We start from the raw sequence: 72089 nt of genomic DNA, 5'->3' as shown, positions 1-72089 counted from the left end.
TTCAAAATAGTTCTGAAACAGTCTCTGAAAATCTTTTTTATTAATTTCCATCTTATTGGAAGAAAATTTTTTCTTAGAAGCTTCTAGTTTCCAAATCAAGATACGCTTCCCATATACTCATTCACTTTAATTTCAGAGCCGGCATTTTTTTTTTTTTTTTCTGCATGCAAAATATTAACATAGGTACCCCAAACAAACTGCATTTTTTTTCTTTCTTTTTTCTGGCCATTCCTCAGTTAATATTTTCTAGTTAAATTTTCTCATTTCTGTTAAGTACTTGCAAGTAAAGGCTTCTTATCAGGAGTGTTAAATGAGGGCTGGGGTCTTGGGAGCTTCTAGCCTTGGAGGCACAATTTCCCATGTTAAATTTTTTATTTTTGGATATCTGTAGTCTGAGCAAACTTTAGATATGTTATGTAGTAGGTCAAATGTGGCCTCAGTTTCTCTCCCGGCTGTCTAAAACCACAAAAAAGTTTTGGGGCCCGGGCAGACCAAATCTTATGGTGGCCTCCTAGAAAAGCCATTTAGCAGTTGTGTCGGAACTTCCAGATGGGGCTCCTGCATTTCTGACACTTCCACAAAATTCTTAGTCATCTAAGAACACCTCAGAATCGGACTATTCTTTAAAAATAAAGAAAATGTTGCCCCTTTATCTTCGGAGCTGAATGAGTTCAGCTCATTTATACGGCGAAAGTTACTTTTGCTCAGACTCTCAGCAATTCCAATTGAAAAGCCAAAATCAAAACCAGCCACCCATTTTTTTTCTCCAGTCCCGCCTTAGCCTGGGTTCTGCCAACCCTTAACCTGGGGTTCTGTCAACCCTGGTTCCACCTCGAGGATTTTAAAACAGCTCAAATAAAGTCAGACCCTCTACCAAAGCGAGGGAAGGTCCTGGATCCAAGAGACGACTCACCCACGTTCACCCAATGGGCGGAGAACCGGTGGGCTCAAGGGGCCCTTTGCTGGATCCTAGCTCCAAGTCCAAGTCCATAGGATGATCCTGGGTGAGTTTTCTTTGGAATCCTGCCATGACTACGCCAAGTAATGTTAACGAAAAAACCATAGAAACCTGTAAAGAATTTTAGTGAGTTTATTTGAGCCAAACTGTCGACATATGCCGGGAAGCAGAACCTCAACGAATTGAGATTATGCTCCGAAGAATGGTGGGTTACATCTGTATTTATACATTGCCATCAAAGGAGGGACATAGGTGGGCTACATGAAATTCATTGGATAAAGTCAAACGGTGGGAAACCCCTGGGATTGGACAAAAAGTAAAATGATGGACACATACTTAGGTGGGTACAGGAACAATTAACAGGATAATGAAGGAATTTGAGGCATCTGTCCTGGCGCCTACCACATTTGGTTGTGCCCCAGGGGCTCCAGCAAAAGAAGGAAGTTACAAGTTACCCAGACATCTCACAGATATGTTATCTTAGAGGCGAAAAGGCAAATGGGCTCAGGAAAGAAGATCTAAGTTGATCTTTGTCAGGGAAGGTATCAGCTTAGGAATGACTGCCCACTATAACCTGTTTGTAGTTAAATATTTAATTTTCAAACCATCCTTTGTGGTTATTCCAGGTCTCTGAGTTTGCAAGACTGCCACGCAGGCCTCCCCTGAGCTTGTCAGGTTAGCATGTGGCTCCTTTCGTCCACACCCCCCCCCCCCCCAAGCTCCAGGAGGGTTCTGGGAGTAGGGACCATGCCCCTTAGGTCCCTCCGACTGAGGCCAAATTACTAGTCCTCTTTCCTTGGCAATCTTGAGAAAATCCTTTGGGCCCCATTTCTTGCAGTTGTAAATCAGGCAATTGAAGCAAATGATTTTCTGGAGTCCTTTCTGGGGTCCTGGTATCTCACCCACCCCTCTCTGAGGCCTGAACCTGGCCCCCACATAGTGCCACAGCTCAGCCGACCTACCAAAACACTCAAGCTGCTGTTTGTTTTGCTAAATCTTTATTTTGCTTGTATATGTTTCACACTTTAAGTATATTATTGTCATTTATGCTTGCTGCTGATTTTGCTTCGAAGGTCCTTTTTAGTTTCAAGTCTAGGATTCTGGAACCAAGGGCTATTTGGTTATCTGCTTCTCCGAGGTTATAGTACCTGCCCACAGCCTCAAGGAAATGAGATCCTGTGCCCTTAGCCAAGGAAGACAGCCCATAAAGTATTGAATTGAGATTCTATAACCATACCCCCACTCCCTACCCCCACCCTCCCACCTCCATCCCCACCCCTCACAGCACGGCTATATGAATGTCAGGACACTGCTCTGTTGCCTAACTGGTTTTTTCACTGGAAGAGGCAAACTAGCTTTGAGTTTCACAATGAATAGAGACAAGGTAATAGTCCCTTTAGTTCATGTTTGCTTAATTTATTAAAGAACAAAGCTTGCAGGATCACTGGAGCTTGCTCCTGGGGTGTAGACTGTGCAAAAAGAGCTAAGGCTTTGAGATGTATTGTGTTAAAACAATGGTTCCAGATTTCCTAGGCAGCTGCACAGAGACTTCTTGTCTTGTCCATTGAGTTTCATCATATTCTACATCTTAGCCTCTCAAGTTACTCATTTACTCTATTTAATGTATATTTATTGGCAGATATTGCCAATGAGTGACTGAGCAACATGAAGGTAGAATCTGTCACTTTACTTTTTCTCTTTTATAGAACCTAGGACAAAACTGGCACAGAGTAAGCATAAAAAACACTCATTTTAATGACAGCAAATTTCTCACCTGAAACCATGGAGAAGCACAGGTGACACCCTTGACTCATGATTGGCACCTGATCCCTTAACCTGAGGTTCTTTCTCTCTCTCTCTCTCTCTCTCTCTCTCTCTCTCTCTCTCTCTCTCTCTCTCTCTCTTAATATGTACCCCTCAGGCATGCTGGGTAAAGTCCAGGACTTGAGAATCTCATTTCTCAAAGTTCCCTGATACTTTTTCCTGAAGTACACCATTCAGTCTTAATAAGAACTACAAGGGCCAGGCCAGTCACAACCTTTGGCCCCTGTACAAAAACACACATGGGTAAGAAAAAAAATAGATTCCTTTAGGATCTGGAATCCTGTACTATTTTTGGTCATGATTGAAGATAATTTAATTTGGTAATGCATAATTACTAATAAATTACTCTTAATTCCTTATTTTTTTAGTACATTGACTGACTGATTTTCGTATGTTGATCTAACCTTACATTCCAGAAATAAATCTTAATTGGTCAGGATATACAGTCCCCTTAGCATGCTGCTAAAGTCAGTTTGCTAGTATTTTATGAGGACTTTTGTATTAATATTTATAAGAGGCATTGGTTTGTAGTTTTCTTTTTATAGTATCTATCTGGCTTTCTAACAGGGTAATACTGCCTTCATAGAATGAATTAGGAAATGCTCCCTCCTCTTCAATTTTTTGGAAAAGTTTCATAAGGATTGATGTTAAACTTTTAATCCAGTAGAATTCACCAGTGAAGCCATTTGGGCCAGGGTTCTTGTTTGTTGATAGAAATACCACATTCCAGTTCATAATCCGATGAAATGTCATCCAGCCACGTCCTGTCTCTAATGATGTCATTCTCTCTGCCTGGATCCTCCCTCCCTTAATAACTTTCAGAACCCAGGGTGTTTACCCAGTTGGTGTGTGACAAGAAATGGTCAGCCCTTGTTTTAAAGAGAAAAAGTCAGAAATGGATTTTGTCCCTATGAAGCGTGTACTAACGAGTTGCTGTTGCAGCCATTGCCACATGATGTCACTAGAGGTTTGGCCTGGAATGTGCTGAACTTGTTAGCACACAGCTCCACCATGGCCTGGGTCTGGGCCCTGCAAACCTTTTGCTCAAAAACAACTCATAACTTCTTGTTAAATCCTGACATATTTTTTGATGACATCTAAATAATATAAATAGTTGGAAAGGGTACAATTTATGTCCTGTTACGAACATTGCTCTTTTAAAATAAAACTGTTACATCACTCTTTTAAAAGCATCCAATGGAGTCTGCCCATATGATACCCACTATCATCCTTTTCAAAATGTTTTTCCAGTTTTACTGAGAAATAATTGACCTACATCACTGTATACATTTAAGGCATACAGCATGATGGTTCACTTTACATATATTGTGAATGATATCATCCATTTTTAAAATACATGAACAATCCCTTTTACTTTTGAATATTTTACATCATTCCTTTTTACATGAAAATTATATTTCCATTCCACTGCCTTCAAAGAATTTTATTCTAGTTAAATATTTTTAGATTTTAGAATCTCTTACTGATAACTTTGTGATCCTTCTCAACAATGAAAAGATTTATATAAATTTAAAATATGAAATGTTTGTATTTTTCATGAACATATTGCTCTAAATGTTTAAAAGGTCTCTTTTAGATTGAGTTATTGCTACATTTATTTTTAGTATAAAATTGAAAAATTTAATAAATACATTAAAATTTTGACAGTTATTAAGCACAAAAGCTAATGTTTTTTATTGGAGCAGCATCTCTTAATGAGATTAATCATTAAAAATTTTTTCTCTGTTTTTTAATATAAGGTAAAAATGTATACTGCTAAAAATTCACGGGTTCTTTATCTAACACAGAATCTTGGACTTTGTTTATAGAAGATTGAACCATTCTTCATTTTGAGAGATGAAATAAAATGAAAAGTAACTTTCATAGGAGAAAATATTCATGATGAGATTTGATGAAATCAACTTTATGTTTTAATTGATGAATGCATGGAAAATCTGAAATAAATTTCATAGGTTTTATCCTTAAGTTTTATCAAATGTATCTTGAAAATATATAACCCAGTAAAACATGCCAGTTAGTATTGCATTTTCTTGTGCCTGCAATAAGTATCAGGAATGGCAGAAAAAATTTCCTCACGTGTAAATTCATGGGTATAAAAATCATATTTAGTGTTTAGTAGCTCTTGTAGATGTTTTTCTGCTCTGTCTTCAGAAGAATATAATCTCGACAGTCATCTAAGCTTCAAAGATGCTGTGTTGTTATTGAAAATTTATCTTTACTCCAACCACTGCTGCCTTAATTTTTATATATTCTTATTCAGAACAAGTCAGTCAATCTGCGCTAAAATACTTTCCTCTGATATTCCGTTCTTCAGTTTCCAGGATTGCCTATAAAATAGGAAAGCAGGAAGCCCTAAGGCATAGAGCATCTTGATTGACCCAATGAGATTTTGCCTGTTACTCCTGGGCATCTCACTGGTGTGAGATTTGAGGCAGGTGACAAGTTTGCCTTTCTTTTGTGAAACGTGGGAGAATTGGGAAACCTACTACTGTGAACACAGTTCATTTTCAGGCAGATAAATTTTGGAGAAGAGAACACATGCCTTTGATATTTAGAAATTTTCATACAACAGAAGAGCTTCTGTGAACACCTTTAAGATTACTCTAATTTGAAGACCACTTTTTAGAAGGCATTTGGGTTAGAGCAAGACTCTCTGCTCCCAGATACAGTCAGCTGTAGTGATTCCATGACATGCCATCCACTTCAGTGGCATCATTCTCTCTTTCTCTGTCTCCCTGTCTCTGTCTTCCTTCTATGCTGTCTCACAGTATCTCTTTCTCTCTCTGTTTCACTCTCTCCTTCTCTCCTTATTTCCCTCTCTGTGTTTCTTTTCCTCCCTGACTCCCCACTCTTATTGTTTTTCTCCCCCACCTCCCTCTCTTTCTGCCTAATCATACACACACACACACACACACACACACACACACACACACACCCCACACCATCTAACTGAGGGGGCTGGGTCAGAAGTTGTCCATCATTAAGCACATCTTGCCTTTGGAACTAGTCCTCCTTTAAGGCCTTGGGAAGGGCTATATGCCAATTTCATATATTGTCCTTTTAATCTTTGCCCTTGAAACTAGGACTTTACTTCTATGGTCTCTCAACTGCTGCCACCAGAAGTGACCAACCTCCACCCCACCCTCCCAAAAAAACAATGGAGAAACTAGGGTGCAGCTTACTCTGAGCTCATTTCATGAGGTCTAGAGTGGATAAACAACACAGGAGACATTACCTCAGTCACTCTATACCATGCCACGGAATGTTCCACCTACTGCAAGCGTCATGGTCTGCCCATGTGCTGCCCCAAGATAATTGGCAGTGCTAGTACTGACCATCTTGTCCCCATCACCCTCAATAGATAAACATGAAGAAGTACATTCTGGTGTTCATGGATCTCCCAGTGTCTGGGCTATTCAGGCTTATTCATGATTATATGGATACAAATATATATCTTATTTAATAATAAATAGCTGGATGTTTCTCCTGAAACTGTTTAAAGTGATTAGTTTGGCCAATGGGAATGCTGATTATAGTGGGTTGAATAGTATCTCTCAGAAATGCAGAATCTCAAAGTGTGACCTTATTTGGAAAAAGGTCATAGACATAATTAGTTAAGATATGATCGCACTGGATCAGGGTGGCTCCTAATCCAATGACTATTACCCTTGTAAGAAGAGAAGAGACACGCAGAAATGTCATGTGAAGACAGCAACAGAGGCTAAATGCACATGCCAAGGAACACTAAGAACCTCCAGAAGTTGGAAGACACAAGGAAGTGTTCTCCCAGAGCCTTCAGAGGTAATGTGGGCCTAAGCACACCTTGATTTTAGACGTCTAACTTCCAGAAGTGTGAGAGAATAAATTTCAGTCATAGTAAGCCCATCTGTGTACCTTATGACAGCAGTCCTATTTGAGAGTGGAGGCAGAGTCCCTTCTCACACTTTCCTATCTACATTTCTGAATTATCTTAATTACTATGGCAGAAATCTAGTATTTCAGAAATTTTTTTAAATACTTTTTAAAAGATAAGCATCATAAGAATGATATTGTAAATCAGAATAAGTATTGACCAAGTATTCAATTTAATGCTCTAAATTTCAAGAACAATTTTTTTTACATAGAGTACAATTAGTTACCATGTTGTCTCAAGTAACCCTCATAGCGTAAAGAAGACATCACTGGGACAATTTCAAAAATAGGAGTTTCTCTTGCAATAACGGATCATTACTAGTAAGTGTGGGAGTAGATATTATTAGACTTGGGTCACCAGAAGACTCAAGGAAATGATAACTTCTGCAAGTCTGGGAGATGCAAATTAAGGGCAGGATTATTTCCAGGAATACAGAGGCTGGTTTCAGAGGTTATAAGATGGGAAGTATATGATGATTGAATGGACTCGGAAACTTGGCTTCCCAAAAGTTATGGAACCTTGCAAACCTCCCTTGCCAATAAGCCCCTGCTCTGGAACTGTGCTAACCAGGCATTCTATTATTCTAAGCTTGAAGAATCTTCTCCACTAACCAGTTGTCCTGTAAACAGGTACAACAACATTCTTGGTTTAAAAAAAAGAAAGAGAGAATGTCCCCTATAATTTACAACTTAACAATGCTGTCAAATCATCATGCCCTTCACAGGGAAGTGAGGTTCAGGATAAGCTAGGAAATATTTCTTAACCAACCTGTAAAGACACTAGTAATAGAAGGATAGTTCCTGAAACTTAATTTCCTCTTGAGTTTCATTGGGTTCCCGGATTCCTGGAACCAATGATGTCAGTGTATATTCAGAAAATACCCAAAGACATAAGTTGACAAGTATTCATATGCAAAACTTCTGAGAATTGCTGAGTCTTCAGTGACACTATGATCAAGATGTCATAATCCTGTCAATTGGGGGAGTGGGGGGGGGGGGAAGAGAATGAAATGTCTGCTTATTTGAGCTAACCCAAACTCTATATTTAAGCAAACTGCTGGTTCTTATCAATTACTACTTTTTCCTCAAACCCAACTTCTGTGTGAGGGATCTTGGTAGCTTAGTCTCAGAATTCAGCCTCAGAAGTTTCCTGGAAGGCCAATTCATCCTACCTCATCACACTAGTTCTTCTTCCATGTCCAGGCTGAGCTACTTGCTTCTGTCCCATGGGAGTCAGGTCGATTTCTTTTTGAGCCCAAATAAACCCATCCTTCTCCTGCTCCAAGAATTTATGCCCTATCTGATGACAATGGTCTATGATACAACCTTGACTGAGAACTCTTATTCCTCATGTTTGTAATTTTTTTTTTCCATCCTGGGTCTTATTTCTAGTTGTTTTCTTCTATCACTAGAAGCCCGGTGCACAAATTCATGCACAGGTGGGGTCTGCTGGCCCACCCCAATCAGGGCAGATCAGGCCAGGCCAGCTTGGGGGAGGGGCTGCGGGTGGTTGGCCAGCTGGCCAAACTCCCGGTTGGACTCCCGTTGGAACTCCCGGTGGAGGGGACAATTTGCATGTTAGCCTTTTACTATATAGAATTGGACTTATGCCTTAGTTAATCAAAACTTCGCTATCTACAACCCCCTCTCGCCCCACTCAGATTTGGGAAGAAGGAAGAACTGTGTTTGGGGTTTCTTTGAAAAGTGAAAAATAATTCTGGAATTACATTATGGTGTTGGTTCTACAACCTTGTGAATATACTAAAAAACAGTGACTTGTACATATTTTAAAGGTGAACCTTATGGTATATGAATTAAATCTCAATTAAAAAGTCGGTCCACAGGACAAATATCCCTACCCCTAGGAGCTAGAAGCTTGGAATGCCAGCTCTCTCCCTGGCCACTGCCATGCCTCAGGTACAGTGTACTCTGGGGAAAAACACCTTGTTTTCAGTTTCCTTCCCTCTCAAGGTCATTTATTTCTACTAAACCCCAGCTGGACAGAGTTGTTTGAGGGATGGGAAGGTTAGGCATGATTTGATTCTCTCTCTGAGCTCAGAGGAGGTCACCCCATTCCAGTCCCCACACATTGTTCATGGTTACCTCTGGATGGAGCCCTAAAAGGGTGACTGAAAGCCCTGCCTCCTCTCCTGGTGACTATCAAGCCCAGATGAAAGGTTGGGGGCTTAGTATTTGACCCATGTCTGCCCCTTTGGATTCTGTGTGAAGTTACTTTCTTTATTGTGAGTGCTGAAGAAAAGAGTTCTCTTCATTGAAAGACAAGGAAATGCCTTGTTTTAGCCCAGAGTCTGCCTACTATAGTGTGGATAGTGGATACAAGTACAGTTCCTGAGCCAGGTTATCTGTCTGGATATCTCACCTGTGCAGGTCATCACCTATAAAAACCTGGGCTTCTGTTCAACTGCTCCATGCCTCAGTTCTATCTTCTGTGAAATGGGTATAACAAAGAGATCTGCCTCAATAGGTTATTAAAGTCATAAGTGAGCAAATATATATCCCAGCTCATAAACATCAACACGTTTTAATACTATTCTGCCTCAAGGAACACCATGCACACTAAGAGACTAAGGCTCCGATGGTACTAAAATTGACCATGGCTTTCAATGAACACCTTTTTCTCAGTTTTTCTTACAGGCCATTAACTCTATTCTCCAGCCCATGATCTGAAGCTGGCATACTAAAGGGCAGAGTGACAGAGAAGTGTCATGATCCTGGCTGCTCAAACGATTTATTTTTATTTCATAGTTAGAATGCTGCCACGCAAAATGCTGCCATGCAAATGGTCATTTGTATCAACTGTTGATGATTCCTGTCCTCCCCATATTGTTCAACACCTGGTCAGAAGTCAAGCTGTTTTCCTGGTTATGCGGTATAACCACTAAGGGAAGTGGTAAGATGCACAAGCCCTTTCACAACTTCAATTTGCAAATGTAAGTTTTTGGTTGCTTGGTGTTTGAAGTGGACCTGAAAGACAATTCACTGTCAAAGAGGAGAAATATTTTTTTAAGTGTTAGTTGTGGGTGGTTGTAGCTGGAGGAATATGAGGAATCTTGGATTTTAACTTTATTCTCATTGATATTAGTAAGGCAACTGCATGCATGCCTTATGGCCCAATGATGGCCACAATTGCAGTAAAGGGGGAAAAGGTAGAGTAATATGGCAGCTTTCATGTCTTTACCAATAAATATTTCATGCCCCTGCGGGTAAGGGTTGAGAAATCAAATGTTGAATTACTTGAAGTTGCAACTATAGGAAGGCGGGGCAGGAGAGGTATATATTTAGGATCTCACCATTCACCACACATAGACTCACAGGCTCCCTGACCACCTGCTTCCTCCAGGAACACAGGTAAGTGATTCAGCTGCTTCCACTTAACAACATGAATCCTTTGGGTAATAATAGCAATTATGTGTTTTCTATCATGCATGCATTGTTTTCTGTATGAGGGGATTTTACTTATTCTGTCAGGGCAAAATTCAAATACTTCTTCAGCTTGATTTTTCCTTTATCAAATGTATTTCCTAGTAAAGAACAACTCTCTTAGGAGCACTTGTGGAGAGAGGCAACTACATAGCCTTGAAGGAAAAGGCAGAGATGCCTCAGGAAAGCTGGCTGGATGTTATCCACATGGACCATGGTCTTGGCATCTGTTATAAAGTCTTTTCTACACAGACCTAGTCTAGCCAGTTACAAAGGAAAGATAAAGATGTTCTCTTACTTTCTCATAAAACTCTTAAAATAATAATTGTACTTGTCTTCTAATTATGTAATTAATACATGTACTCTATAGAAGGCTTGAAAAGTAAAAAACAAGAAACACTTGAGTTGCCAGAATCCTAAAACCCAAATACAAGTTGTTTCTTTAAGAAAAATTGATTATACAGTAACCTTCTGTTTGTTAAAGTCATTATATAATAAATCTGCTGCTTTTCAAGGAGTTCCAGATCATACCGACGACACCATGAATTCACTCAGTGAAGCAAATACCCGCTTTGCATATGATCTGTTCCAACTGTTCAGAAAATCAACGAAGGAAAATATCTTCTATTCCCCATTAAGTATCACATCAGCCTTAGCCATGCTTTACTTAGGGTCCCAAAAACACACTGCATCAGAAATTCAGAAGGTAGGTGTCAGCTTTCTTTACTTTGACTAGTTTGGGCTGATCCCTTTGTTGGTGTGTATGCAAATGATCACAGCTGGCTGTCCCCATGGATAGCACAGGAGAAGCAAGTATTCACATGACTGGCCCAACTGCTTCCATATGCCTAGACTTCCTCTAGGAGCTTGAATGAACCCTTACCATTGCCCACCAACCAGAGGCTTAAATGGAGAATTATTGGTAGAAGTGATGCATTGACTTAAATCCATGGGAAACATTATCACATGTGTCCTCAGCAATGAATGAATATGAATTGGATTCTTTGAAGTGGTTGGTTACAACCCAGCTTGGCTGTGTTTTCTCAAGGAGCAAACTCTTACTAAAGTGTTCTTTATTCTTTGTTTTGCTTTGGTTTGGGTTTTTTTGTTTTGTTTTATTTTGTTTTGTTTGGGGGGGGGGGATGTTAGGTTTACTTTTGTCCTTCCATTCTTTTTTTGTGTTTTTTTCTCTTAATGTCCTCTGCTATAGACAGGTCTTTGAGTAAAGTTTTCTTGTTCCACTTCCTGTCTCTTCTAGGCTCTTCACTTTAATGAGGTCATAGAGAACACAAAAGGAGGAGCCACAACAGCTCAGGTGAGTCACACAGCACTTGGGTCTAGAGGGAGCATCAAAAATCCAAGAGGGTCCTTGTGAACTGAGAATTTCACATAAACTGTGAAAAGTCCATTTTTTAGGGAAATCTTAGGCAAAATAGATTAGACAGACAGAGTTGTTTTGTATTTCATATTACATACTTATTTATTTCATATTTTTGTTTTCCTAAGAGGAGATCAGCATTGTGACTAAGAGCATGGCTACTAGAACCAAAAAGCTAGCTTCAAATTTCTGCTCTCCTATTCACACGTTGTGACCGTGGGCAAAATACAACTGCTCTGAGCCACAGTAACCTAATCCCTATAAACTAGGGGAAATAAAATATCTGCCTCTATTCATGATTATATATTCAAAACATTGCAACAGTGGTGGAACCTTGATAAAAATAATGTGTTATTACTATTATAGAATAATAATAATAATAATTCTAGTAATCTTAATAACATTGCTAAATCATATAATTTTAATTAACTCACAAATGGATTAAGAAAAATAAGCATACATCTAAATATATTTTGGGAAATGATTGTATGAGATATAGGGTTTATAGCCTTAATAGTCCAAAACTCTGAGCTAGCAAGTGGGAGGCTCTGATTCAGGCAGGCCTAGTTTCAAAAATTGGCTCTGTGACATTGTCTACTTGGGGCAGTTGTTTAACTCTCTGAGCCTCCTGTTTTCATTTGAATTAAACTAAAGACTTAGAGATACAGATGTAAAGCCCTTAGTAATGTACCAGGCACACACTGTTCCCACTCTTCAAGTATGACCATTAGGAGTAAAAGGCATAGATCATAGCCCATGGGTCTTAGGAATAATACTGCCAAGGAGTATAACAAGGCTTTGTGTCACAGAATATTAAAACATACAAGTTCAACATTCTCATACCATTGGTGGCTGTTAGAAATGACATACAGTCTAGTCCTTAAGGAGCTTAAGTTTAGCTGAAGAGTTAAGCTTAACCACTGAACCAATCAAAAGACAGCCCAATAGTGAAATGGTGCTGCCCCTGTAGTTCACAGGAGAAAAGACTGGAGTATGTTAGAGCAGAAAGAAAAACAATTCTGGAAGATTCAATGGAAGGATTATGAAGAATATTTGAGGTAAAATACACCAAATACTAGAGAATAACAACAAAAGTCATCTATAGAGTTGCCAAATGTTACATATAGATCTAACAGACTTAAGTACATGATTTAGTATTTACATGACAGAGAATTCAGCGAGCTCACTTTTGATGTTTGAAGGTTGAAAAGTCGGGAAACGTGCACCAGCAATTTCAAAAGCTTCTGACTGAGCTAAATAAACCCACTGATGCCTATAAGCTAAGCCTTGCCAACCGGCTCTATGGGGAAAAGAAGTTTCAATTTCTTCAGGTGAGTTTCACGGGTCTGCCACACCTGTTGCCTGCCTCCTGGGTCCTCTATCCTCAGTGACCAAATTGGGGAAATTGAGTCACAAGAGCTTGGCTGACCCACCTGGGGATCATTTATTCATGGTATGTCAATCAGGATCCCTCACCACAGTTCTGTCCACTGGAGTGTCTCTGAGCCTGACAACCCACCAGTGAAGTGTGGGTTTAGGGATGAGCTGATGTACTATATTTGGTCATGATAAAACATAATTTAACTTGGAAATACATAGTTACTGATAAATTACTCTTAATTCCTCCTTTCTGCCTTCCCACATCAAAGGAATACCTGGATAATGTTAAGAAATTCTACTTAGCCCGTGTGGAATCTGCTGATTTTGTAAATGCTGCAGAAGAAAACCGAAAGATGATTAATTCCTGGGTGGAAAGCCAAACGAATGGTACAGTATGAGAGGGTCACCCATGAAAAATCACCCTGAGTCCCCGCTGTGCATGAACTTGTGCTAACACTGCGTGAGGTACCAGGACAAGGGAGTGAGAGGAGTCCAAAGAGAGTCTGGGGGAGGGCACTGCAGATGGTGGCATGGTCCAAGTAAATGTGGACAGAAACAAGGGGAGCCCAAGAGGGATCATGAAAATGCAGCTGGAGACTGATGTCATCTTTGTGGACCCCAACTCTCTGCTCAGACCCCATCTTGGGTTCACATCTTTTACTTTAAATCAGAGACTTAACTTCTGGATTATGATCCCTAAGCGCAAAGATGAGAAAGGGATCCCTTACCCTTTGTTAACTGGGAAACAAACAACTTTCCTGTAAATCCCCTCTTCTTGCCACCTGCCTGCCCCACTTGGCCATCCCCACAGCTTCTTCCCCCACCACAGCACAGAGTTCAACAAAGTCTCCATCCTATGAGCCATATTCTCCCTCCCCGCTGCAGTCCAAACTAAACCAACAGCAATTCAAAGTGTGGAATGAAGAGGACACCCCAGGGAATGGCAGCTGACCACATAGAGCTTGTGCTTCAGATTATAGAGCTCGTGACATTGGCTCTAAAGAACATTCAGGCCCTATTTCCCCTGAGTCATGAGCCTAAATTTGAAAGAAAAGAGAAAGAAAGAAAGGAAGAAGGAAAGAAAGAAAGAAAGAAAGAAAGAAAGAAAGAAAGAAAGAAAGAAAGAAAGAAAGAAAGAAAGAAAGAAGGAAGGAAGGAAGGAAGGAAGGAAGGAAGGAAGGAAGAAAGAAAGAAAGAAAGAAAGAAAGAAAGAAAGAAAGAAAGAAAGAAAGAAAGAAAGAAAGAAAGAAAGGAAGGAAGGAAGGAAGGAAGGAAGGAAGGAAGGAAGAAAGAAAGAAAGAAAGAAAGAAAGAAAGAAAGAAAGAAAGAAAGAAAGAAAGAAAGAAAAGAAGAGAATGGAAAGGTGGAGAAAAGAACAGAGGGAGGAAGGAGAAGGGAAGGCCAGGAGGGAGGGAGGCACAGAGGGAGGAAATGCATTTGTTGAAAGAGTAGATGAAATTAGTTCATCAGTATTCAGTGTGAGATGACCGAAGTCACCCTCAGAGAACCTGAGCACCTTCCTAATCATAAGAAGGGGTGACTTTTCCATGGGGGTAACTCCATCAGGCTGGTGCTATGAGAAAGGTTGCACCTTGTCAACTATTTGGTCATGGAATCACTAAAGTGGTGACTTGTACGAATAACTAATGATCACTTTAATTTTCAAAGTATCTTCCAGACAAACCACTTGTACCTTTCATGACAGACCTTTGTTTTTCTTTCTTTTGCAGAAAAAATCAAGAATCTCTTTCCCGAAGGCTCGCTTGACAGCACCACCATTCTGGTTCTGGTGAATGCCATCTATTTCAAGGGGCAGTGGGATGAAAGATTTGATCCAAAAAGAACTAAGCAGGGGGAATTTTGGCTGAACAAGGTATTGTCTATTATTTACTTATATAATGCAATGTAGCTAGACATAGAATGTTCCATTTCAACACATATTTGATTAATGTACAACTGCAGGTAGAGAATAGAATTTCTCACAGCTGCACTTTCTTATTTTATTTTTTAGTTTATTTAGTTAGGAACCCTTAAAGAAACTCTTCTCTCTAATTCATAAATGTCCCAGATTATCTCTTAGAAAGAGGATGTGCTTGCTATCTCAATAATATTATTTTTTACTAGAGGCCCGGTGCATGAAATTCGTGCACTGGGGTGGGTTTCCCTCAGCCCAGCTTGCACCCTCTCTAATATGGGACCCCTCGGGGGATGTCCAACTGCAGGTTTAGGCACGATCCCTGTGGAATCGGGCCTAAGCCTGCAGTTGGACATCCCTCTCACAATCCGGGACCACTGGCTCCTAACCGCTCACCTACCTGCCTGATTGCCCCCTAACTGCTCCCTTGCTGGCCTGATTGCCCCCTAACTGCTCCTCTGCAGGCCTGATTGCCCCCAAATACCCTCCCCTGCTGGCCTGATCACCCCCATGACTTTTATTAGTATAGATATGACCCTGCACAGAAAATTTTACTAACCCTGCTTTACAATAAGGGCTTGACGATTGAATCATTAGGACCAGACACCAAGATTTCCTTATTTTGAATAGTGGAGGGAATACTTATCTTGTCTTTAAGTTGCCCGGAAATTAAAATGAGATAATGACTTAGAAAAGTATAAAAGCACCATATAAAGACAACTGTCTTTTTAATGAAGTGGCAAAATGAAAAACACTTTTTATTCTCCCCTTCCTTCCTTTACAGCTTTTATTTAAACTTTGAAATTTATAAAAATTTCACTCCAATTTTCATTTCTTTACATTCAACATTATTTTGTATTGGTTTCAGGTTTTATATTAGTTACAGAATAGTGGTTAGACAATCATATACTTTACAAAGTGTTCCCCGATATTTCTAGTACCCACCTGGCATCATACCATCATTACAACACTATTGACTATATTCCCTATTTAAGTGACAATGGGTTTACAGGTTCCTTTCCGTCTTTCTTTCGTGTTGCTTGTCCTTCCTTTTCTTTCTCACTTCTTCCCTCATTTTCTTTATATAGTATCTCAATTGGCCATCAAAGCTCAGTGAAGGCACTGGGACACACTTCATCCATTTTACAGACCAGGAAACTGAGGCCAATTCCAGTTGGCTGTGGAACTTGACTTAGCACACAGGAAGCCCTCAGAGCCATGCTCTTTGCGCTTCCTAAGGGGCAGCGGCCCAGCAAACAGAACAAACCTTCCAGTCAGGCTTCCGAGCCTCTTTCTCAAGCACCTCTTCATTGTGGATGCTCCACATTCTTTCCTCTCCCCCCATTCTTTACTGCCCCCCCCTTCTCCAAAGCAGGTGGAAGGCTTCCCACTCACTGCCTAGGCATGCTCTGCTATGGGGCAGGGTGTAGCGAGCTTGCTTTTGGGTCAAGGCAGGAGCAGGAGTCACTGCCTCTGAAGTGTGAAGGCCGCCTGAGCAAGGCCCATTAGCATTGGGAGCTTCTCTGAATCACATCAGTCAGTCCAGTACCCTGCAATGCAGCACCCCTCCACTGAGGTGGCACCACCCCTCAACCCCCGCCTCAGAACCCCGGGAGCGGCTGGATGCGCCCGGCCACACCCCCCCGGGGTGCCGATGGCCCCAGGAACCCCCCCCCCCCCGGAGCAGCTGCATGGGCCCAGCCACGCCCCCCGGGGTGCCGATCGCCCCAGGCACCCCCGGGAGCGGCTGCATGGGCCCGGCCACGCCCCCCCGGGGTGCCGATCGCCCCAGGGACCCCCAGGAGCTGCTGGATGGGTCCGGCCACGCCCCCCCCAGGGTGCCAATTGCCCCAGGGACCCCCGGAACTAAGAGGACTGGGTGCCGCCATCTTGATCTTCTCAACGGCTGGATAGGCCACCCGGAGTCCCGCCCCCCAGCCTCCCGCCGGCCCAATCGTGGGCATAGCGGAGGTGCGGTCAATTTGCATGTTTCTCTATTATAAGGTAGGATTATTTTTTTTAATTTATGCCTCCCTTGGCATTTGTTTGCCACACTAATTTACTGCAGGATACAAGCAAATTTGTGCAGATGATGAAACAAAGCAATATGTTCAAGTTCACCTCCCTGGAGGACATGCAAGCCAAGATCCTTGAAATACCATACAAAGGCAAAGATCTGAGCATGGTGCTGTTGCTGCCAAATGAAATTGATGGTCTTCAGCAGGTAAAACCTTGTATCTCCAATTTTTCTTTCTATTGTCCAATTTCCTTGTAGTACAATGCTTGTGTGGGCTATTTATGGAAGCGGTGCTCACAGCCCATGGGTGATGTCTGAAGGGGTTCAAGAATAGATACTTTGTCTCTTCTCTGCATACAGCCTGAAGGAGAGGTGTTAAGGAGAACCTAGCATTCTGTCATGTTCCAAAAAATAAATAATATCTTAAGTATCATGTGTGAGTGATATGGAAAAATATATAGAAGTTTTTAGGATCACAGGTCCCATTAACATTTTGATAAAACCATGAATGTCAGTTCAGGAAAAATACATATACCTTGGCACACACATGGACTATTTTGCAACCATAGGAACCTCAGATATATTCCAGTTTATTCACTTGAAGATCAAAACCCTAAGACTTTGATGTAGGTGATACATGGAAAAATATACGCAGGTTCACCCATAAACACAAGCAAGCAAATTAAAGCACCATTAGGTACCATTTTGCATACTGACTCACAGTGGGTTTGTGGACAGTAGACAAATAGATTTATCTTGATTTTCACTTTTCAGTTTAGAAGTAATCTATCCCTAAGAGCTCAAAGTCATTTGGACTCTCATTCCTGTGAGAGAGAAAAAAAGAGAAAATTTCCTCTTAGCATTGTTATAATGATTAAAGATAATGTGTAAAAAATACCAATAACAATACCTGACATATTGAGGACATTCCAAAAATGGCATCTGCAATTCCTATAATAGTCAAGGATGCTGCTGGAGTTGCAGTGGGCTTACTACAATAAAAATATATACTGTGGATATGTACACATATAATACCTTAATAAAAAAAAATATTGGCAGGGGAAGTCTCCAGGAAAGTAGTCTGGTGGGATATGTGGATAGCCTTTACTATCTCTTTCCTCCCACTCAGCAGTCCTCCTTATCAATGACATTAGGAGCCCCAGTCCTGGAATTTATCCCCTGCTAATTAGTCTAAGCAAGACAAAAGCTTTTGGACCAAAGTGCCTAAAAGTAATGAACATTTCAAAACAAGGAACAATAGTTTTGTATTGGCAATAGTTTAGCTTAGGGGCTTTGTATTGGCAATAGTTGCTTTTTATTGGCAATAGTTTAGCTTAGGGGCTGACACACAGTAAATACTTTAAAAATATTAATTATGAAAAGATATATACATTGACTATCAATTTAATGGCAGTACATAACAATTAAAACTTGATTAAAGAAATATGTAGCTATATGGAAATGTTTACAAATAGGTCAAGCAACAAAACAAAAAAGTATAAAAATAAGTTGGATGCTATAAATTGTAAAAAATTTATGTACAAAAAAACATTTACTAGAAGAGAACTATTTAAAATGTAAACATGCAGTGGACAGGCAGTTAAAAATGGAGATATATAATTCATCTTTTACAAAATAATTTTATTTAATGGTTCTATTGTTTTATATATAATACAGAAGATTTGGTTTATCATATGTAATATGTACTTATGTATTACTATATATTATAAAATATATATAACTGAATCTCCTGTATTTATATTGGCTGGAACATTTTTAAATCAATGTACAATTGTGTTCAATGTCCACTGAGAATCATGTCATTGGTTATTTTTCCCATTGTTATAGCTTGAAGACAAACTCACTGTGGAGAAATTAATAGAGTGTACGAGCTCACAGAATATGAGCATGAGACATGTGCATGTGCAGTTACCTCGGTTCAAAGTGGAAGAGAGCTATGACCTCCAGGACACGATGACAGCCCTGGGGATGGTGGACGCCTTCAGTCCACAGGATGCCGACTTCTCAGGCATGACAGGGAGCCGGGGACTCGTGCTATCTAAAGTCCTACACAAGTCCTTTGTGGAGGTGACAGAGGAGGGTACAGAGGCTGCAGCTGCTACCGGCGCAGTAATTTCTGTCACATCAGCACCAATTTATGAAATGTTCCATTGTGATCACCCTTTCCTGTTCCTCATCAAGCACAACAAGACCAACAGCATTCTCTTCTTTGGCAGAGTCTTGTCCCCTTAGATGCAATTAGCATGCTGCTGCGTTAAGGGGAGGGTGACAGAGTTGATTGCAAGAACTGGGTTCTCTTTAGCTTTCCTTTCCAATCTCATAGTCATCACTAAGAATGTAATGGGCGAAAGAGCATGTTTGTCTCTCTCTTTCTACAAACACATGTAGATTCTTTCCCCATGATAATCCTACCTTTGGGATAAAATATTCAAGGAAAGGTAAGAGGATATTTCAACACTCTACCATCTAAATGTGAAATGCTATATTTGCTGCTTCAAAAATATATCTACTATTCAAATGTATTAGCCTTATACCTACATTTATTGAAATTTATTTACATCTGCTGTAACATTTCAATCCAATGTTAAATTGTGTTCATTGTCTACTAAAAATTATATCGTGTGCTATTTTTTCCTTACATGTCTACATTTTTGATTTTATGAAATACATTATCAATAAAATGGGGATTTGTTCATATTTCTTGTTGCTTTTCCTTAGTCAAAGATGAAAGCCAAGTCTCACAAACTGCCGATGTTGAAATGAAAGGATAAATACCTTCTTCCCTTATGAAACGAGATTATCCTCTGTTGGGAAAAACCCTCAATGTTTAATCTTGTCGGCTCCATCAGAATGGGGCTCTGTCAGAATTACCTATGTTGTACTCCTGGAGCACACACAGGGGTCAGCAACTATGTGACAAATGAATGAATGATTGACTCAATCCCTTTAAGTCACTGAGGAGCCTAATAGTTCTTCTATAAGAACTCATTTGTATTTATATTATAAAGGACATTATAAAAATCCAAGATTGCCTCACTGTGAGTAGTGTAGGATAAAGTCATTTAACAATTATTCTGCACCTGCTATGTTCCATGCTGGCTAAGGCAACAGGTTCTCAGATATCAGATGACAAAAATAAATAAACAAATCTAGCATCCTGATGGCCAGAATAGAGGAACCAAATTCAACACACAAGCAGGCCAACACTTGGAACAAAATGCCCTAAGATTGATGGTCAAGGGTGCATTCAAGGTCTGGAAATACAGTAACAGTATGAATGTAATATACACATGTAAGCACCTAAAATCAGTCAGAAAATAGCTAGTGGGCAGTCAGAAAACTAGAAATCCACAAAACCTAAGGATCTCATAAATGAGGCAAACTCAGAAATTCAGGAAGACATTTTGTAGTAGACCCAGAAACCAGAACTCACTAAAGGTTCTGCCCTCCTAAGTGGCTGTGTGTGTCATTCCCCAGAGGGTAGGGCCATCCCAGAGCATAGAAACCCAGGGCCAGGCCCTAGTCTTTTAGAATATTAGCATCTAAGGCTGTATAATCTCTGTTCCTGATAATTATGTACCCTAATGGTTGGAAACCAAAAACACTCAAAATATTGCCTAAGAAGATTCATGCTTCATTGGAGACTAAGAATACATTTGTTTCCTTTCTAACAAGGACTTTTTAACTTATATTTTATGTCTAACTATAATTTTTTAAAAGCTTCTATTTTTTTAATATACTCTAAGTTAGTGATCAGACTCAAGTGAAGTTCATTCAAGATAAATTACACATGACAAGTAGAGAGATGTCTGCATTTCAACTCCCTGCAGTCATGTTTATTCCAGGGGTTGCACATCAATGACCTTGAAAGCAATACCAAGGCAGCTACTGCAGAGCAACCTGGAGCTCTGCATCCCAGGGCTGATGAAGCCCATCACAGCATTGAACTCTTATTCAATGGAGACTAAGAAAGCATGTCCCGGATTGCACAAACGGTGTTGCCAAGAAGGTCACCCTTTCTATCTCATTACCTCCCCCTCCAAATACACATCTACATAAATACGGCAGTTAGACCAATGCTCAGAGAGGTACTGGAACTTTATGCTGACCCCCAGAGAAAGGCATGAAAAGGATGTTAATTTTAGAACCAGTTATTCTGCCCACACCTCTTGTAGTGAAAAGTTTGGGGTGTGGCAATGAGAGAAAATTTGCTTGGAGATGCAGAATGCATAACAAATATAGGATCAGAACTAAATATTGTCAAATCCCAGGGATTAGCTGGAGTAAGCTTAGTGAGTCGGAACTTTTGAGCATGTTTGATGGGCTTAATAGACACATTGGTGTACAGCTTCCTGGAACACTGGCTTCCAAATACGGACATCGAAGTATAAATCAAACATTGAGAAAAATGCCTCTCTAACCTGGAATCCACTAATATTTTAGAACTGATGAAATAAGACCTCAGATTTTAATATGGTGGCTAAGGACAGGATGGCCATGATTTGGTTTCCAAGCGAAGTTAAAGGATGCTATTATTGGTGATGTTGATAATGATAATGATGAGGGTAGTGATAGTGGTGATGTGATGGTAATGACAAGGAAAATGGCAGGCAACATCAACTGGGTGCATACCCTGTTACAGTTTCTTTAATAAGCACATAGTCTGTTTATCCTCACAACAGCTCAATAAAGTAGAAACTCTTATAAAACCAATTTTTAAAATGAAGAAATGGAAGCTCAGAAAGGTGAACTTAACTACCGTACCCCATAAAACTATTTCCAAAGCCCAGATTTATATTCTGTTTGTCTGACCCTGAAGCTGGCACATAGGAGGAGGATTTAGAAATGAACATGAACAAAATTTGCTTTTGTTATTAAAGTGGTTGACCTTAATTCCCTCTGTATGTCTGGATTATTTTCCATTAAAATTAGATATAGTGGACTATTTCATAAAGAGTAGTCACCAATGTAATGTTAGAAGTATTAGTAGAGATCCTTTTTACAATTCTCTATATTTAAGCAATAAAATAAAAATAATTGCAACAAAATTAATTGCCATCCTTGAGATCACAGTTAGGTCAGGGCAGAGCTGGGGTAGATACTCTAGCTTCCTGACTCCAGACTTGTCACTCTTTTTTTAAAAAAATACATTTTTATTGATTTTACAGAGAGGAAGGGAGAGAGAGATAGAAACATCAATGATGAGAGAGAATCATGGAACAGCTACCTCCTGCATGCCCCCACTGGGGATCAAGCCCACAACCGAGTTATGTGCCCTTGAACGGAATCTAACCCAGGACCCTTCAGTCCAAGGGCCAATGCTCTATCCACTGAGCCAAACTGGTTAGGGCCAAACCTGTCATTCTTCACTTTGCTTCCTTCCCAGCATGGGTTGATAAACTTAATGTTACATATCACATTGCCTCTCAGACACTCATCTGTTATCCTCCCAGAGCACTGACAGCACAGGCCTGGGGGGTATCCATTCCCAGACACACTCACCCTTGACTGCCATCAACAAGCCCAGTACTGACTACACTGAAGTTCATGCCTAACAGATATGTGGGCATTAAATATTTCCACTTTCATATTCTTCATTGATAACTTGTTGTTAGATGCTGACTCCTTGCTCCTCCAATAAGTTGGTGGATAGAACATTGCCTATAATGTGCAGGAACATTAAACTAGTCAGATTTTTGAACACTTGCTTTTTCAGACATTGATCTAGATGCTGAGTGTCCAAAGATGACTGCAGTGAGTGGTGAGACAGAAAACATAGATACAAATCTCACTCTGGGAAGATTGCATTTGGTGGGATAGTTTGGGAGGGGCAGAAAATGTCACAAACCCAGAAGTGTCTAATTTACATATTTCAAATTCAGGATTTCAATGTATTGATTCATAAAAGGAATCATACCATAAATTATGTCTACTAATACCTGGGAACTCCTTCCTGTTGCTTAAGTTCACAAATCAAGTTGTACATCAAAAACCTGCTTGTTCAATGAAGGAAAAGAAAAAATTAAAATGAGATTTCCAGCATGAGAATGGCTCTGTATATCAGTATCTTTCCTCTTTTCTTCCTCTATAAGCAAGAAGATGAAATGGAGGAGGAGGAGGAGGAGGAGGAGGAGGAGGAGGAGGAGGAGGAGGAGGAGGAGAAGGAGGAGGAGAAGGAGGAGGAGGAGGAGGAGGAAGAGAAGGAGGAGGAAGAGAAGGAGGAGGAGAGGAGGAGGAGAAGGAGAAGGAGAAGGAGGAGAAGGAGAAAAAGGAGGAGAAGAAGAAGCAGGAGGAGAAGGAGGAGGAAGTGGAGGAGGAGGAGAGGAGAAGGGGGAGGAGAAGGAGGAGAAGAAGAAGGAGAAAAGGGAGGAGAAGAAGGAGGAGGAGGAGGAGGAGGAGGAGGAGAAGAAGGTCTCTGTAAATTTCTTTCTCAGTTAAGTTAGGAAGTAGGTATAATTCTTGGTCTCATAATTCATATAAAGGCTGTGTGGGGGTTCAGAGATAGTCACTCCAAAATGTTCTTCTGTGATATGTGGATTGTTATGAGCTAAGGGCAACATTAACTGCAGGCTTAGGAGAAACTTCTGCCCTCCCTTGACTACCTGGAAGAATTTAGATTAGGAGCCTTGCCCATAATGGGAGATTATCAGAGTTAGCATCTTTGACCTGTCTGTAGAACAGGACAATTTTTTACTTACTAAGCATCTGTTCTTATTCTGCAATGACTCTTTAAATCCCCCAAGTCACTCCACCTCAACCCTTGCTCAGGATGTCTTATACACTCATGTTCCCTTTATGTTGCTGAACCTCTCCTGCACGCGGGGTCTCTGACTGGCATATAAAGGGATCCTATAGGTATGTATGTATCAAATTTGGTTATTTACTCATCTGCCTCATGTCTATTTGATTATTAGACCAGCTATGAGAACCTTGAGGGTAGAGGAAGATTTGTTCCTCCCTGACAACTGCCGAAGGTGAAAACAGCTGAGGTTGAGCAGGAGGCCCTGGAGGAAGTAAAGAGAAAAGCAAAGACATTGGTAAGAGGGCTCAGGAGCAGCAGATTTCAGAGAGTCTCAGCGAAAATACATTTCTCACAGGAAAGAGCCTCTCCCTCAATACAGAAAATAGCACGATTTATCTGGAAATAATTGGCATGGGGCCGGGCACTCTGTGTTAGCAGCAGGAAGCTTCCTGGGCCTGACCTGACTCAGAAGCCCAGAGGACATGAATCACCCATAATCACAGTCTTCCAGTTTCTGCTGTGGTGGAAAAAGCTGGAAAGAGTGCTGCTCCACCATGACCGGAGTGGGGGGCGGGGAGATAAAAGATAAAAATCTGGATAATACACAAATTCTTAAGCCCATCAGAAAGTTGTAAGGCCACCATCCAGTCTGAAATCTAAGGAAAGACAAGTGCCTTCAAGAAGAGACAGGACACCAGCACTGACTTGCCTAGGACAGAAAATGGGAGAAAGACAGGGCTCTAGACAAGTGCTGAAGGCTAAGTCTGTGTAGCACCAGAGTATAGAACCCCTGGGAGCTTCAGATACAGAGGGAATTTATACCCAGTCTTCACCACACAGGTTCTAGGGTGTTCAAGAGAGCCTCTTTAGGACAGCTGGCAAGAAAGCCCTTGAGCTCCCTCCCTTGGCACCTGCAGGAGATGCAAACCAAGCAATCACATCTTAACCAGGCACAGGAATCCTCACCCAAACCCAAATCCTAATCACAATAAAAGCCCTCCTGGGTCTCCTAAGCCAGGGACCCCGCAATGCTCTCCCCAGAAAGCCTCATTACATAAGTAATCAATCTCTTCATACTTTCTTGGTGCATGAGTGATATTATCAGTCTCAATGTTCAACCAATTTTTTTTGTGTGGGAATAGGGGGACTCCATTCTATCTCCATGGGATGATTATAACATGCTACTATAGGATGTCTGTTTTTAATGCAATATTCAGATGATCTATCATAAAATTGTACACTTGAAATCTATATAATCTTATTAGCCAATGTCACCCCAACCAATTTAATTTAAAAATTAAAACTCACTTTATGTATAAGGACACATCTAAATTAAAATGGAAGGATAGGAAAAAAGCATACCATACCAATACTAGTCATATGGAAGCCTGAGTAGTTATATTATTAGACAAATCAAATCTCAGGAAGGAATGTATTCAGGGATGGGGAGATATTGACATATGATAAACATTTAGATCAGTAGAAGAACAGAGGATCAGAAACAAATCCACACATGCATGTGACATAAAGTTTCCAGGGTGATTAAGTCATTGAGGTAAGGACAATCTTTTCAACAAATGGTGCTGGAACAACTGAAAGACCACATGAGAAACAATGAGCCCCAAGCCTTACTTCACAATAATTGAAAGTAAATCAGAGGTCTAAATGTAAAGGCTAATGCCATAAAAATTCTAGAAGGAAGTATTAGCAAACTTGAGATATGCAAAAATATCTTAAATAAGACAGAAAAACAGAAACCATAAGTGAAAAAAATTAATGAATTGGACTCCATGAAAATTTTAAATTGCTCAATGACACCATCAATGACAGCAAAATTAAATTCATATAGCTGACAGGTTTTTTCCCCAGAATATATCAAAAGCAATTACAAGTCAACAATAAGAAAACAATTTAATAAAAATGGGCAAAAAATTGAATAGACATTTTACAAAAGAAGATATGCATATGGCCAACATGTACATGAAAAGATTCTCAACATCATCAGTCATAAGGGAAATGCATAAATTAAAACGACAATGAGATGCCACCTTCACACCCACTAGAATGGGTATAATGAAGAACGCTGACCACTCCAACCACTGGTGAGGATGCAGAGCAACTGGAATGCTCAAATATTGCTCATAAGAGTGGAAAATGGTACAACCACTCTGAAGAACATTTTGGCAGTTTCTTATAAATTTAAACATATATTGTATATACCATATGTCTCAGCATTTTCACTCACAGGTGTCTACCCAAGAAAAACGAAAGTATATGTCCACACAAAGATTTATGCACACAAATGTGCATCCTAGCATTATGAATAGTAGCTAAACACTGAAAGCAACATAAGTGCCCAGTGGGTAAATAGGTAAACAAAATGTGGATTTACCCATACAATGGAATATTGTTTGTCAATAAGAAGTAATGAACTACTGATATTCCAACAACATGGATTATCTCAGTGCTCAGCAAAAGGAACCAGACACAAAAGAGAACGTATGATATGAATCCACTTGAATGAAGCCCTAGAAATGACAAATATACCCTGTAATGATTTAAGACAGGCAGGCCAGCAGTTGTATGAGCTGGGGCTGTATGGGGTGGTTGACAGGGAAACAGGACAAGTAAACCTTGGGGACTGATGGAAATGTCCTGTATGTTGGGTGTGGTGGTGTTTGCACAGGTGTACACATTTATCAAACGTCAAGTTCTAGGATTAAAATGAGTCTATCTTATTTTATGACCACATTGACTTTATTTACAATATCAAGATGTTTATGCAATTGACAATGAATAATATGCTCTGTTAGAATAGAGGATGAAAATATGGGCATCCTCTCTGCCTGGTATATTGTTTCATTTTATCCTGGCTTTTGAGTTTTAATTTATGTTTGGCTGATGTGTTTCTAAATTCTCTTTCCTATATGCAGTTTGCCGCACTAACTGCTGAGAAAGAGAAAAGTAGCACATGAATTGAGTAAACTACTGTTTTATTTCACTTTTTATTATAATCTTTCAAAATATTAGAACTGGAGAGACTCTCAAAATCTTTAATTCATAGTCTTTACTGACAAGACAGTTTCTTTCATTAGTGAATAAAACTATAAGTCATTAATTTACTTTTAGAAGAAATCAACAGCATATTTATAAGCCTTGATTTAACTCACTTTATACATGACACAAAAGAACATTTCACTTTTAAAGAAAATTATAAACACACACACCCAGTGCAGTCACTAAATCATCCATTTTGAGGGTTGGATTGAAATGCAAGCAAGAAAATCAAATTTCTTCAAAGAATGTGCTACTACCATAGTCATATTAATACTCCAACACTGGTTTTCTGCCAAGCCAATGACTGGCCTAAGGAGAGGAAAATTTGCCAAAGAAGAGGACACTATTGGACTCATTGTGCCGGATGAAGAACAGGAAGGGATGATTGCAGTGGAAAGTTTCATAATTGGGCACTGATGTGACTGCAAAGCCCATCCCGGTGCCCGCTGCGGCCTCGGTACCTTCCTCGGTCACCACCACAAAGGACCCGTGCAGAAACTTCTGGGCATGCAGCCCTGAACGTGGAGACATGCCTGAATAGTCAGCCTCCAGCTCACTGAAGGCATCCCCCAGCCCCATGGCGCCCAGTGCCGCCTCCAGATCGTAACTATCTTCCACTTCAAACCGGGGCAAGTGCAAATCCACAGTCCTTTCCTTCATCTGCCCTGGGTTAGTCCACTCTACTAATTTCTCAGGACTTACTTCATTTATAATCTATTAAGAAAAAAAGGGGAGAGGGAAGAATGGTATGATCATCTATAAACGTTTGAAACAGTTTAAAACTCATTTGTATCAGTCAGAAATCATTAATTTTAGTAACAAAAGTAGACATTTCATTTTGCTAGACTGTTGTCTTTATATAGCAGGCACTTGTCTTATATTTCTCTATTTAAATTTTTTGTGCATATATGAAAAGTCAATAGCATTTAGTGAATTTTTAAAAGATGAGAAATGCAATTTCTTACTATTTCCCTAGTGTCTTTGTATGCATATATATTATATATAATTTTAAAGATAAAATATGTTTATATCCTATCTAATAAAAGAGAAACATGCAAATTGACCATACCTCTGCTATGCCCACAAGCCACACACACCAGCCAATAAGGAGCAAGTATGCAAATTAACCCTCTAGCCTATCTAATAAAAGAGTAATATGCAAATTGACCATCACGCCAACAAATATGGTGGCAGCCACAGAGCTGGAGAGAGCAGGAGGCTTGGATTGCCCCTGGCGATGGAGGAAGCCAAGCTTTCCACCCGCTCTGGCATGCCCTGGCCTCTGCTCAAGGCTACAAAGTTTCAATTATAGAAGATAAATAAATCCCAACAAAAATGGCGGCAGCTGGAGCCAGCCGGAGGCTTGGGTTGCCCCTGGTGATGGAGCCTGGCCAGCCCTGGCCTCCGCTCAAGGCTACAAAGTTTCAATTATAGAAGATAAATAAATCCCAGATACCAGGGCCTTTGCTTGGGTCGCTAGGGGGCGTAGCTGGCCTGCAAACCACCACAGGTCCCTCACCCAGGCCACCCCATGCCCCAAGAGAACCCCCACCCTGATCCGGGACACCTTTCAGGGCAAACCAGCCGGCCACCACCCATGCACCAGGCCTCTATCCTATCTAATAAAAGAGTAATATGCAAATTGACCGTCACTCCAACACACAAGATGGCTGCCCCCATATTGTCAAATATGGCTTCCCCCATGTGGACACAAGATGGCTGCCCCCATATTGTCAAATATGGCTTCCCCCATGTGGACACAAGATGGCTGCCACAAGATGGCCAGCGGGGGAGGGCAGTTAGGAGGGACCTGGCCTGCAAGGGAGGGCAGTTGTGGGTGATCAGGCAAGGAGGGGAGAGCAGTTGAGGGGGGGGCCGGCCTGCAAGGGAGGGCAGTTGGGGGCAATGAAGCCTGCAGGTGAGGGCAGTTAGGGGTGACCATGCTTGCAGGGGAGGGCAGTTAGGGGTGACCAAGCCAGCAGGGGAGGGAAGTTGGGGGCAATCAGGCTGGCAGGGGAGCAGTTAGGCATTAATCAGGCTGGCAGGGGAGTGGTTAGGGGGTGATCAGGCTGGCAGGCAGAAGCAGTTAGGGGCAATCAGGAAGGCAGGCAGGCAAGCAGTTGGGAGCCTGCAGTCCTGGATTGTGAGAGGGATGTCCGACTGCCTGTTTAGGCCTCGAGGGGTCCCAGATTGGAGAGGGTGCAGGCTGAGAGGAGGGACAACCCCCCGCCTCATGCATGAATTTCTTGCATCGGGCCTGTAGTAAATTATATAATAAGCAAATTATAATTAATACTAGAGGCCTGATGCTCAAAATTTGTGCACTAGGATCATCCTTGGTTAAAAAAAAAGAACAATTTTTTTCTGAAAAGTGGTGTTGATTATGTGAGAGGTACGCATGTGTGGGACAGGAGGTGTGTGGGAAACCTCTGTAACTTTTTCTCAATTTGTTGTAAACCTAAAAGTCTTTAAAAATTGAAGGTCTAAAACAAATTCAGAAGGTCTGAATGCGTGCAAAATTTGCTGGATATGTGCACATATGATTTTTTTTCTGGAAAAGAGGTGCCTAGATCAGTGGTCGGCAAACCGCGGCTCGCGGGCCACATGCAACTCTTTGGCCCCTTGAGTGTTCTAACACCACTTCTTCAAAATAGACTCGCCCAGGCCACAAAGTTTCAATCGCACTGTACATGCACGCCCGCACGTGGTATTTTGTGGAAGAGCCACACTCAAGGGGCCAAAGAGCCACATGTGGCTCACGAGCCATGGTTTGCCAACCACTGGCCTAGATAATCAACCATTTCTCAGAATACTGGGTGACCTTTACAATCCCTTAAATGTTTATTTTAGCTCATTCCCAAATATTTTCGTGTTGGCCGTTCTCAATAAACCTGATGTCATCTATCGCTCCACATTAGACATCCTGCACAGAAGTTGAAATAGTTTCCACTGGGCACCGCCAGACACCAGCTGCCATTCAAAAGCCCGCTTCCAGGCTCACCCAGAATGAGCTCTGAGATGCAGAGCCTCCAGAAATGAGAGCAAGAATGGGGAGATGCAAAGTTTTACCTTCTCCAGACCATCGATGTCATTGGGCAGCAACACAAACATGCTTAGGTCCCTGTTTTTATATGGAATCCCCAGAATTTGGGCCTGCAGGTCCTTCAGGAGAGTGAAGCTGAAGGAGTCACGCTGGGTCATCATCTGCACAGGTTTACTTGTGTTCTGCAACAAATTCATAGAGCGCCCAGTGTCCAAAGAGGCATGAGATGACCAGGGGAGCTCACTGAAATGACACTCTCAACCTAAAACAGTGCTAATGCTCAGACCCTCCAAATCAGCATTGTCTGTCCACCCTGTACATTCATGGAAATATGACTTCAGAAATATGTACATCCCATGTGTAATCACATAAATAGTTAAAGAACCATACCTTATCCAGCCAAAATTCCTCCTCCTTGGTATGTTCTTTCTTAAACTCCCTGTCCCATTGCCCTTTAAAATGCACGATGTTCACCAGCACCAGCTTCGTGGTGCTGCTTAGAGTGGCATCTGGAAACAGGTCCTTGACTTTTTCTGCAAACAAACAACAAACTTGGCCCATCTTCAAAATTATAAGTGATATGCCTGGCAGATACGATGCAGGTGGACTTGACTGGTCACTAAAAACCTCAGCCTGGCCCTAGCTGGTTTGACTCAGTGGTTAGAGCATCAGCTCACATGGGTGCACTGAAGGGTCTCAGGTTCAATTCCCGGTCAAGGGCACATACCTCAGTTGCAGGCTCAATCCCCATCCCTCTCCGCCTCAGGGCACATGCCAGAGGCAACCAATCAATGTGTCTCTCTCACTTTGATGTTTCTCTCACTCTGTCTTTCCCCTCATTTCTAATCTCTCTAGAAAAATCAATGGAAAAAATATCCTCTGGTGAGGATTAACAAAAACAAACAATAAAAACCTCAGCCTGGTCAGCACCTGCAGGCTCTGCCGACGACAACAGGTTCACTGGAAGTCCTAACTGTCCCCCGCCTTTTATCCCATTGGATGGATTGAGGTGTGAGGGTTGAAGAGTTTAAGCTCTGGGATCAGATTACCTCTGTGAGCATCCAGTTTTGCCTCTTACCAGTTAAGGAATTACGGGCAAGTTAATTAAGCTCTCTGTGCCTCAGTTTCCAAATGAGTAAAACAGGAATGAAACTGCTTCATAGGGTTGTTGAAAGGAGTAAATGATCTAGTGTGTGTACATCACTTAGATCACTGTCTGGCTCACAATAAGAACTCAGTAAATGTTAGCTATTATTATTTTTACCCACTTGATCTAGTTACCACCAGAGGATATGTTTACGGATTTTAGACAGAGAAGAAGGGAGAGAGAGAGAGAGACATCAATCTGTTGCCTCCCGTATGTGCTCCAACCGGGAATCGAACCCACAACAGGCTATTTGGAGAGAAGACATACCTGGAGAGAACCCAAGATATGTGCCCTGAATAGTAATCAAACCTTAAACCACTTTGGTGTATGGGATGATGCTCCAACCAACTGAGCCACATGGCTGGACACAAAAGCAGGTCTTAATGGAAGAGCTGAATGTTTCTCACTTGATAATGAGAAAGGAAACCCCCTATATTTCCACTCAAAGACCCAGACTCAAAAAGGCTCTGATATAAAGGAAAGAATGTGAACCCAATGCAGACATGACCCAGTTTCAGGACCCTCAGAGATATTATGAACCACAACCAGGTGTAAATAATTCTCCACTAAGTGTTTCCATGAAGTTGGCTCTATGATCCCCTCTGATTCTCCTTGGCTTTCTCTACAATTTGCAGTGCCTCCTCCCACCCCTCATGCTCAGGCCTGCCTTTCCAACCCTGTAAAACCCATACCAAGTCCCCTCCCAAAACTTGTCCACCCTGGTCCCCCACGCAGTGCTAACCACAGGGCTTCACTCACAGTGGGCACTCAAGGAGCGTTTTTATGATGAACGACCCATCCATACTCTACCATGTGTTTGGCTTTCAACCCAGGAATTAATCTTCTTTCGACTTTCATCTGCTGCATTTACAAAATCAACAGGTTCCAGAGAAGCATGATAATATTTTTCAACATAATCTAAGTATTTCTTTAGGGGAAACGGGGGAGGAATAGAAAAAGGTTGAAATTCAATTTATCTATTGCCAACATCTCTAAATAAGTTCAAGATCACTAATATTCTAAGCAGGGTTTGGGGGCAAATCACTTTGACTATTTCCATGCACCTTTTATGCATGTGCAATAGGGTTAAAGCAAAAAATCAGATTTAAACTGCCAAGATTATAAAGGAGCTCTCAAGGGGCCAGGATGTCTGAAAAACAAGCAGAGGGATGCCAAGTGATCTGGACCAAGCCAGGCAGTCAATGTAGGCAGCATGCCACCAAGACCCACAGTCCTAACAGAGCCATTGGCCATTCATAAATACCACTCACAGAAGTGGTGGACACGGCAAAACTTACTTGAAGGAAAAGGTATGTCTTCTCTCCAAATAGCCTGTTGGCTACTTTCAGCTCATAATTATTATTGGGTTGGCTTATTTCACTCAAAAATGTTTGGAATTGATGGTGTATCTCTTCGGTCTTCTCAATCTTCAAAACAAAACAAAAACTCAATGAGCTATCTTAGCAAAAGCAAGCCTAGCTTCCGCCCCAGGATGACATAGCTGCTGGGTCTCTCCCTCAGCTTGGCAGCCTTGAGGATGGCCCGTGAATTTGGTGTGGCCCCTGGATGTCAGCTGGCTTTCACACAAATCACTAATGTAAGTCACAACCAATCTCATCTCCGCAAAGAAGCTTGCTCTTTGGCCCAATACCACAGATCTAGCTTTTCTGGCTCAGGTTGCATTTTTCATCTCAAATGTAATTGCCCACTAAGTGGTTCATATGCTTGCTTTTAGCTTCCTACAATATTAAGCAACTGGGGGAAGTAAATGATTCCTCAGATGACTCTTATCCACTTAAACTTGGCCATATCTGTTCCAGACAATGGATAAGAAAAGTAAATCCTGATGGTGTAAGCAGCCCTTTGTTAGCTATATACTGGACTGAACTGATATTTTTTTCTTATCTCTGGGGGAGGGTGGTAAAAAACTTTTCTAGACATTTTTTGTAGAATCCATCAGTTTTCCTGATTGAAGGCTGAGGAGTGAGTGCTTCATGGCAGGGCGAGATGACAGTGTCCATAAAACAGAGAGGAACACTGCCCCCTGCCTGTTAAGTGATGGCTGGCTACCTCTATCCACCATACCCGCTGGATTTCAGGGAGAGTCATTTTAATTTTTAACTGAAAAGCTTATCCCTGATTGCACTGAGAACGGAAGGCCTTCTTCCTCTAGAATATAAAGCCCATGGGTCTTTTGTTTGTTTTCTTGCTTCATCTTTTCATTTCATGACTGACTACTCAATGCCCAGAGTAGTATCTGCCACTTAAAAGACACTCAGTGAATTTTTATGCTAATGAACTAATGGACATTTGAAGACATTCAGATGGAAATACATGCTGCTCTAACAAAGTATCTGAGGCTGAATTTGACCTTTGGCTCCCTCCTTGTTACTGTGAACCTTTAAATGTCCAGTGATCATTCATGGCTGCTCAGGTTGACTGATGTGATGTGAGCAGATCAAGGTATTGAACCTATGGGGAATAATGGGTTGATATAAAGAGAAGGATGTAGTGGGAGTATTTCTCCAGTGGGACAGTTGTGACTAAGTTGACCTGAAAAATGGAGAAAGGGAGTAAGGGCCTACTGTCAAACAGATTTGAGGTTTGAAATTATACAATCTATGTGGATGGGGAAACCCCAAACTAAGAAATTAACTTAAAGTGGCCCTGGGTTGATAACATCCCAGATCTTATTCCAGAAAAAAAAATTACCTGTATTAGAAAGGTAACTACATCTCAGGTTTTGCTGGACAACCATAGATTACCAACCAAATATTCGCTCATATTCCAAAACTATAAATCATGAGAAAATAAGTCCCACATCAAGAATTGATGAAAAAAAAAAAAAGTAAACAGCCATATTGGCTTCTCAAGGACTTTAGGTGTTGATATTATCAGATATCACACTTAAAAAGCAGTATTTTGAAAAAAAATATTGAAAACATGGTGGAGAAACAAGAATCAAGTTCCAGGTTCATTTTATAATCAACTAGAATTCCTACATGCTCAATAAGCATTGAAATTTAAAAGCTCAATAGATGGGTTTAACTGCCAATTAGGCACTGCTAAATTGATAGACTAGATAGATCTGGATAATTTTCTCAGAATGAAACATAAAGACAAAAAGTGGTGAAAATATGTATGACAGATAAAGAAATCTAGAAGATAGAATATGAATTCTAGCATCCTTCCAACAGGCAATAAAGACTGGAGTACATGCATTATTCAAAATATTAATTGACTGAGACTTTTTCAGAATTGATAAAAAGTATGAATTTTCATATTGAGAAAGCACAGTAAATCTGTCTTGGTAAATTAATAATTCCACGTCTAGACACATTGCAGTAAAATTCAGAAACAACAAAAACAGACAGAAACAATAAAAACAAACAACAAATACAGACAACAAATGCAGCCAGAGAGAGATCACCTACTAAAGATTGACAAATAAACCAACTTCTTAACAGCAACATTAGACACGGAGAGAAGAATGCTATCTTCAAAGAGTTGAGAGAAAATCTCAACCTAGAATACAACACATAGTTTAACATTCATTCAAGAGCAAACAAAGGTCAATGCAATCTGATAGCATCTACTATGCGCAAATCTTTACTAAAGAAACTTCCCAGGAGGGATGGCATCAAGATTGAGAATAAAAAGCCCCAAACTAGAGATACTGACTTAACAACAATACAAGAAACAAATACCTTTGTAAGGAATCAGGAAATCAGTTAAGAGGTTTCTGTATCCCACTGAGCATGAAACCAACTGCATTGAAGCCTAGTTTCTTTTAAAAAAAAATCATAGCTCCCTGGGGAGAGAAACAGAAGAGTGCGGTGTATAACTAACATTCTGACCTTTCCAGAAGCTGTCTGAGGGCTTAGTTTCTGTCTTGCCTGAACATAAGTGCTGACAGGAATCCTGCACCAGGATAGCCATTAAGAACAAAGGCAATTGTCAGCAAATTCTGCAGTACCCCAGATAGACACCAGGGAGAGCTCCTGAGTAGAAACCGGCAAACTTCAATTGGGACATCACAGCACCTGCCCAGAGATTGCAGCCCCAGAAAAGGTTTAAGACGTCTCCAGAATCTCTAGTCAGCCTGGTTTTTAAAAGTTTTTCCTGCCCTGCTGGTGTGGCTCAATGCTTGAGTGTCGACCTATGAACTAGGAGGTCACAGTTCGGTTCCCTGTCATGGCACATGCCCAGGTTGTGAGCTCGATCCCCAGTATGGGGTGTGTTGGAGGCCGCCAATCAATGATTCTCTCTCATCATTGATATTTCCATCTCTCTCTCCCTCTCCTTTCCTCTCTAAAGTCAACAAAAACTTTTTTAAAAAATTTCTCCCTGTATGGCTGGGTTTCCAAATACCAAAGTCCCAACAGAAGATAACAAGCATGCAAAGAAACAAGGAAACATCTCAAGGGACTAGGAAAAGAACAAACTAAACCAAAAGTTAGAGTTACATTTAAAGCAGAAATAAACAAAATAGAGAGTAGAAAAACAAAAGAAAAAAATCAACAAAAGCAAGAGAGTCATGGGATTTTTTAAGAAGATCAACAAAATTGACAAACCCTTAGCTAGACTAAGAAAATAACAGAAGAGTCCAATAAGTAAAATTAGAAATGTCTGGAAATTAAAAGGACTATAAGGAACTACTATGCACAAGTATATATATCAAAGTAATGAATAGCCTAGAAGAAATAGATAAATTTCTATAAGTATACAACCAACCAAGACTGAATGATGAAGAAATAAAAATGTGAACAGATGTAACTAGTAAGAAGACTGAATCTATAATTTAAAAAAAACCCTCAAATAAAGAAAGATAATTTCATTAGAGAATTTTACCAAATATTTAAGGAAGAATTAATACCAATCCTTTGTAAAGCCTCCAAAGACTTGAAGAAGAGGGACCATTGGCAAACTCATTCTATGTGGCTAGCATTACCTGACACCAAAACCAGACAAAGACATAAGAGAAGAAAACTATATATAATAATAAAAGTGTAATATGTTAATTAGACCAGACATCCTTCCAGGACAAAGCTGGGACTGTAGCCATGGGATTGAGGCAGCCGCCCTCGGCTGCGAGGGAGGGATCCAGGCAGCCCCCACGGCTGTGAAGGCCTACTCTTGCACGAATTTCATCCATCGGGCCTCTAGTCTAATAATAACCCTGATGAATATTGATTGAAAAATCCTCGACAGAATACTAGAAAACCAAATTCAACAGCATATTAAAAGGATTATACACCATAACCAAGCAGGATTTATACCTGGAATGTAAAGATGATTTAACACATGAAACTTAAATAATGTAATACAACACATTAACACTGAAAAACAAAACCCACATGATGTTTCAATTGATGTAAAAAAAAAAAGCATTAGACGAAATTCAATATCCTTTCATGATAAAAAAGAAAACCATCAAATTAGAAATATAAGAAATCCACTTCAACATAGTAAAAGCCATAGTAAAGCCCACAGATAATATTACACTCAGTGGTGAAATGAAAGCTTTTCTTCTAAGATCTGACAAAGATGTCCACTCTCACCACAGCTATTTAACATAGTCACCATAGTACTAGGCATCCTACCCATAGAAACTAGAGAAGAAAATAAAATAAGAGGAATGCAAATCAAAAATAAAAGAAGTAAAATTATGCCTGCTCACAAAAGACATGATCTTACTTGTAGAAAGCTTTAAAGATTCCACACAAAAAATAAACCTTACAACTAATAAATTAATTCAGCAAATAGCAGAACACAAAATCTGCATTCAAAAATCAGTTATATCTCTATACACTAACATTGACCAATGCAAAAAAAAAAGTAATTAAGAAAATAATCCCATATACTGTAATATCAAAAAGGATTAATTACTTAACTAAGAGATAAAAGACTGTTCACTGAAACCTACAAAATATTGCTTCAAAAAAAGTAAAGAAAATACAAATAAATGGAAAGACATTCCATGCTAATGATTGAAGGATGTAATATAATTGAAATATTTCTATTACCCAAAGTGATGTATAGATTCAATACAATCCCTATCAAAATCCAAGTAACTTTTTTTAATAGGAAAAAAACTAAAATTCATATGGAATCTCAAGGGACCCTGAGTAGCCAGAGCAACCTAGAAAATAAAGAGCAAAGTTGGAGGCTTCATACTTCATTATTTTAAAATGTACTACAAAGCATCAGTAAGCAAAATGGTGTGGTACTGGCATAAAGAAAGATATATGGGCCAACAGAAATAATATATAGTCCAGAAATAAACCCTTGCTTAAATGGCCAACTAATTTTCAACAAGGGTGCCAAGACCACACAATGAGAAAAGGACAGTCTATTCAAAACAAGGTGCTGGGAAAACTGAATATCTACTTGCAAAAGCATGAAGTTGGACCCTTACCTTACACCATATACAAAAAATAACAACAACAACAAATGACTCAAAATAGGTTAAAGACTTGCAATAATACCTACAACTATAAAACTACTAGAAGAAGACATGAAGGGAAAACTTTAGGACACTGGATTTGGTAATGATTTCTTGAGCATGACATTAAAAGTATAGGCAACAAAAAACAAAAACAGACAAATGGAATTAAATCAAACTAAAAAACTGCTCATCAAACAATCAACAGAGTGAAAAGGCAACCTGCATAATGAGAGGAAATACTTGCAAATTATATATTTGGTGAGGGGTTAATGTCCAGACTCTATAATTAACTTCTACAACTCAACAACAACAAAAATAACCCAATGAAAAATATGGGCAAAGAACTTGAATGGACAGTTCCCCAAAGAAAACATACAAATGGCCAACAACATCTGAAAAGATGCCCAACACCACTAATCATAAGAAGAATGCAACTATCAAAACCACAGTGAAAAAAAAAAAAAAAAAAAAAACAGTGAGCCCAGCCAGTGTTGCTCAGTGGTTGAGTATCGACCTATGAACCAGGAGGTCACAGTTCAATTCCCAATCAGGGCACATGCCCAGGTTGTGGGATCCATCCCCAGTAGGGGCATGCAAGAGGCAGCCCATCAATCATTCTCTCTCATCATTGATGTTTCTATCTCTCTCTCTCCCTCTCCCTTCTTCTCTGAAATCAATAAAAATATTTTTTCAGTACTATTCACAATAGCCAAGTGGTAGAAGCAGCGCAAACGTCCATCAACAGATGAATGGATAAAGAAATTGTGGTATATAAATACAAAGGAATATCATGCAGCCTTTAAAAAGAAGGAAATGTCATATGTGTCAACGTGGATAAATCTCGAAGACATATGCAAACAAAATAAGCCATTCGCATGCGCGCGCGCACACACACACACACACACACACAGATACTGTATGCTTCCACTCATAGGAAGTATCTAACGTAGTCACAATCATTACCAATTAATCAATCAATCACCAGACCCAGGTAGTTGTAAATCCAAATTCAGAACAGAATATTAGGTGTGTTTCTGAATTTATACAAACTCTTTCAGAAAATAAAAAAAAAGAGGAAACATTTCACACCTATTGTAAGGCTGGTGGCATCTCAAGTCCAACTATCTCTTTACAACTATATGGAATGGGCCTGTATACACTGCTGAGAGGAATAGATGTTGGTATCATCCTTTTGGCAAACATTAGGTAATATATATATATTATTGATTTCAGAGAGGAAGGGAGAGGGAGAGAGAAATAGAAGCATCAATGATGAGAGAGAATTATTGATGTCTGCCTTTTGTACACCCCCTACTGGGGATTGATCCCACAACCCTGTATGTGCCCAGACCAGGAATCAAACCATGACCTCCTGGTTCATAGGTCAATGCTAAACCACTAAGCCACACCGGCCAGGCAACATTAGTAAAGTGGAACATGCACCTACCCTACCACCCAAATATATGCTATACACTCATGCTGTCTCATAGAAATGAAATAAGAACAACAAATATGAGCCACATTCTATCTTAAATTTTCTAGTATCTCTGTTCTTTTTTTTCTTTCCAATTAACACAAAGATTCTATTTGGGAGGGAAAGTACTGTCAAACAACTGTGCTTCTTGACTGAGTGGACAGTAGAGCAATTATCTGCCCCAACTCTGTTGTACAAACCTGGAAGGAAGCCTGACTCTCTATATACACATGAGGAAACCAGACAACCTGGACATGTGGGGTGTAAAATGAATCGTCCATATTGCTGGGTGACTTGACCCCTGATTGTATAAGGGTCTGGGGCTGAGTTATGACTACTGTCAAGGCAGATGTGCCTTTCCTGAGAGCTCTAACCATCTCCAAATGCCAACCCAACCTATGGACTTAACATCTCTCCTATGTTTGCACACTCTGTATTTCAGGGGAGGAATATTACAACCCTACAGCTGAAAGAGACCCCAAGAAGACATTAATCCTATGCTAATATTTTTTTAATAAAACATCAGAGCAGGCAATGAAGGGACTTAAAATAAAAATACAATCTATACTAATAAAAGAGCAATATGCTAATTAGACCGGACATCTTCCGGACATCCTTCCTGACAAAGCCACGGTGGCAGGGACCGAGGCAGAGGCTGTTAGGGGCAATCAGGCTGGCAGGGGAGGGCAGTTAGGGGGTGATCAGGCCTGCAGGGGAGATCAGTTAGGGGCATCAGGCTGGCAGGCAGAGGTGGTTAGGGGCAATCAGGTAGGCAGACAGCAGGTGAGCAGTTAGGAGCCAGCAGTCCCAGATTGCGAGAGGGATGTCCAGGCCAGCAGTCGAACATTTCCCAAGGGGTCCCAGATTAGAGAGGGTGCAGGCTGGGCTGAAGGATACCCCCCCCCCCGTGCATGAATTTTGTGCACCGGGCCTCTAGTATAGTAATAATATCACTTTCTACTACCATGACCACCACTAGGCAAGTCACCAGTGTGCCAGACAGTCTACTACATTTATAAAGGCCCAAAGAAGAGGAATAACTTGCCTAAAGTAGCACAGCTGCTAACTGACTAGCCCAGGATTTGAACCTAAATCTGTTTCACTCCAAACCCATCCACTCTGCTATAGGGACTTCTCAGTCTGTTAGCCTTTACCAGGATCTATCATAGTGGTTAGTGTGCATTCCAGTTAAGTTCTCTTAACACTAATGGTTTATTATAATTATACTAGAGGCCTGGTGCACAAAATTTGTGCATGGGGGTGGGGGTGTCCCTCAGCCCAGCCTTCACCTTCTCCAATCTGGGACCCCTCAGGAAATGTCCGACGGCCTAAACTGGCAGTTGGACATCGCTCTCACAATCCAGGACTACTGGCTCCTAACTGCTCACCTGCTGTCTGCCTGATTTCCCCTAACCACCTCTGCCTGCTGGCCTGATGCCTCTAACTGCTCTCTCCTGCAGGCCTGATCACCCCCTAACTGCCCTCCCCTGCCAGCCTGATTGCCCCTAACCGCCTCTGCCTTGGCCTCTGCCACCGTGACTTTGTCAGGAAGGATGTCCTGAAGATGTCCGGTCTAATTAGCATATTACCCTTTTATTAGTATAGATAACCCTAGTAACACTATTGCACTGCTGTGATTATTACTGCTTATAGAAGCATGGAACAGACTGTCAAATCTCAGAGGGGAGGTGGGGGTGGGTGAGTGGAAGAGAAGAGATCAACCAAAGAACTTGTATGCATACATGCATAACCCATGAACACAGACAATAGGGTGGTGGAGGCCTGGGGTGGGGTTGGGGGTGGGGGTGAGCTAGAAGAGGTCAATTGGGGGAAAATGCAGACATATGTAATACTTTCAACAGTAAAGATTTTTGTAGAAATAAGCATGAAGTAGTACCTCTTCTATGCATTTCCCCAGTGAGCCCACATCTACTAAGCCACCTTAGTGAAGTTGGTAAGACATGTCTCCCACCTCTTTTCCTTCAGCTTTGATTCTTGAGCTATCTGTGTCTTTTTCAGAGAGAGGCACCTGGAAAAGACAGAAAATATCATGGTGGGGATCAGAGCAGAGGAAACCCCACACAGAATCAATCAGGGGAAGTGGACATTTGCTAAAGACGCCTCAGTGTCACACAGGACGATCTGTCTCCTTGCAAAATCATGAAAAGCTCTGGCTGTCTTCAGAGGAACTTAAATTGGTTCACCCATGCACATATTCATCTTTGATGTGTCGTTTATACCCCAGTGGAGATTATGCAACTTTTCCCAGTCAGCATGGTTCTGTCTTTAATTATCAGATTAATGTCTTTGGACAGGGCCTCACCCAGCCCTCACCTGGAGGAATTTCATGCACCAGGGAGCAGATGGCAGGGTGGAATTTGGAGAGGGAAGAGATAAGCCTAAAACGACTTCATGTCCTCACACGCTTAATTTGTTTCCTGGCTCATGGGTCAAAAAGATCATGTTTTCGAGGCAATTTCCAAAGGCTCATCCCAGAAAAGAGGCTGCCTGAAAAGCCATGGCTGCCACCCTACCTACCTTCTGCAGCTGGGTGGCAGTGGCTTTCCGGGTCCGCAGGAGGAGCATGCCGACAGCCGCTAAGATGCTCGCAGGGGAAAAGAAGATGTTGCCATTGTTTTCTCTATTCAGCTCTTTGAAAAGATTAAACCCAAAGGTCACTGTGCCAAGTGATTCCATGATGATTCTAGTGAGATCTAGAATAGCAACAACAAGCAAAATTAATACAAAATAATACTGAATGTGAACTGTAATTGAAAAATAATTTTTTTTAAAGAAAAACCAAATGAGCACTTGTTGGAATTGCTTTAGATCATGGGAATCCTTCTTGCTTCTCTTCCTGCATTGATCCAGAAAAGAGGGGCTATGGAATATTTCAATAAACAAATTAAATTCAGATACTGAGATAGGCCTGGATTTGAGCTGCAGAACTCTCAGAGAGTATTTCAGACAGTACTTCCTCTGACAATGATAATAGCTACAAACCATTCTGAAGGTGATATATGTTTATGGTCTTGATCACAGTGATTAAGTTGTATACATTAAATATGTAAGCTTTGTGCATATCCATTATACCTCAATACAGTGTTTTCTTTAAAGAAAAAAAAAAAAAAGATGGAAAAGTCCCAGTGGCCTGCTTCTCACCCCTTAGCATAGCCTTCTCTTGACCAGAGATGTGCATCAGCTGGGCACCATCTGGTGCTTCTTAGTTCTCATTTCCCCAGGGAGCCAGGTGACTGCCTTGGTTTGATTCTCTCTTGCTCTCTGTCAGAACCTGCCTGCATCTGCATGCCCGCCGCCTCCTCCCTGAGGTAAGCTCCCAGCAGGCCCAGTGCCTGCCCTCCTTGTCTGGCTTGCCCAATGCTGTACCCACGACCAGGCAAGGAAAAGCTGAAGGAAACCCATGGCCTTGGATCCAAGCTGTGTTCTCTGGTCCAGCCATAACAACAATAAAGCCAAGAGTATATCCTTCTCTAACACTTTCTCAATTGATTCAAAATCCTGGGCAGAGATGATACATTAATTCTCTTAAACCCCAACCCCTAACTGCATGAAAACTTGATTCTGGGCTCAATTTTTCCTCAACTGTAATGACATATCTCTAGCCATGGATTATTAAGTGGAAATGAAAGAGTTGCCTTTTAATAATTTTCTTTTATTTTAATTTTCTACATTTTTTCAAGTTTATATAGTAAGTTCACATTACTTTTATCTCATCAAACAAAATTTTAAGAAAAATTAATATTAACCACAAATAAAATACATTTTATATTTTCTTCATCTCCAGCTAGGTATGTTATAATTAGTTAATAAAGACTTTAAGAAAAAAATCCTAAAACAAGAATGAGATTAAGGCAGAATAAATTGTTTTGACTTTGGGGGGTTCTTTGCAACCAAGGACCCACACTGCTAGCTAAGACATCTGACATCTGCTGTTCAAACTTCCATTTCACCCCTGGGCTTCCTCACAGGGAGTCCTTGCAGGTTAACCCAGAAATACAATTAATTAACCTGCTGTCAAACAACATGAAGAAGAAACTGTCTCATGTCTATGTAGGCACTGAAGTAAATAAAACCACCCCAAGGAAAGTTACCCACTATAAAAATTCTTCTTTCAAATCAACAAACATTCTCAAAACACAAAATGTCTTCAGTGGGCGCTGAAGAGAGAACTTACCTGGCTTCTGGGGAGACAGAGGTGTCTGAGCATGGACCTGGGAAGCACGTGTAACATGAGTAATTTAGGTCTTCAATTTATATCTCTCCCTCTGCCTCTCCCTAGTCATTACCATTTTTGCATTTCCAGTGAAACAACCTTTGGTTTCTCAATGATAATGCCCTTCATAAAATTAGCATGCAAGGTTTATGACAAAACTGAGGATTGCATTTTCTATTTCCTATATGGCCATGAAGTTATGCACTTGAAGTTGTCAGTAATTGCATTGTAAACTGTAGCTCAGATACGATACACATTAAACTTAGAGGAAGAGAGCTGCAATTTCTCACTTCTCCAAAATCTCTTAGAAATTCTTTTGGGGATCCAAGTATAAAGAGATCTAAATTAGCCAGAAAACAAAATTAAACCAAACGCAGGAGCTCAACCCAGGACCCCATGCAGCATTAGAACAGCCAAGTTAAATGAATTATTACCCAAGCAGGGGGAGACTTTGAGAGGGCCTTCAACCCTAATGATATCAGGGATCCTCTGAGGAGAACTGGTTCTCCACCTTGGGTGCTCATTAAAATCTCCTGGGGAACTTAAAGGGGAAAAAAAGATCTATGCCCAAACCCCACGCAACTGAGTCAGCATCACTGGGGTGGGAACCACACATCAGAGTTTTTATCACCCCAGGTGACTTAATGTGCAGCTGAGGTTGGGAACCAGTGGTTTATGGCCACAGGAAGCTCTGAATCAATGCATACTTATCTACCACAGATGTACAGAGCTATGTCCTGACAAGCGCAGTCTCTGTAATTAAGTTAAATTTGCGGTTGCATTATGTGGGGGATGCCAAATGCAAAGAAAAAAATGAAAAAAAAATTTATTGCTAGAAATGTAGTGAGAAAAAGTCATGAAAAAAGTTTGGGCAGGCAGCCAAACACACACACACACACACACTAGCTCTTGTTCTCAAGTATTCTGTTTATTAATTATGATGTCTCTCATTTTAATTCATTCAATAAACATTTATTGAGAATCTATTGTGTAGCAGATTTTGGGCTAAGCATCAATAATTCATAAACACCCAATAAGCTCACTGATCTCAGGAAAACAACACTACTAAAAAAATACCTCAACAGGAAGTTTTATCTCCAAATTCCAGTTTTTCCTACCAATCCTGGGGCACCCTTACTGGCTCTACAAGTTCATTAAAGGACACGGTGCTTGGACTAAGGGCGTGGAAGTTCATCACATTACCAAGCAGCAAATCTAGAAGGATATCTAAGCTCTTCCCTCTCATGTGAATGTCTGCTTAAGGAAGCAACTTATCTCAGTGATACAGCTTCTAAGGGCGGGCTGATGCCTGTGCCAATCTCAATACTCACTGTTTGCTTTTTAAAAAAATATTTTGATTACACCTCTTTAAGCAAACTCAAAGCTGTATATAATTAACTTTGCTTTCTAACTCTCTCTGATAAATGTGAAAACTGAGGAAGGTTTGGAAAGAATTAGCACTTAGTTATGGAGTCAACCCTGGATGCCAATGAAATGAAAAAACAAACAAAAACTCATAGACACATTACCAAAAGGAAGTTGGGTATTAAAGGGGTCAAACAAAGGGTGACAGAAGATGATTTGACTTTGGGTGGTAAACACGCAATGCAATATACAGATGATGTATCATAGAATTGTATTCTTGAAATATATATAATTTTATTAATCATTGTCACCCCCAATAAATAAACACTTTTTAAAAATTGCATGGAATCCTTGAGTTGGCAATTATGTTTTACGTTTTAACTAGAGGCCCGGTGCATGAAATTCATGCACGGGGGCGGGGGGGTGTCCCTCAGCCCAGCCTGCACCCTCTCCAATCTGGAACTCCTCAGGATCAGGCCTAAACGGGCAGTTGGACATCCCTCTCAATCCAGGACTGCTGGCTCCCAACCGCTCGCCTGCCTGCCTGCCTGATTGCCTCTAACCACTTCTGCCTGCCAGGCTGATCACCCTCTAACCACTCCCCTGCCAGCCTGATAGACGCCTAACTGCTCCCCTGTCAGCCCGATTGCCCCTAACTGCCCTCCCCTGCTGGCCCAGTCACCTCTAACTGCCCTCCCCTGCCAGCCTGGTCGCCCCTAACTGCCCTCCCCTGCCAGCTTGGTCGCCCCTAACTGTCCTCCCCTGTAGGCCTGGTTGCCCCTGACTGCCCTCACCTGCTGGCCCAGTCACCCTTAACTGCCCTCCCCAGCCAGCCTGGTCATCCCTAACTGCCCTCCCCTGCCGACCTGGTCACCCCCAACTGCCCTCCCCTGCCAGCCTGGTCACCCTTAACTGCCCTCCCTTGCCAGCCTGGTCACCCCTAACTGCCCTCCCCTGCAGGCCTGGTCACCCCTAACTGTCCTCCCCTGCCAGCCTGGTCGGCCCAACTGTCCTCCCCTCCTGGCCCGGTCACCCCTAACTTCCCTCCCTTGCCAGCCTGGTCACCCCCAACTGCCCTCCTTTGCTGGGCCAGTCACCACTAACTGCCTTCCCTTGCAGGCCTGATCGCCCACAACTGCCCTCCCCTGCTGGCCATCTTGTGGCGGCCATCTTGTGTCCACATGGGGGTGGCCATTTTTGACCACATGGGGGCAGCCATCTTGTGTGTTGGCGTGATGGTCAATTTGCAAATTAGGCTTTTATTATATAGGATATTCCTATCAGTATGTCCTCTAATTCCTTTCTCTGGGACCCTAGACTCCCTGTTCCAATGCCCAGCTATTTCCATTTTCTCTCTGCTTCTTCCTAAAGCATTTTCTCTATCACCCAGCTCTCACAGGGATTCCTGGCTTTCCCTGAGACCACCACACCCCACAAAGTCTTCACTGGTGGACGTCACTCAAATCTTGAGATCAGAAAGCAAGGTGTCCATTTGTCATCGCTCTGCTCTTGCTTCTTCCAAGCTGTTCTTCCTTCACTTCCAATGTCCCCTTTTCAAACTTACATCTCCTTGTGCCACCCTGTCCCCAACCATAGCGTTGCACCCTGGTGCGTGGCACATGGTCTTCCTGTCCCCCTAGGCATCCCTCTGTACATCTTCACAGTCCAGGTCGGCAGCTATCTCTCACTTCCCTGACACGCGCCTCCCCTCTCCTCTGGAAGCCCATGTACATGGCCACACTGTGGGTGTTGCCACCACCAGGGACTACTGCTGTAACCAAAATTTAATTGGACACCAAAATTTCTCCATCTGGTTACAGATGCCTGTCCTTGATCTTTCTAACCCTAATTTTCAATGTCATCAAAACCTTCAAGCATTGGATCCTTTCCCCTTCTAGTATCAAAACTGTCCTAAAGGTAGATATGTTAATAATTAGAAACTATAAAAATGGTTTCTATGCTTATGAGTGAGGACAGAAGATAATTAAGCCCTGAATCAGAGTACTGATGAGTTCCCCATCCCATCCCAAGTTTGGCACAACCTTTACATGTCTGTTACTAATACTGACTTATAACATTTTTGTCTCCAAGCCTACAATGCAGTGGATGCTGCTGGGGTTCCACCCCGATTCTCTTAACCAGCCAGTGTTTCTATAACCCAGTTACTGGTTTGACTGATAATTTACAGCTACCCTTCTGTCGAATGACTCTTAGCTAAATGGGAACCACCTGCCGGAAAATACACAGCACCCCACCCCTGCCAGGGCACACCTCAGGAGTGAGTCACTGGCATAAGGATATTAAAGGACAGGACAGTCCCCTTGCATCAAAATAGGACTCATTTTGTAAATGCAATTTGTCATCCAGAGCTTCTCCCATAGGATCAGACTGTAGCTAAACTTTTGCTGAGGCCACATGACTGATTAACATGTTTCCTTTATCTAGTCCTGCTTCTCTCAAAGACACACACACCCTCCAAATACCTGAACAAGAATCCCTGCCTTCGGCTCTGCTTCTAGGGTAGCTGACCTAAGACAAATGTGTTTTAATATCTAGCCCAAACCCTCTCACTGTTTTTGCTCTCCAAAAAATTCCTTGGCAATTCTTGCATACATACATTCTCCTTTAAATATTTTTAATCAGTTTATCAAGGCCTATAAAATAGACTCTGGGGATTTCAAATGGGACTCTTTAAAACTGATACATTAATGATGGAGAGAAATTGTCATCTATACTAATAAAAGGGTAATATGCTAATTAGACCAGGAGACCGGACATCTTCCTAACATCCAACTTCCTTCCGGACAAAGCCACGGTGGTGGGGGCCGAGGCAGAGGCTGTTAGGGGCGATCAGGCCGGCAGGGGAGGTCAGTTGGGGGCCATAAGGCAGGCAGGGAAGGGCAGTTGGGGGCCATCAGGCCAGCAGGGGAGGGCAGTGGACATCAGACTGGCAGGGGAGGGCAATTGGGGGACATCAGGCTGACAGAGGAGGTCAGTGGGGGCAATTGGGGGCCATCAGGCTGGCAGGCGAGGGCAGTTGGGGGCCATCAGGCCTGGAGGGGAAGGCAGTGGGGGCAGTTGGGGCCATCAGGCTGGCAGGGGAGTGGTTAGGCGGTGATCAAGCTGGTAGGCAGGCAAGTGGTTAGGAGCTAGCAGTCCTGGATTGTGAGAGGGATGTTCAACTGCCCCTGAGGGGTCCCTAATTGGAGAGGGTGCAGGCTGGGCTGAGGGACCACCCACCCCCATGCACGAATTCTGTGAACCGGGCCTCTATATATAAAAACCTAAGCGACCGTTATGACTGAACAAACAGGAACGACCGGTTGACCAGATGCTATGACACACACTGACATCCAGGGGTCAGATGCTCAATGCAGAAGCTACCCCCTGGTGGTCAGTGTGCTCCCATAGCCAACTTCCTGTGGCCCCTCCCCATGGCAGGCCAACCTCCTGTGGTCCCCCCCACGCTGGCCAACCTCCCGTGGTCCCTCCCCCTGGCCAGCTGGCCCCTGATGGGCCTGGATCACCAGCCAGGCCGAGGGATCCCACCCATGCACGAATTCGTGCACTGAGCCTCTAGTCTTTACATATTGAGCCAGGAATATGTTCATCTTATAAGCCCTTCAATAGCATTTACAAATAGAAAGAAATGGAGAAAGAGAGAGACTTCTCTTTGTGCTGAAGAACAAAACAAGCATGCCCACTCTCACTGCCTCCTTCAGATTGAACCAGAGACCCTAGCAAGTGCAATAGGCAGTTGACTAATTAATTCATTACTTAATTAGTTAAAAGTTTCAAGACTCAAAATGAAAGTAAAATAATCATTCAAGAAGGAATTGGTACATACATTATAAGAATTAAAAAGTGAGTTTACCACGATTGAGGAATACAAGGTCAACATTTTAAAAATTAAGTATTTTTATATGTTAGCAACATAGTTAAAAAATAAAATTTTTAATATGTAATTTTTTAAAGTATCAAAGAGAATCACATACCTATTAAAAATGAAAGATGTGCAAGCCTCTATCTAGAAAAAGATCAAACATAGTACAGAGAAATTAAGAAGGTCTAAGAAAATGGAGAGAGAGAGTTTATTTGTGGTTTCGAAGACTCAATATTGTAAAGATGTCAGTTCTCTCAAAATTGGTCACTCCAATCTCAATGAAATCCCAAGAGGTGTTTTCTTTTTCTTTTTCTTTGTTTTTTTTTTTAATTGATCATCTGGTTCCAAATTTATATAAAATAGCAGAGGTTCTAGAATAGCCAAAACATTCATGAAGATGGAAGAAGAGATTCTGTCAAATAGTAAGACTTGTCATAAAAGAACCAAGTGTTATTTGGGCAAAGGATGAGCCAGAACATACATATGCACATACAGGCACAATGGAATGCTTTGTGTTTTTTTCATATGGTTTTATTGATTTTATAGAGAGGGGAAGGGAGAATGCTAGAGAGAGAGAAATATTGATGAGAAAGAAAGATTGATCTGCTGCCTCCTGCATGGACCCCACTGGGGATCAAGCCTGCTATCTGGGCATGTGCTCTGACTGGGAATCAAGTTGGCAACCTCTTGGTTCATGGGTCGACGCTCAACCATTGAGCCACACTGGCTGGGCAACACAGGACTGTTTTTTAAAAAATATATTTTATTGATTTTTTATAGAGAGGAAGGGATAAGGATAGAGAGCTAGAAACATTGATGAGAAAGAAACATTGATCAGCTGCCTCCTGCACACCTCCCACTGGGGATGTGCCCACAACCAAGGTACATGCCCTTGACCGGAATCGAACCCAGGACCCTTCAGTCCGAGGGCTGACGCTCTATCCACTGAGCCAAACAGGCAAGGGCAACACAGTACTGTTTTGAGAAATGTCGCTGCAGCGAAGTGGAAAGATTGGTGTTTTCAATACATTATGTTGAGTCCACTGTATATCCATACAAGTAAAATAAAATCTTGACTATTGCCTCATACCATATTCAAAATATCAACTTTAAATCAACTGCAGAGCTAAATGAAATAGGCAAAAGTGTTGACATTAATAGTAAAGATTACTATTAATTATTATTACTGGCTTCATAAACATTAAAAGTTTTCATTAATAGCCTGGCCAGCGTGCTCAGTGGTTGAGCTTCGACCTATGAGCCAGGAGGTCACAGTTCAATTCCCAGTCAGGGCACATGCCCAGGTTGAGGGCTTGATTCCAGTGGGGGTGGGGGGCCCTACAGGAGGCAGCAGATCAATGATTCTCTCTCATCATTGATGTTTCTATCTCTCTCTCTTCCTCTCCCTTCCTCTCTGAAATAAATAAAAATATATTTAATAAATAAATAAAACACTGTGATATTGGCATATGAGTAGACAGACCAATGAAACAAGATAAATGGTCCATAAATATCATAAACTAGAGGCTGGGTGCACCGGTGGGGTCCCTCGGCCTGGCCTGCGAGGATCAGGCCGAAACCGGTTCTCCTACATCTCCTGAGGGGTCCCATATTGTGAGAGGGCGGTTCTTGGGTGACACACCCGGGAATCAGGAATCAGGCTCCCTCCCCTCTGGTTCTGGGTGTGTCACCCGAGCACTGCAGCTGCCAAGTCACTGCAGCTCAGCAGCTCCTGCGTTGAGCTTCTGACCCCTGGTTGTCAGTGCACATCATAGCTACCAATCAGACAGTTGAATGATCTGCCGGTCGCTGAGGCTTTTATATATGTAGAGGATGTGGTATCTCAAATTTCTGAGGTACAGAGAGATATCTTAATAAGTATTATTAAACAAATGGATAACCATTTGGAAAAAGATAAAAATTGGATCTATATTTCACCTATAAGCCAGAACAAATTCCATTTTGATCATAGATCTAAATTTTTAAATATGAAATCATACAGGTAATGGGAGGAAAATGGGTAAATTATTTTACAACCTGGACATGAGAAAAGACTGATTTAAAATCTAGAAGCAATAAAAGATTGATCAATTCAGCTTATGAAAACTCAAAAAATAACTGCAGTGTTTTGGAGGGGTTTGGCCAGAGAAAAAAATTGATAATTAGTAAGCAATAACAAAGCAAAATGATGTTTTTCTTGCTTGAATTTTTGGAATCTAGAAAAGATATATTAAAGTTATTTACTATTTTTGTAGATTTTTCAACTTCCTCCTTGTGTTTAAAAATTATGCTATTAAGCGATACTAATTTTTTTTCTTTTTAGATGGCATCTTTTATCTAAGAGAAATATTTATCTTTTTCTCTATTTCTGTTTTGGACTTTGATTTGATTTTTAGCTGATATTATTGTGATTCTCACTTCCCTCCTGTTAATTTCAATTTCTCTATCATTATTTTAATTTTCCTATTGTTATTGTTGTCTCCTATAAATATAATCTAAAATTATAAATTTAAAAAGATAAGTTGAAAATTTTTATTTTTAATTCAGTCTGTCTTTTAGTTGTCCAAGTTAACTCATCCATATTTCTTGAGACAAGTCATATTTCAACTTATTCACCATCTTGTTTTAAATTTTATATACGCCATTCTTTCTTGTTTGTTTGTTTTTTCTTCTTTTTTACTTATCTTTGAATTAAGCAAGAGTTTTTCATTCTTTTTCCCCTAATGTTTTAAATTATGCATTCTCTCTGTTCTTCAACTGGTTGTCCTTAGGTTAACACAAATATCCAGACATAATTTTCCATTAATGTGAAGGGTTACTCCATTCTCCCTTGCATCCCCTGAAATATAACAATGGGTTTTATTTCTATCTAATTCCCTCTTCACTCCTCAACCCCACCATCACCCACCTCTCATGTTGAAATCATCTGAATCTTAATTTTTAAATTATTTATTCTAATTTAAACTTAAATCATGTCTTAATCTTTTTTATGGTGGAGGCATCACTGTTACACATATCCCATATTTTCTTCTTCAATTCATCTTTTAAATTCTTTTAGAGTAGAACTTTAAGGCATTCTTTCAGGTTGAAATGTGCAGATGCTACACTTAGAGTCCTTGCTCATGCATTTTGCTGTCACACTTGAGTAATAGTTTGTATGGATACAAGTTTTAGTTTCTTTTTCCTCTCTTAAACTGCAAATATTGTTCTGTGTCTTCTTGTTGGATCAAAGAAAAGCCTAAAAATAATCTGATCCTCATTCCATTGTATGAATTATATTTCTCTTCCTCACAAAGCTTTGAGAACACTTTTTTTTCCATTGATCAATAATATTGTGTGGAAGTGTAGGTTCTTAATGACCCTCTCAATCTGTATGACCATATTTTCAATTCTGTACATTTTTCTTTTCTTATATCTTTGAGTAGTTCCTCTCCACCCCCTCAGAACTTTGTTCCTGAAATCTTCCTTGGTAAATGTTGGAACTTCTTAAACTACTTTGCATACTTCTTAACACTTTTAAGTACTTTCTATTTATTTTTTTCTAGGTTTTCTAGAACCCCATGTTCAATCTTCCAGCTAACTTTTCAGTCACTTTAGTCAATTTACTGATCTTTTTGTAAAAATTAAGATTATTTCCAAGAACTTTAAATAAATATTTAATAATTCTCTGTTCTTATTTTATACTAAAGGCCAGATGCATGAAATTCATGCAAAAGCAGGCCTTCTTTCCCCCGGCTGCCGGCACCAGCTTCCCTCTGGCACCTGGACCCAGGCTTCCTCTTGCAGCCCCGGCTTTGCCCGGAAGGGTGTCCAGTCTAATTTGTCTCTTATTAACTCTTGAAATTGAATTCTTTCTTTCAAGTGTTGTTTCCTTTAAATATTTGGTAATGTAGGTTATATGCTTATCTCTGTATTTGATATTAGCCTGTATGAAGGCTGTTTTGCGGTTACCACAGCCTACCTTGGCAATTTAGGAGGGGCTCATGTGCTTCCAGGCAAGAGTACCAGTAGCTTATAACCATTAAGTGGGAACTGTCCTCTTTGTCAATGGGGGACACGTGGGGCTCCGCTGTGCCTCTGTGACTCAAGCAGATACACCTACTGCTCCAGCCTGGGGGCAAAGACCTCTGTCTGTCACTCACCACTTGGCATAAGGCAGGAAAAGGAAGACACACACCTACCAGGCTGCTCCTACTGAACCTGTCCCCACAATGGTTGCCTGCCTCATAACTCCTCCTCCTACCTGAATTTTTCACCTTCAAACAAAGAACACTGGCACTCTCAACTCTATTGGCCACCTAAAATTTGATGTTGAGGAACCCTTGACTCTCAAAGTTCACATGTGCAAAATAAAGAAATGGATATAAATGACCTCTTGTATTCTTTATTTCTACTTGGAAGGGTAGATAGAGCTGTGTTTAGAAATCCACTGTATAATATCCAGCCAGAAAGCCTGTTCAAATCCTTGTACAACTGTACACAAAGGACTTCATCTCTCTGTGCCTCAGTTTCCTCATCTGTTAAAGTGGCTAATAATAATAACTAACGGTTGAGGATGATTAAGAAGATTAAATGGGCTGACACATATCAAGGTCTTTGATCAATACCAGTTCACAATAGGTATTCAATTAAATAGCCGAAACCGGTTTGGCTCAGTGGATAGAGCGTCGGCCTGCGGACTGAAAGGTCCCGGGTTCGATTCCGGTCAAGGGCATGTACCTTGGTTGCGGGCACATCCCCAGTGGAGAGTGTGCAAGAGGCAGCTGAATCGATGTTTCTCTCTCATCGATGTTTCTAACTCTCTATCCCTCTCCCTTCCTCTCTGTAAAAAATCAATAAAATATATTTTTTTAAAAGTATTCAATAAATATTAGGTATTATTATTGTTCCAATTCAGAGATTCCATGGCTGCAATCTTATTCTGGATGTTGAGACTCACCCCCTGCCTGTTCCCAATGTAAAAAATATATATCCTATCTAATAATAGAGTAACATGTAAATTACCATCACTCCGCTACGCCCACGATTGGGCAGCGGGAGGCTGGGGGGCGGGACTCGGGGTGGCCTATCCGGCCATTGAGAGGCATGGATCCGCTGCCACTGAGGGGGGCTACCCTGCTGTTGAGAGGCGCAGGGGGCGGGACTCCCGCCCCCTGCGCCTCTCAACAGCCAGATCCGCGGCCACTGAGGGGGCCTGCCCCGGACACCCAGCTGCGCCTCTCAACGGCAGGGTAGCCAGGTGTCCGCAGCAGCCCCCCTCAGCGGCCATTGAGAGGCGCAGGGGGAGGGAGTCCTGCCCCCTGCGCCTCTCAACAGCAGGGTAGCCTCCCTCAGCGGCCGCGGACCATCAAAAGTGGGGGAGCTGGGTGCCTGTCTGCTCCGGCACCAGCGGACAGGCACCCAGCTCCCTGCGATCAAAAGCAAAAGGGTGGGAGCTGGGTGCCTGTCCGCTCAGGCAGCAGGCCTTTCAGAAGCCTCCACCACGCCGGAGGCTTCTGAAAGGCCTGGTGCACCAGCGGACAGGCACCCGGCTCCCCGCGATCAAAAGCAAAAGCGTGTAGGGGACCCTACACATGCATGATTCAATCATACACTGGGCCTCTAGTATATATATATATATATGCTAAAGAGAAAAGTCACACAATTTGGGGACATCATTTAAACTCAAAATTAAGAACTTTTCTTCTTCCTTTGATGGTCAATTGAAATCATATTTTCACTGAAGAAATTCCTTTACTAACTTTTGGAATCTTTGATTGCATTGGATTCTGCTCCAAACAAGAATTTAATTTCAATTCCTATGATGTTTACAGCACAGGTGCTGGGGATTAAAAACATTACACTCACAAGTGCAAAAATGGAGCAAAGAGGACTTTTCTTACAACTTGACTCAGCATGAAATTCTTTAATCATATATTTACCCCTCAAACTTGTACACTAGGCTTTATTTTCTCCAGAAATTTAACACAAACATCAGAGGCACATCTGATTTGTTTATCCTTTTTTAAATGTTTTTATTTACTTTTTAAAATATATTTTTATTTATTTCAAAAAGGAAAGGAGAGGGGGAGAGAGAGATAGAAACATCAATGATGAGAGACTATCATTGATTGGCTGCTTCCTACACACCTCACACCGGAGATAAAGCCTGAAACCCTAGCATGTGCCCTAACTTGGAATTGAACCAGCAACCTCCTGGTATATGGGACGATGCACAACCAACTGAGCCACACAGCTGGGTTAATTGTTTAACCTTTTAAGTAAATTTTCTTTTTGCCCAAATGTTAATAGAATCATTTTTTCAATCTTTTATTTTTTAAAGTTTCTAGGATGTCTATTTTTGCTTATATTTCTTGGAAATCAGTGTAATCAGGTGACTATCCAAGTTAAGAAAATTTTTTAATTATATATTTGATTATTGATTTCATGCCAATTAATCTGCTTCCTTTCTCAGAAACACCATAATTCTTGGATTTACTTTGTGTTTTCTCTTTGTATCTACAATTACCCTCCTGTTATTCCCTGTACATTTTAAGAGAGACCCTCAAAGACACCCTGCTCAGCAATAACTAAATTTTCCAGTGCATCAGTTTTGCTGCTTTATTGCCTCTAAAATCTATTTAAATTTTGCTGTTGCATTTTAAATCTTATTGACCTTCTAATTCTTGCCATAAATCTTTTCCTGAAATCTCACTTTTTTCCATACCATTATGTATCCCTTCCTTATTTGACATTATTTTTTTCACAACCCTAAAGTTTTTACCCATTTATTTAACCTTGGATATGGATTAATGTGTTCAAAAACTATGTGTGTCAACAAAGGGTGTGTGTGGGTTACTGTCAGCCCCACTGTTGTGTATTTATTTTACAAGGAGAGTGGATAAAATATACAAATCCAAACACTGCTCCAGGGTTCTTTATGTCCTTCCTTCTTAAATCCTTCTCACCCATCTGTAGCTAAAACATTGTTTGATGCTTATCATGGATTTAGAATGGAAATGGATATTAGAATATGAAGATATTTAAATTATACTATATAATGAGTATAGAGAATACATTGGTGAACAGTGTGCATATGTGGGATAAACTTAGTGTTGTTTTTATTGAGTAAAAGAAAAGAGTAAGACAGTGGATTGGGGAAAACAAGAATACAATGTGAGTAATGTGGATGAAGTTGGCATTCAACTGTGGAACAAAGGAACCCACTGAGACGACTGCACATCTTCCTCATCCTGTTGCCCCAATTACAGGACCTCTGCACAGGTTAATGACAATGTAATAAAACAACACTGGACATGCAAAAGAAGTAAACAGCATCAGGGATGATGCAACAAGTGTTCTGGCTTATCCCAGCTCCAGGACAAACTGGGGAGGAGTAGGAAGGAGAGACAGGCATGCATTAGATGATGTATGAAATCATAACAGAATTTCCTGGGCCTATGAATTAAAGAGTAGTAGAGAACCTGTTGGCTAGTTGGCATAAATCAATTGTTTGAACTCTACGTTGCCTGGCTTGTCCTGCAACATTGCTGGATGGAAGGAACTTTGCAGTAGTCATTGGAGGAGTTCACTCCCCGGAGTTTCATGCTCCCGTTGGTTTTCTTGCAATTATGCTAGCCTACTGATTTGTGTGATCTCCTGCTTCTGCCTGCCTTACTGGAGTGTCAATCTTGTTGGTGTGAAAAGATTGAAGAGTCATTTTGAGCATAATTTCCACAGTCCCATGGACTCCCATCTGGAGTAGTTCTGTTGGACTGCTAGAATGCATTTCTCCATGTATGGCCTGACCCTGACATTCCAAACAAAGAGAGTGGATGAAATATACAAACCCAAATATTACCTCCAGAGTTCTTTCTGTCTTTAGCCCACAAAAAAAAAAAAATTTAAAAAAATACATTACTTGTGATGACTAAAGTGCCTAGAGTGGAAAGTACCAATGACTGTCCTCACCTTCCTCTGAGTCATACTTGGAAAAAAAAACAAACTGCTAAGAAAGACAGAGGCTAGGAAATAGCAGCAAATGCAAAGCAGAGAGATGGATTCCAGAATTTTGATTGGCAGAGCTCTTGTGTTTCTGAATTTGGGAAGGCAGTCGTGGTAGGAACACAAGATAGATTGTCACACAGGTAGCCCCTCAACTAGACCTTTCCGTCCACCCCATTAATTTGTAGTCAGCAAAAATTTCTTCTACATTTTGATCGTTCATTTTTCTTGGGTTTTATTTTTATTTTTAAATATATTTTTATTGATTTGAGAGGGAGAGAAAGTGGGAGGGAGAGAGAAAGTAGAAGGATATTTAAATTAAATGTTAAGTATAGAGAATACATTGGTGAAAGGCGTGCATCCTGTGCACCCCCACTGGGGATCTAGCCCATAACCTGGGCATGTGCCCTGATTGGGAATCAACTATTGACCTCTTAGTGCACGGGACAACACTCAACCAACTGAGCCATACTGGCTAGGGCTATCTCTTAGGTTTCAGAATTGTGAGTTTTCATCTGTTTTTGTATGCTTCCATGTGTAATTATGGTGTAAAGTTGTAAGAATTTGTATGGAACAAGATATATCTTTCCTATGTAATAGATGAATTGTTAGTTTTAAAGATTATGTATTTCTATATTTTTAATGAAAAAAATTTAAGTTCGATTTATATCACTAAAAAGTCAGTTGGTAATACACTGTACATATTTTAATGACAAAAGGGCTTTTATTCATTCAGAAGAAACATTTTAATCAAAGTTGCATAAAGAATGCTTTTACTGATTTACAGAAAGATTTAAGAGTCTCACTCTTTCTCATTTTTGTAAACAGATATATTTTTCCCTTGGGATTAAAATTTTGAGAAATCACAATACAAATAGGAAGATTTTTTTCACCAAAAAAGATAAGCATGTAAACAATGCCAGATAATTCCAACCCTATGTATAGGTTATGATTATCCAGCTCAATGTCCAGCGGTGATGCAGGTCAGTATGGAATCAGCCCTCAAGATCATCAGCCCCAAAAGGAACCACAGGAGACACTAAGTATTTGATTATCTGAGGTAAATTTGATCCATGGGATATGAATTATGGGTAAAGAACTTGCAAGAGCTCTGCAGCCTGCATGAAAAACATGGAACTTGACTCTCACAGCACAAAGAAATTGCCAGTGTGGAAGAAAACTTGGGTGGGTGGGGCAGCATGAAAGCATGTGAAGTTAACCTACCTTCTCCTGCAAAAGCTGCTACCACCACACGTAACCAACTCGGTGGCAACTGGGAAGAAGATGGATATAAGGCAAGGCAGGGAAGTGGGGCCACACCAAGACCAGAAGTTCACCTTCACAGAAAAAAGACTGAGGCATGTCAGGGTCATTCCAGAGTGTTCAGCTAAGGCATAGATCAATAACTCAAACTGACACATCAGAGAACAAAGGTCCCGGGTCCTGTAGTCAAACAGGCATTGGGCTTTCAGTAGATTGGAGCTGGATATGGAGCCAGTGGCCTTCCTGACAAGAGATTCCACATGCATCGTGCCCAGGCCCAGGCCTGAGACCTTTGGGAGGACAAACAAGTTCATGTGAACAGAGTATGGAGAGGGGGATGAGCAGCCCAGCTTTCCACAGTGAAAAGTGCCCCCCTCCCCCACCTCATGATGGCTATTTAGGAGAATGCTCTCTGAGTAAGGGAAGAGGGTACAGAAGAGACAGAGGGCAGTGCTTCATGATGATAGCCTCAGAGACTCAATGAGGAAAACTGAGACTAATCTCTTTTAAATTCACTTGCCACTCTCCTGGGTCAATGTCAAGTTTACAAGACAAATTCTCTGTGCAAAATGAATGCTGGTTGATATACTTTTACAACTTTGAGCTCTCGCTGAAATCCACCCCCAAGCCCTGTTTCCTCCTAAGTGAGAAGCCCCTTACAGGACATCTTTGGGCAATAGAAGATGTAAGAGGAAGATGCATCTTGCCCACTGCACCAAAATTTTAACTGCCATAGAATCAGAGCTGAGTTTCCAAAATGCATTCCATATAAACATTTTCTCTTGTCACCCATATTAAAGTGGTTCCTGAGTTTGTCATTTCCTAGAAGTGGTCTAATGATTTGAACTTTCATGATTCCCTCAAAAGGAAGTAAGTAACTTAAAGTCAATATCATTCTCAATGATGTTGACCTTCAGGTACAGAGGTTGAATTTTTTTATATGCTTGAAAACTCAGGGTGGTGAGAGGTGAGAGAGGGAGCAAGGGTCCTTCAATACTAAGGGACTTAGACAAAAATCAACTACAGGTTGAGAAAAAGAGCAGGACAAGCCCAGGCCAAAAGCTGGAAGAAGGGGACATGACACTGTGATGAAATTCCATCGGCTTTAGATATTAGCAAAAAATGCCCACGTTATGCTATGGGAAGATTACATTGCTGTTTTCTTCCAGATCCCAGGTACTAGACACTGTGCCCTTTTCAAGGAGAGCAGACCCTGCCATAGAAGAAAATGGTTTGGTTTTTGTTGTGTCTGATGAAAAAGAGAAAAGGGTGATCAGCATTAAAGGTCTCCCAGGATGGTGCAGACATTACATTGCCCACAGCCCCACTGGCTCCAACTGCCTGGGTGCCATTTTCATCCACCTCCACAAAGGTTTTATGGACAACTTTCGACAAGTACAAACTGGGATGTGGAGAGATTCCAGTAAGATCAGCCTTCTTTCCATCAAAGACATCTGTGATGCCCATGTCTTGGAGAATAGAGTTGAGATCATAGCTGTCTTCCAGGGTGAATTGGGGAAAGGAGACAGCTACTCTTTTTTCTGACATATATTCTGGACTGCTCCAGGCCACTATTTTTTCATAAGTGATGTTCCTTTCAAGCTACAAGATGAAGAAAACAATATTAAGGGTCAGATTATGAGCCTGCAAAGAATGCCCCAATTACTTCTCAGGGCCTGAGTCTACTCAACGATAGTAACAATCTTCAAGTTCTTTTCCTACACCTCAAACTACTCTGATTTCATTTAAAACTCCTCCAAGCAAATCTCTTTTCTCTTTAGAAGTGTCATAGTAATATATAGAAATGTTTAAAAATGCTTTTAAAATGCCTAAAAAATATTAAGAAGGTTTTAAAATGTTTAAATTAACTTTCCTTGAAACTTAAAGTGTGATATTAAGAACACATTCCCCACTGCCATGAAGCGTATGTACCTCATAGATAAGGATTTGAACTTCAGTAAATAACTCAGAGTGACTTGTCAAGATAACCTCTTGAGTGAGTGATGTACTCTCCCTAGATAACCACATGTAGCCCCTCGCCCTGTTTGAGATAAACATGTGTGCGTTGACGTAGTTCATTGATAGCCACCTGGACTGCTGCAAATGGGGTGCAGGCTTTAAAAATGGGGATCCTGACCAGCCCAGGGCTCGCCTGTCAAGACACCCACAAAGGCACGTCCTTTTGTCAGTCCAGCAAGTGACGCCGCTCCACGCTTCTCTTCCTGCCAGCTGACAGAAGAACGGCTAGTAACTCTCGATTGAGACATGACCAAGCTCTCGGGTGAGGAACACTGACTCCCTGCATCCGGACAAGACCAGCCTAGCTGCCGTACCCCAGAGGAGACAGCACTACCAGGATCCCATTTAAGCCTGTACCCATAGCACCAGGAATTGTGTGAGTAATAAAGTGCTGTGTGATTTGCAACTTCATATATTTCATGTGGTGTAATTCCTCCGGCAATTAATTGAATTATTTTGCATACGCTTAGAATTTAAATTAAAGCTTCTGGTCTTTTTTGGTCCTACGCCTGCCCCTTGGTCCTGCTTGCATAGAGTAGCCTCTTTGCTAGCAACTACTTGAATGTCCCATACCTGCACGGTTAAAGTTTATCTCAAGGGACGCCTTAAATCAGTGGTTCTCAACCTTTCTAATGCTGCGACCCTTTAATACAGTTCCTCATGTTGTGGTGACCCCCCCATCATAAAATTATTTTTGTTGCTACTTCATAACTGTAATTTTGCTACTGTTATGAATCGTAATGTAAATATCTGTGTTTTCCGATGGTCTTAGGCTCTACAGCAGCGGTTCTCAACCTGTGGGCTAGCAGGGTCACCTAAGACCATCGGAAAACACAGATATTTACATTATGATTCATAACAGTAACAAAATTACAGTTATGAAGTAGCAACAAAAATAATTTTATGGTTGGGGTCACCACAACATGAGGAACTGTATTAAAGGGTCGCGGCATTAGAAAGGTTGAGAACTACTGCCTTAGATAAACACTCCAGATCCTTTCCCAGGATCTACTTGGGAGAAGAAGTTACAGAACAACTTGAGTTCCAGTGTTTTTTGGGGTCTGTTTCAAAGCTCAGTTTATTAAGTTGGGTGAGCATGACCAAGCCTTGACATTGGAAGTTCAATCTCTTCTATAAAACAGAGATAATACCATCAGGCTCCTCAAGGATTAAACAAAATAATGTATTTAAAATACTTAACATAGTGCAGACACATAATACATTTTGAATAATTGTCATTATTATAATTACTATCCAGTGTTTCTCTCTCCCTCTGTATCTCTTTACCCTATAGGATGTGTAGTTGAGCTCCCCAGCTTTTATTAATCCCCACCTCACACACAATCTATTCCAGTATCAGCATCTCCACTGCTATCCAAGCACAGGCATCCCGAAGCAGGATTCAGCTAAAGTGTCTTTAACTGAGCTATAGCAAAATAGTCTGAGTAAGAGGCCAGCAGTCAGAATGTTCAGGGAAAAAGAAACGCTGTCTTATCTGTAGCAATTCTCAAGTTACTCCCCATCCAGATTCAGTGATCTGGAAAAATACGATTCCAGAGAACAAAATGGGATTAGAGAGGAAAGCCATAGCCTACATGTTTGGCATTTTTTTCTTTTCTAAACAAGTGAGGAATAAATAGCTCAGCGAATTCAGATTCTTATATATTATTTGCTTATCTCAGACGTTTCAGATACCACCTTGCCTCAGGAGGTAAATGGTAGATGGTGCTGCTCTCCAAAGATCTATAATGAAACATTTTGGAGAGACAGGAAAATGAAGTTTTACCTCCTGTAGGCCCTTTAGGTTATCTGCAGAGGGAGACGGCAGGAGGACGAACATGCTGAGCTTGCCCTTGGTATACGGCATTTCAAGGATCTGTGCATTCACCTCCTCTATGAAGCCCATTTTAAACATACCCTTTTGATTCATCATCTTCACAGTCTTCTTCTCATTCTGCAGCGAATGAACAAGGTAGAAGGTCAGGACTGCCATGATAAGCTTACAAACTCACATGGTCCCCAACTTCTCTGAAAACAGGGGTCCATTAAGTTGAGCAGGGTCTTCCCCAGAAGTTCGGAGCCACACCAGTGACCCAACCTAAGAGTCATCTGCCCACAGGCCCTTACTTTGCCAACACGTTTTCCTCCTGTGGTTTTAATGGATTATTCAACTCCTAAAACCATCTATTGGTAGCTTGTCTATCCGGGCACCTACTCACAGCCTAGCCGGCAGAAACAATCCCTGCAGCTCTCTGTCTTTTATACCTCAGCTACCCCAGCCTCATGGCCTCACTCGACCCCCTGTCTGAGCTGGACTGAATGACCCCACCGCAGGGCCGTGGGAACCTTCGTTAAATGATAGTCACCTACATAGTAAATAACAATACCTGTTCCATGTACTTCCATCAGAGGCAAGGGCACAGCCCCAGACACCTCAAACTTCAGATAAGCTCACAGTATGGGGGTGGGAGGACTAGCAATCTACAGATGAGGACATGAAGCCCTTGACAGTGATCCAGCTAACAAGTGTTGGGCTGCGTCTGACTTTTCCCTTTCCTCCAATTCTACAGCCTAGTGGTTTAGAACACGGGTTTTTCAGGCAAACACAGATGTGAATCCTAACGCATGGATTTGGCTACGTAACATAACCTTTGTGGTTTCTTCCCCTCAGCTCCTTAGTGGGAATAATAATAATATCACCTATTTTCATAAGATGATTTTAGGGAACAAATGAAATAACAAATGGAAAATGCTCAGTGCAGTGTCTGACGAGAGAAAGAGAGAGAGAGAGAGAGAGGAAGAGAGAGAGAGAGAGAGAGAGAGGAAAGGAAGAAAGAAAGAAAGAGAGAGAGAGAGAGAGAGAGAGAGAGAGAGAGAGAAAGAAGAAAGAAAGAAAGAAAGAAAGAAAGAAAGAAAGAAAGAAAGAAAGAAAGAAAGAAAGAAAGAAAGAAAGAGAGAGAGAAAGAGCTCAATAAACTCCAGATATTGATTTTGGTTAACAGCAAATGTGTTCTTATTATAAATGCAAGCTATAACCCAGGGGTCTAAGCTTTAGATTTGAGTATACATACATCAAACCATTCTTAGTGGAAACTGTGAGTGGAATCGTTAGAAACCACACACATGCTCTAATATAGTACCTCACTTAAAGAGAAAGGTGCATCAACTGTGTTTCCAACTTCAAAGTATTTTTCCCATTTGGCTCTGAAGTAAACAGCATTCACCAGCACCAGGACAGTCCCATTGTTAATGGTATTCTTGCTGAAGAGTTCCTTGATTTTACCTAAAAAAAAAAAGAAAAAGAAAAAAAAAGAAAAAAAAATTCCAGAGAATATCTTAAATATGAATTGTATCAAAATTGCAGACAGATTTGTTTCTTACTGCAGCTTAACATGCCCAGGGCTAGAGAGTGTCTCATTCAAGAACTAACCCAAGAAAATTAAACCTCAGAGTCCTGGGTGGGGAAGGAGTAGAGGTAAGGTTGGGAGCGGTGGGAGGAGCATCTAATTCAGAGCCCTGTAACTGAGGGCGGTTTTCTGGTTCTATCACTGTGGTGGGAACTTGGCATCAGACATCTTACACCCTGATTTCTTCTTCAGAGTAGAGATCCTGCTGCCTGATTATATTATCACGTCCTTGAGAAAAAGGGCTCTTGTATAAACTTCCTGTCTCAAGCACTCATCACAGCAGCATACATATGCTTATGCATAAACAAAAATGCACATAAATGTACGCATCAAGGATATAAAACCTACCTTTTAGAGACTTTCACATGCCTTCCCTCATTCCATCCTACATCACCCATGAGAAGTAGATATTGTTATCCTTTCTCTATAGGATAATAAACCATAGCTCATGAGGACTGAGGCCACACAGCCAAAAAGCAGGGAAGCTGACTGAGATCAGTCCCCGGGACCTTCCCATTCTTGGTTCAGTGCTGGGCCTCCTTCCACAATAGCACAGCCCTAATGCAGACCGGAAAAGCCCATGCTATCAGGCAATAGTTCACTTTCAGTACACATCCTTTTCTACCTCAAAATAGCAAATCAACAGTACCGTCACAGGAATGCATGCCTAGGCCTGAGCACCTTAAGAAGATTTCCACTTAAATCTCATAATAATACATTATTTTGTCACCATATATATTTAAAATACTCTGGGAGAGTTAAGCAACTAAAGAGAAACTAGACATTCATACCTTAATCTAAAGTTTTTCCTCTTGGCAACTAAATGAAACCTTAAAGGCATGGGAAATTTTTTATGGCATGTGAAAGAAGTGAAGACAAATAATTTTGGAGTTTGGTTATTCCCCTCAAGGAAAGGCCAGGCAGGAGGACCCCAGCCCTAAGCCAATGTGAGGAAGACTGGAGATAGGGAGAGGATAGGGCATATTCCCAGGTAGGAAAATCTTTACTTGAAAAAGTAAATTAAAATATTTGACTTCTGTTATAAGGTGACATGAATGGCACGTCAGAAAGGTGATTTCTTTATTTGGGCTCATAGACTCTGCTTTTCATTTTGAGAAATTAAGATTTTATGTTAGTGTTAAGGGTCATTCCTGATGACTCTAACTCTCATTAAACAATCCATCATCTATCCAAGTATTTGGTAAAATCCTTCTGGTCTATATCTTAATATCTCTCAAATTCATCCACCTCTCACCATCTCCACTCTTGTCTACTTCTAAACTGTTCTGCAGCCTATAATCAGAGATGTCTTTTAAAAGATACATTCCCGGCCCTGACTGGTATGGCTCAGTTGGTTGAACATCCTCCCATTCTTGGAGAGGTCCACCAGTTTGATTCCCAGTCAGGGCACATGCCCAGGTTTTGGGCTCAATCCCCAGTATGGGGCATGCAGGAGACAATCAACTGATGTTTCTCTCTCTCCCTCTCCCTTCCTCTCTCTAAAATAAATAAAAACATTAAAAAAAAAGACACACTCTCTGTCTTAAACCTTCTCTAGCTTTCTTTTGTTCTTAGTTCATCATGTAAATCAATTCTGAAAATTTCTACACTTGGGAGGGTTCTTATTAAGACAATGGTACTTTGTATATTAATTATAAATAAATATAACACACTAAAATAGCTATTACAAATTTGAAACTCCCTACAGCTCAATTAAAGAATAGTTTTAAAATATGCTAAATTATTTTGTTGTAAACTAGGTATTGTAATGGGGTCCCAAATATTTCTAATATGACAGACAAACTCCAATATCAGTGGATATTTTAGAGGGAAGATGAGTTTTGATTCTATAGGCAAATGAATGTTTAGTGCTGAAAACACTGGTGTGGTTCAAAAAATTAGAATGGTCAACAGTATCAAAGAAAACACTAAATTATAATGAAAGTATTTACAGCATTATAAATATTGAAACAAGAAACTGAATCTATGAGGAGAAACTATTTAGAGTGTGCAATTGTGGGTTCCATTTACTAAAGAAAATACAAATTATGAAATTTTATGGAGGTAAGACATCTTCTCATTCCTACTCCATTATTTTACAGATGTGGCTACTGAGAACCAGAAAGGTCATCAACACCAAGGTCATTTGAGCAATTGAACTGCAATCAGTCCCAGTTTTGTGCAGTTTCTGTTTTGCTTTAATGCAAACATCACAGCAGTGAAGAACCCTGTACTCTGCCAAGTTAAGCACAGGTGTAAGAGATGGGCCATACACAATGACTGATACTATTCCAAAGTAGTGCAATTTATGTCTTTTGGAACAGCCATAGAGATGGCTTACATTGAAGAAAACATTAGAAGGAGGACAATAAAGAGTAGAGGGTAGATGGAGATCAATGCTCAGAGGGGTCATGGCTGAGAATCATGGTTTGATGACTGGGCTGCCAGCAAGCAAGGCAGGGAGGCAGATTGTATTTAAATATGACGGGGTGGGGGGGCGGCGGGGCAGGGGCGCTGCTTTGAGAGCCCCATGTTTATACAGTCCATTCAGAAACTTCCATTTTGCTGGGAGCTGGATGAAGTTGGAAAGGGAGTTTCATATTAAAAAATAATGCCATCTATGTTGAACTCAAATGTTCACCACTCATCACTATCTGAAAATCCCTCTTCACTCAGAACACAAATTTCTAGTGAAAAGTTGATAAGAAGGATTTTATTATTTCCATGCCCTTATGAATAACTAGATTCTCTTTACAATCTTTTTACTGACCCTTTAAAAGAAATGGAAAGAGTTAATGTCCTGCTGACCCTGTGCTTGGCTAAAAGGCACATCACCTTTATGGTGGAGTAGAGAAGCGACAGTAACTATAGCACCTGCGCATTTTAACTGTTTGACACACGCGAAAGAAGCTTTGGGCCCAGTCCACACCTGTAAGCATCTGGTCCCTAGCAGATGAGCAATGTGAAAAGCTGGGCTGAGCTTTTAAATGGGAAGGAATACCAGCTACAACACGTTTGGTTTTTCTTACCTTGGGATTGAGATTCAACCCAGAAGTTAATCTTTTGTCTGGACTTTTCAGTGTCTTTCCGGAAGTCAACACTTTCAATCGTTGTGTGATAAAATTGAATCACACCATCTAAGTACTCCTGTTAAATTAGAACAAAAGGAAATCATATCACTATGCTAATAGTTAGGAGTGAAGCAGTCATGGGCCTCGTCACTCAAACTGGATGTGTGTCAGTCTCTGTCTACCCCCAGTCTTGATAAGCCAGACATTTCAGCTGCTGCAGTGACAGTTTCAAACCTAGAATGCTTGGGTATGGGGCAGTCCATAGTTATAATGGCACAAGGCTTTCCTACCAGATAGCCTTGTATTTGGACATTCCATTTGTGGAGACATCACAAGATAAATATCAAGTATCTTGAGCAACTTAGCTGTAAAATGCTTCTATTCCAAAAAAATTAAACTGCTAAATTGTTACAGAGTTTCTGTTTGAAATGATAAAAAAGTTTTAGAAATAGGGTGATGATTATGCAACATTGTGAATATAATTAATGCCATTGAATAGTATATTTAAAATTATTAAAGTGGAAATTTTTGTTATAGATATACAATTTTTAAATTAATAATGTAATATACCAAAATCATCAACTTGTACATTTTTATTAGTAATTGTATGATATATGAATTTATATCTCAATAAAGCCAGATTTTTAATAAAACAGCATGTAGACTCTCATTTCCATTGTGAGAAAACTACTTATTTTGGTCCAAGTAGGCTGCCTCTCCCTTTCTAGGCCAGCCCTAGGCTGTGTGGCACATTTGCCATTGGTCACTCCCCTCATGTTTAGTGCCATGTATATGGCTCCTCCTAGTGGTGACAGAGGAAACTGAAGCCCAGATTCAGATGAAACTTGTTCTAGGGCAGTGGTTGGCAAACTCATTAGTCAACAGAGCCAAATATCAACAGTACAACGATTGAAATTTCTTTTGAGAACCACATTTTTTAAACTTAAACTTCTTCTAACGCCACTTCTTCAAAATAGACTCGCCCAGGCCATGGTATTTTGTGGAAGAGCCACACTCAAGGGGCCAAAGAGCTGCATGTGGCTCGCGAGCCGCAGTTTGCCGACCACAGTTCTAGGGACAAAGCAGTGTAGACACAGAGACAAGACAGGTGCCTTTTGACTCCAAATATAGTATCCTTCTGCTACCCTACTCTGCTCCTTAAGTGAGTACAGTTTCTCGGGGCGGGGTGGGAGGGAGAGGCAGGGTGGCTTGATGGTGGCACCAAAGGTGATTTTAGGGAAGTGCCTTGGAAGGCAGGGGTAGGAGGGACAACAGGAAGAGGAGCTACCAAGTGCAGCTACCAGGCACCTTGGTTGGGAAAGAGGTCACAAGAGAAAACATTATCAAACTCACACATGCTCTGAAGGCTATTAGTCCTATGACCCTCTTTCCATCCACTCTAGCCCACTCACAAGAAGCCTCGTAAACCGCCCAAGTTGAGAACTGGGAGGAGGGTCATAGAAGCCATGGGAGAGGAGGTGATCCTGGACATCCCACCAGTCCACAGTGCACAACCTGTCAATGAGGTCTGTGTTCTAGATGGCGGGTGATTTGTAAATAGTATGCTCCATGATAGCTCTAAACACCGTTCTTGCCCAACTCACCGGACAGATTGGAAATTCCTGCTCTCCATAAAGCCTGTTAGCAATACTCAGGGTGTAATCAGATTTGATCCTATCTAGTTTGGAGAGAAGCTGCCCAAAGTAGCAACTGAGAAGTTCATTCCCATCCTTTGAAGACTCCACCTAACAAAAGAAACAAAATGTGGTCTTAGCCAGTTCAAAGCAAATTGGCTTTGTTAGCATGTAGGGGAGCAAGATGAGATGAAGAGAGGAAGGAGGAGAGCAGAGAGGTCCCAGTGGAAAATTATCCATGAAAAATACATCTGGAGACAATCTTCTCTGCACCTGCCTCTTAAGCTTTTTAAAGTGGAGGGATATGTAATTCTTGCTCCTGGTTATGGGACAACCAATAAAAATTGTGTGTGTTAGTACAGATTTCAGCTGGAAATAAAACAGGCAAAAGGGGGAGGGGAAGAGTAAAAATCCCACAGCTAATCCCTCCTCCCCTTACTGCCCTTCATCCTCAACCAGGCTCCATCCTGGGGAGCTGTGGTCTGTAAAAGTAGGTGAGTAGACGATAACAGATTCTACTCTTTAGGAAAGTGGCTTACAGCCAAGAATGTTTAAGACACATAAACAGATAGGAATTGTGGGTCATGTGGAGTTATTGCTGTTATTAGAGCTGTGGATGATGGCCAGGACATAATGTATGAGGATAAACAACCATCAGCACCACAGGACAGCCAGCATGAATGGTTTGTAAAGACGAGGAGCAGGAGTTTACAGGTGGCTCACCTGTGGAGGTTTGGTTGCTCCTTTCTGCCCTTCCGGAGGGCTGTCAGCCAGTGCCTCCTGCTCTTTGTATTTCAGACAGGGATCCGGTGCTTTGGTTTTCTCCTGGGAAAGTTCATCAAAGTGGAGTACCTGCGTGATGACGGCATGGGGCCTTTCAGACAATAGGAACAGCTCAAAGTCTGAAGAGCTTCAGAAACATTTTAATGATGTGACTATGACAATGATTACATAGTCCGACAAAACAATCAACAACAATTTAAAGAAATGTGGACATTTCTTTTGATTTGGGATGTGAGGTGGGATGGAGGGGAGATCAACTGAATGCTACCCACACTCCCTTAGGACATGTAGGAATGACCGTGACTAAATTAAGAGTATCAGGTATTCCTAAGACTGTCACCTGTGGCTATTGACCAGTCTGAATTAACTTTGAAAATACACACCGGATTTTGAAGACTTGGTATGAAAAAAAAATAAGAAGGTAAAATATCTCATTTAAATTTTTAATTGATTACATATTATGATAATATTTCGGATGTATTGAGTTAAATAAAATGTATTATTATTATTAGTCTCACCTATTTCCTTTTACTTTTTCAGTATGGCTACTGAAGATTTTTAAATTACATATATGGCTCAAATTCTATCTATGTTAGATGGTGCTGATCTACAGTTTCAAATCAATCAAGTGAGGGAGGACAGGAGAAGACACGTTGTCCAGAGCATCACGGACAGTTAGGAGGCCAGGTTTGCTGGCAGGTGACACCCGAGTGCCTGGAGAAAAAACACCTGAAACCTGACCTGGATGATGCCAACCACACTCTAAAGCTAAGTTTTGCTAAAGAAAGAATACCAAATAAAAGTAAGTGAATAAAGTAGAATGACCCTAAATGCATTCTGCCTTAATCCAAGAATTCACTCCTTTGTATTAGGGACAGTAGTGGGGTTCAGATCCAGGGAAGTGTAAGACCAACCTCAGGAGCCTGTAGTTTATTTGGGGAGTTGTTCTTTTTCTTTCTATTTTTTTTCTTTTTTTACTTTTTATACTAAGTATTATATTTGTATGCTGCTGCCAGTGTATATAAAATAATCATTCTTGTGAAATAGAAATTCATGAAAATTCAGAGAGAGATAGGTGTTAAGGGCTGACAAAAGCAGAAGTTTGTGTGGAGTGGCAAATGTTATAGGATAAGCTTTTTGTACAGGCTTCAGATTTAACTCTCTTTGGATATTCACCGGTTCAAGAAAAGTGGTTTAGAACACTTTCAAATTTCATTTTACTACAAAAAGGAACAAACTTTCTGGGGTCTGAAGGGATTGGTACTTGAAGATACTCCAGTCAGCAGAGGGTCATGTTGAGCATTCTGCAGACAGAATTGTTTCCAATCTGCAGCTGCCTGGGAAACCTTCACGTGGGTGAGCCTGGCCTCCAGCTGGAGCTGTTGAACCACTTTCATCAGAGCAGTGATGCTGGAAGAAGCAGACATGGTTCACGCGAGTGCGGGCAGATTGGTTGGTAGCGGTCACTGGTCGCGGGTCCGTGGGGGCGAGAAGGTGGGGCAGCAACCTGAGAAGTTGTTCTTGCCGCTTTCATTCATTCATTCTACATATCTGTATTGGGTGGCTACCATAAGCCAAGCGTTGTTCTAGGACAAAGATGCATGCCCTCTAGGACATTACATTCTAGTGGGGAAGACATTCAAAAAGCAATACAGCCCTAGCAAGCTTGGCTCAGTGGATAGATAGAGCATCCGCCTGCAGACTGGAGGATCCCGGGTTTGAGATTCCGGTCAAGGGCATATGCCCGGGTTGCGGGCTCGATTCCCAATAGGGGCATGCAGGAGGCAGCCAATCAATGATTCTCATCATTGATGTTTCTATCTCTTTCTCCCTCTCTCTTCCTCTCTGCAATCAATAAAAATGTATTTTTAAAAGCAATACATGTAGTGAGTAGTTACTGTATGCAGTATGTAAGAAAATGAAAATGTCATGCAGGGATGGCAAAGCCATAAGAGGGAATCTTTAGGGATTGGGGCCAGGATGCAATGTTAGATTGAGAGATCAAAATAGGTGAACACTGCTCAAAGTCCTGAAGGAGAAAGAAAGTTATAGATCAGTTATCTGTGGCAAGCAAAGGGAATGCATCAGGCCCCAAGCAGCAGAGGGTTGGGCTTTCCAAGAAGTCAGGAGGCCAGCATGGCTGGAGAGAGAAAGAGGGGGGATGGGGAGACATGGTATCACCAGTTACCTGGAATTCAGATCCCCAGACCTTCATGGGCCGTTGTAAGGACTCTGGCTTCTATCATTAGTGAAATTAAAAAGGGGGGTTTTAAGCAGATAAGAAATCGGATCTGACTTAAGTGTTCAAAAGACCTTTCTGGAAGCTGAATGGAGAATACTGTCAGTGGAAGCAGGAAATTCCTGAGGAAATTGTATCCAGGTTAGAAGAGACCTCAGGGAGGTGGTGGGAGGTACCTGGTTCTGGGTAGATCTCCAAAGAAAAGCCTGTCTTTTCTGACAAATTTGATGTGAAGTGAGAAAGAGAGGGAGTCAAGAAGGACTCCGGGATCTTTCGCCACTGGACATGAAACTGGCGCCTACTAAATATTTACTTAATAAAATTAATGAAAGAGAAAACACATACACATTAAAAATTACTAGCAATATTGGTATCAATAATTATAGAGAGAAAGAGCAACGGACATGCAGACAGATAGAAACGGAGAAGATGAATCAGAAAAGCTGTCAGACTGGGAAGGTTGGAGAGATACCATAAACGAGATTGAGAATTCATTGAGCCTCCAAGAATAGTGGGATTGAAGAGAAAGCAAGGCAAGGATATAAATGAAGACTCTGAGCAAGCCTGGGGTTCAGTGAGCAGCTTGACTTGCCAAAATGGGATTAGGGTCTGGCATTGAGAGTGGACCCAGAGTTACTGCATCCGTACCCGGTCGATCTGATGTGCACTCTCACTTCTGGCCCCCAGACGGACCATGCCAAGGGCAGCTGAGAGGCTCAGAGGACAGAAGAAAATGTTCTTAGCACCATCATTTTTGCTTATCTCTTGAAAAAGATCAAAGCAAAATTTGGAGTTTGCTGCAATGAGAGATTCCATAGTGAAACTGATGACAGCCTAAAACAAACAAACAAAAACAAATTATAAGAGAGATAAAATATTTATCAGAGAAAAATAAGTAGACAGTTTAAATACTCAAGATATAATCATATACAGTTATTCAGTAAGCTATTAAAAACTGGAAGATAAAGTCACCATCATCTGGTCTATAGATATTGATGTCAATATTTATAATAATACAGATAGAGATCTATTTTTATTCAGTGATGTTGATTCTTTTGCTAAGGCTGCCATAACAAAATACCACAAATCAGGTGGCTTAAACAACAGGAGCTTATTCTTCCTCAGTTCTGGAGGACAGATGTCCATAATCAAGGTGTTGGCAAGATTGGTTCATTCTGGAGGCTCTCAGAGAAAATCTGCTTCATGCCTCTCCCTAAGCTGCTGGTGGTTGCCAGCATTCCTTGGCATCCTTGCTTTGTAGAGCCATCATCTCTGCCTCCATCTTCACATATGTCTTTCCCTGTGTCTTCTGTGTGTACACCCAAATATCCCTTTCCCTAGAAATCATTGGATTAAGGCCCACCCTAACCAGTAGTTTGACTTCATCTTAAGTTGACAACATCTGCAAACACCCTATTTCCAAATAAGAT

The 72089-nt window shown here is 41.1% G+C and overlaps 4 protein-coding genes across 5 annotated transcripts; 1 reads left to right on the top strand and 3 right to left on the bottom strand.

Annotated features, from left to right (window-relative positions):
• Positions 1-10066: 10066 nt before the first annotated feature.
• Positions 10067-19099, top strand: SERPINB3 (serpin family B member 3; the record flags this gene model as incomplete). The annotated part of the gene is made up of 8 exons (XM_079783339.1): positions 10067-10084; positions 10672-10862; positions 11415-11471; positions 12737-12865; positions 13184-13301; positions 14645-14787; positions 16898-17053; positions 18695-19099. The coding sequence occupies exons 2-8, from the start codon at positions 10698-10700 to the stop codon at positions 19097-19099; spliced, it is 1173 nt and encodes a 390-aa protein (XP_079639465.1). The 5' UTR covers positions 10067-10084; positions 10672-10697.
• Positions 19100-26975: 7876 nt separating this feature from the next.
• SERPINB13 (serpin family B member 13) lies at positions 26976-41475 on the bottom strand (the record flags this gene model as incomplete). Its single annotated transcript, XM_079785320.1, has 7 exons — positions 26976-27380; positions 29736-29891; positions 30100-30242; positions 31667-31784; positions 32155-32283; positions 40751-40807; positions 41317-41475. 7 exons carry the CDS (start codon positions 41473-41475, stop codon positions 26976-26978), a joined length of 1167 nt encoding a protein of 388 aa, XP_079641446.1.
• Positions 41476-58703: 17228 nt separating this feature from the next.
• On the bottom strand, positions 58704-71490 carry SERPINB12 (serpin family B member 12; the record flags this gene model as incomplete). 2 transcript variants are annotated; one of them, XM_079785318.1, is made up of 7 exons in its annotated part: positions 58704-59108; positions 61312-61479; positions 62666-62808; positions 65962-66079; positions 67608-67748; positions 68361-68489; positions 71308-71490. In XM_079785318.1, the coding sequence occupies 7 exons, from the start codon at positions 71473-71475 to the stop codon at positions 58704-58706; spliced, it is 1272 nt and encodes a 423-aa protein (XP_079641444.1). The 2 variants fall into 2 exon arrangements, with proteins under 2 accessions (XP_079641444.1, XP_079641445.1); XM_079785319.1 differs by having other exon boundaries at positions 68415-68489; positions 71308-71475.
• Positions 69551-69847, bottom strand: LOC307107808 (guanine nucleotide-binding protein G(I)/G(S)/G(O) subunit gamma-5-like; the record flags this gene model as incomplete). The annotated part of the gene is made up of 1 exon (XM_079785321.1): positions 69551-69847. The coding sequence occupies one exon, from the start codon at positions 69845-69847 to the stop codon at positions 69641-69643; it is 207 nt and encodes a 68-aa protein (XP_079641447.1). The 3' UTR covers positions 69551-69640.
• Positions 71491-72089: the final 599 nt, after the last annotated feature.

The sequence above is a fragment of the Cnephaeus nilssonii genome, assembly GCF_951640355.1.
Source record: "Cnephaeus nilssonii genome assembly, chromosome: 11".
NCBI lineage: Eukaryota > Metazoa > Chordata > Mammalia > Chiroptera > Vespertilionidae > Cnephaeus > Cnephaeus nilssonii.
Note: the sequence above shows the minus strand (reverse complement) of the source record. Positions and strands in the feature narration are given on the sequence as shown.